Genomic DNA, 72,089 nt, shown 5'->3' on the forward strand with positions numbered 1-72,089 from the left:
GTACACTGAAGTCACTTTTGAAATCTGATTTCATTGGATCCAGAAATATGAACTATAAGTGTCTGATTAATCCCAGGGTAAAATAATAACATACATGAATCTGCTCCTATGTCTACATAGCAATAATCTGTAATGGAAAATAGTTACACAAGTACTTATGCATCTATTTATATAGAAGCTATACATACAGGTGTGTGTTTATGCACACACAGACACACATAATCGGGGCCATAAAAACACTAAGAAAGAACTCAGTCTTAAATAGTAAGATCTAAGGATAACCAGCTCCTGAGCTGAAGACAGAAATACGCAGCAGAATGAAGCCCACATAACCCAGCAGGAAACGGTCACTAGGAATACAGCCCACAGCCAGGTGACACAGTTGGTTTGTCTTCCCCCTTCTGCTGTCCGCAAGATACAAATAACTTTATTATGTGTGTTTGCAAACGAAGAACTGCTTTGACCTTGATACAATGTGGAAGACAGGTGTGTAATTCAGGATGCCTCAAAAGAACAAGGAAACAATTTCTTGGGTAAGTTATAAAAAGTGGTCATTTCATGTTTCTTTTGTGAATATTAGGAAACCTTACTTTTGATATTTTAGTCCATTTATATCAAACCCGGCAAATTTTCAGTAGTTCTCATTTATTAAAACCCTACTGAGACCCATCAGAGTCCAAACCTGCTTGCATTTAGCTTGCCAGATGCTGGAGGCTTTCCCAGCTATTGCTCGTCATTGGAAGACATGATTTCCCTTGATCCCCCATCAATGACAGCTCTCACACCACCTGCTGCTGTAGAAGAAGCTCTGCTTCTTCCTGGACAGCCTCAAGCAATGCTTCAGAGAGCTGGGCATTGCTAGGGTGCCTCGACTGCTTGTTTTAAGAATCACAGCAGGCTTTTGTGAAAAGTGCTTGCTGTTAGTCAGATCGAAACCATCCTTCATAAAACACAGATTAAGTTAAAGTGGAAATATGTCTGTTCCGGAGGGCATGTTCAAAATAGTTGATGCTAAAAGAACTGGGTGAAGAAGAGAAGAAAATAAACAATATGATCTTCCTAGAGCAAGAACAAAACTTAAAGGCCTTGTTTCTCTTTTCAGATGACATGTTGTAGGTGAGTCCTTGGTCTGCGAGGTCAGGGGTCTCTGCTCCCTGCTTGCTGCTCCGTGCAGATAAATCTTCAGAGCAAACTCTTTCTAGATAAACTTCAACAGCTAATCTGTAGCTCTTCTCAGGGTCCTCCAAAGTTTGATTCAAAAGCCCTTCCCAGGCCTTATACCCTAGCAAAACCCATTAGTCTTCAACACCCTGGAAAATTAAGGATTTTTGCCATCTGTAGCAAATGTTTCTTGTGCAGTGCACTGTGCTATTTGCACAAAAGGATCTGTTTGTATTTCCTTGATTCAGGTAGGGGTACAAATCCACCACTGTGACTGAGGTGTGTTTTTCTCCTGAGAGCAGCATCACCATAAGGAGATTCTGTTCCCTGCATATTTCTCCTTTACAGTTCCCTGCTCTTATATTCTGATTCCTGCACTGCCCTGTGACTGGCATAAAATATTACTGATTTTAATCTTAATTCAATTAATTCAATACCTGATTTCAAGGTCAAGGGAACACTGTTCAAAATAGCTTTGATTTTATCAGATTTTGTGCAAGAATTAAACTCACGGCTGAAACATAAACACAAACTAAAATGTATTTAAACAGTGATTGCAGTCTGGAATATTTTTAGGTCACTGCCAACAACAGTGGTGGAATGTGGGAGTTTTCAGGAGAAGAAAGTTAATGAGAGATTTACTCTGTTACGAAAATTAGAATGAACTGTTCAGTGTATGACAGGTTCACAGCGCTCAATTCCAAGTACCAGCTTTGCAGGTCTTTCTGTGATTGAATTTAGGCATGTTAAAGGTGAAAAGTGATGACTCTTATTCAAAGCCCATGTGGAATAAGAATTGTAACGATATGAGTAAGCAAATAAAAATTCTCAATAAGAAAATACCAACAGAGATCGGTTACATTTCAAAAAATAAAATTCTATGTTTCCAAAATTCCTCGCTCGGTAATTTCAAAAGAATGGAATTTTTAGTATGCTGGAATTTTTGGGTAGCTTTTTCTTATCTAAAAAAATATAGAAGTCAATGCAATAAACTGTCTGAGGAATGAAATGAGTGTGGTACCTGTGTTGCAAAACAAATACCTGAGACAAGGATTAAAATGCTTTTCATAGATAAGAATCTGCAGTCATCTCAGTACATTCTGAGATTATTGACTACTCAGTCTAGCATTATTTCACACTGTTATGTTCTTTTCTCAAAAAAAAAAAGTTTTCTTACAGATGCCACAAGCTTTTGCTGTTGAGCACAGACTAAGTGTGGAAAGCATTTAGCTTGTTTCAACACACCCTCCACCTGGCAAGCTTCTGAAATACCAACATATCAGCAATGGGTAAAATCTGGTGATGTTTGGCTTTTCAAGGCTATGTCAGTGCATGTTGAAACTGGATCCCAATTTCTTGAAATTAACTTCATGCTGGAAGGATATGAGCATTGGTTTGCTGCTGGTGCTGTAGCTTTCATGACTGCAGTCATAAAAGATGCTGCAGGAACAGCCTGTTACTTGTCCTTTTCCAATGAAAATCTCAAACAGTTGTAAACAACAAAATAGATCTCCTTCAATAGTTTAATTTGACTCACAATGTCAAATTTGGCACTCAACAGCAGAAAAATCCAACAACTGCATTTAGTCATAACATATGAAAGTAACTGCATTCATAAGAAGTTAAAAGTAGTATGGAAAAACTCATTCTTAATATTCTTATCTTGCTTTCAGTATCTCCTGTATAACTGCATGTGCAGATGCTTCTCCGGAAGACCTCTTAAACTGAATCCTTATCTCCTCCCCATCACTGTCTGCAGCAGTTGGGGGAGGAGGGGGAGGGAAGCCAGCTGGAAATCCCAGGGTGCATTTCATGGAGTTTCCTGACCATGTGGGACTCAGTAGTATGTGCAAGAGCCTTTAATACCTTAAGAGACCATCAGCATGAAATCAGTGCCTGCCTGGTGCCCCATCTTCTTTGTGCCCGAGAGATGGTACACATGTTGCAGGCAAAACCCTTTTGGCAGTCACCTGCTTTCCTTGCAGTCTTATCCCTCCCATGTCACCCTTGGGGCAGTCTCTATTCTCTATAAACACAGAAGCATCAAGACCAAATCTTATTCTTTTCCTCCTGTACCCTTTTTAACATCTTAGCTTTCACTGAAGTCAAGTTTCACACGAGCTTGTTAAATGAGAACAGAATGCCACTATGGACTCCAGGAGCTGAAAATAGCTTTATGGTGGGAGAAGGAAAGATTACTGGTTTTATACTGGCTCCATTACTTGTTCTTTCTTTTTAGCAGTGGAAACACCAGTGACTAGTTCGAAGTTTCTTGCTGTCTCCTGTTTTACTTTTTTATTTAAGTGTGGGAAAGGTACCTAGATAGAAAGATGTACTTATTTTAGTAAAATATGTTTTCTTCCAGAAACGTATTCCAAAATGAATATTTAGGTTTTTGTTTCTCCCATGTAATCCTCCAGTTTCCTGACTATTATGGCTTATATATTCTTTAATAAATCAGACCTTTTTCCTATATATATGTTCACTATCAGTTCCCATTGCATCCCTCTCAGCTTCTTTACCACTTCAGGGAACATGAATAAAGCCCCTCACCTGCAACACAATTTTTCTGGGATGACAGGAGCCCCACTTTTTACCAGGAAAGACCAAGGGGAGATGTGTTGGGTGTTTTGAAAAGGAATGTGCCAGAGGATTGGAAATCTCAAAAATAGGTCAAAATACTCCATAATGGGAGATGGAAGCAGCAGACGTCTTCAAAGGACAGTAACTGAAACTCACAGAAATTATATTTAGCCTCTAATCTTTCCTAGCATTACAGGAGTGTAATACTGCAATTATGTAATTACATAGTCTTATTTATTATTCATGTATATAAAGGTGTATTAAATCATGAGAATCCTAATCTTACATAATATTAAGGATTATGCAATCAAAAAGTCTTCATAAATTCACTTGTATACAGCTACTCTGTCTTCTACAGATTGCTTTCTAGACCATATGGTAAAATTTACTTTGGTCATTTTGATTTGTAGTTGAAGGACCCAACATGTGACATTGACATAAGTAGATGAGCAAAGAGAAAGAGAATAGAAGTATAAATGACTGTCAGGTTTCCATTTGATGCAAAATACTCCCAAAATTGTGGCTGCATCCCTGAATTTATAATTTCATTATTCTCTTCTCCAGAAAACAAACTTGAAGAACAAAAATGGATTACTTATTACAAATGTTTTTAAGGATACACACAGCAAGGATAAAATTTAACAAAGCAATGTAGTAAAAAATGGAACATGCATTTTTAACTGGAATAATAAAAAGATTTTTTCTAAATGAAACAGGTAATCCCATCCAATAAACAAATTGTTGTAAACTACCCATTAATTTTTTTAAGTGTAATATTTCAGTGCTATATAACTTGAACTATTCATTTTTAGTTTTGTATAGATCCTTGCTCATTTCTGACTTTTTAAAAAAGATGTTTAACTTCAGCCAACAGATTTCTTTTTTTTTTTTTTTAGGTTCAGAGTTGACATTCAGAAATATTTCCTTACTGAGAGGGAGCACTTGAACAGACTCTTCTTACAGAGAGATGGTCAGCACCCCAAGTCTGTCAGTGTTAAAGAGGCATTTGTACAATGCCCTTCATCACAGGCTTTAACTTCTGATTGGCCCTGAAGTGGTTAGGCAGTTGAACTAGATGGTCATTCCAACTAGGTGGGTCCCTTCCAACTGAAATATTCTATTCTATTCTGTTCTATTTTAATGTAGTCTATTTTTTAAAGACTAAATTTTTTTTTAGTTGTTGATGGGACATTTATATTGATAATTTACTTTTTTTTTGTAATGACCAAACATGCTTATTGTTTTAGGTAAGGATATGAAATTTATATGGGATCAGTTAATGTCAGTACCAGACAGTAACAAAGAGAACTTCCATTGTATAGACAAAGGCCCTGCACAGCATGAGACTCACACAGCAGCAAGTCTGTCTTCCTTAGTCTTCCTTCTACTGTTTGTGTACTTGTGGATCCTTTCTTGTTGCCTTTCATGTCCTTTAACGGATTCAATTCCATGCTGGCCTTGACTTGTCTAACCCTGTCCCTGCAAGATCAACCAGATTCCACCTCTTGTGTGTGGAATCCATTTCATGTCTGATTTTAGATAAGATCTCCTTGCTCATCCATGCAGTCTGCCTGTCATCTTTGCTTGGTTTTTTCCCTTCACTTCTTTCCTGTCATTCATAAAAAGGCTCAGAAAGGCCAAGCCATGACAATACAAGGAAAGACCACCAAGTGACACTTTTTGAAGTGATTGTACAAGAATGTGAATTTTAAAAATACCAGGAACACTTGAAGATTGCTCCCATAAGCTTTTCCCATGGGTAGAAGTTGGGTCCAAAGTGTACAGTAGAGGTCTTTACATGTGTACTTTGCAGCATATTAAAACAGGGAATCAGGTTCTCCTGTCACAACAGTGGGCTGCACTGTCTCAAGTTGACTAAACTGATTTGTCATGGAGTGATGGGACTCACTGTTTTATATAAATGTGTCACTGTTCCCTTTATCCCACTCACTCAAAGCACACTGAAATCACATCCTGTTAATGCTAAAAATTAAAAGGGGTCATTTCTGCAAAAAGAAATAATCTTGCTATTTTTCAGGCATGTGGAGTCTGTTAGCAAGGCCATGAATAAGTAAACAACAGTAAATGAAAATTAATCACAGGCTACTGATTGTTTTCATTCTAAGTGAAGACAAAAAGAAACTAGGACAATTTCCTTTGCTGAACTATGTGGTGATCCAAGACCCAATTAACACCACCAATGAAATAATAGAAAGGGGAATAAAAAGAGAGGAAGGAAACTGATGAAAGTTAGCAAGGGTGCTGGAGGTTGCAGCTGACAAGTGCAGCTGCCCAAGAGCTGCTGCTGTGGGTGAAGGAGCTGGCAGAGGGCCAAGATCTGTTTGTGTGGTTTGATCCAAAATGAAAAATGAAGTCAAAATGGCTTCTTTTAATTCACTTGCATTACTTGCATTGTTCTCATCCTCTGTGTGTCTTCCTAAGACTTTTCTCTTCTGACAGTCAGCATCAGAAGCCCTGGCTGCTACTTTTCAGCTCACCCTCACCATTTGCTTTCCCTATTCCTCCATGAAGTTGCAGGATGGATACTGTTTCCTCAGGCCAAGCAATCCAAAACTGCACTGTGCGTGAGCCCTGAAAAGGAGCCACATTGTGACAATGCTCTGCCCTTGTACTCTTGGGAGCAATGACCCAGAGGACATGGACAAGTTAACCAACCACGCTCCTGCAGGCAGCCAGAAAAAATCCTCAGAGAGAACAGATCCCATGGTATCACTCTCAGCTTTTCATCAGTTCATGGACTAGGATCATGAAATCAAATCAGGTAATCAGAGCTGGCTTCCAGTAAGCAGAACCTGAGGCAGTGGTTGGGCCAGTGGCTGCCTGCACGGGGGGGGGAGATGGGAGGTGCTAAAGCCCTACATCCTTCTAGTGCCAAATATGATATTTCTCTCAGCAGTAGCAAAAATAGCTCAACAGTGCATTGGCTTAATATGAGCAGCTTGTTTGACCTAGATGTTGTCATTTTTATTCCCCAGCACCTCAGCCCTAGGTTTGGGTTCCAAAGTAGTAAAAAGAGAAATTTTGTTTGACTAATTTTTGTTTGACCTCAGTATATGAAAAAGAAGACAAGACTGGTGAGAGGGATAATTACTTGTGGTACCAACACACCCAGTAGAAGGAAATGGTGAGTGAAAATGTGTTGTCACTTGAGAATTAGACCTTGTTTTAGATGTAGTGTCTCAAAATCAAAATAATTATAATCCAGAAGGTATTTTAGATATCTTTCCTTTGTCTGTTGTCTTCCTCTATCCCTTCCCTCCAAACAATGAACTGCCTTAGGAGGTCTGCAGTCCACTGTGTTTTACCTGTGTGAAAAGCAGAAAGGGACAAAATTGGCTCCGTCACACTCACATGTTCTCTAAGGAAAGACATGACTCGTTTTTTGGAAGAAAAATGTGTTTTTAACCCAGATGGGGACATGTGGGTGTTGCCACGTCCTGGGGAACCAGATGATTTTTGACCTTTGCCTTTGTTTGTTTACGATACTGACTTTTGCAATGCTGACTCTGGAAACCATGAGTAATATTAGCTTTCCATTAACTATCACCTAAGACCTAGTTTAGTATTTCACTTTTGTGTTGCTTGTTACTTTAGTTCCAGGAATTAATGACTCCCTGAAGGAACCTGATCAAAGCAGGGACCAGACAGTTAACAGAATGCTGTATGTATGTCAGACAGTCGTGCTGAGGTTTCCAAGAATTACTGAGATTTGAATGGGTCTTCCTGGGACATGCAGATTTTGATGATGTGACCAAGCCGAAAGAGGTCTCATTGGACAAACAGTGTTGTTGGGTTAAAAAGGACAGTGAACATTTTAGGGAGGGATCTAAGAGGAATGAAAACAAGCCTAAACAAAAATCATGGCAGCACTTCTGGGTGTATTCCCAGCCATAGTACTATTCCCTAGTACCATGCATGGCAGACAAGCTGTTACTCTTGAGAAATTTGAAGCAAAATGTAGTCTAGGGGTCTCTGGCAGGCAGTGTGGTGTGTGCACCCAGGACACTTCACATGCACCATGAGTGACTTGATCACCTGCCCAAGAAGACGTGTGAGAAGGAGGTTACTGTGCATTTTCTGATGCAAGCACAGAAAAAGCTCAAGACCAGCTAGGAAAAATGATCAAATTGAGAACTGTCTGAATGGCAGATCCCAGAGGGTCATAATCAATGGCACAGCGTCTAGTTGGAGGCCTGTCACTGGTGGTGTCCCCCATGGTTCAATACTAGCCCAAATATTGTTTAACTTAATTATCAATGGCTTGGATGAAGGGGAATATGCCTTCTCAGCAAGCTCACTGACAACACAAAGCCAGGAGGAGTGGCTGATACCCCAGAGGGCTGTGCAGCCCTTCAGAAGGACCTCGACAGGTTGGACAGATGGGTGGGGTAGAACAGTCTTAAATTCAACAAAGGCAAATGCAGGGTCCTGCACCTGGGCAGGAATAACCCTGGGCACCAGCACAGGCTGGGGGCTGACCTGCCTGGGAGCAGCTCTACGGAGAAGGATCAGGGGGTCCTTGGACCACAAGCTGTCCATGAGCCAGCATTGGGGCCAAGATGGCCAGTGCTGTCCTGGGATGCATTAGGAAGAGCAGCAGCAGGTCGAGGGAGGCGATCCTGCCCCTCTACTCTGCCCTGGTGAGGTCACATCTGGAGTGTCCAGTTCTGGGCTGGTGAGCACAAGAGACGTGAAGCTGCTGGAGAGGGTCCAGCAGAGGGTGACAAAGAGGACTGGAGCATCTGTCTTATGAGGACAGGCTGAGGGAGCTGGGCCTGTTCAGCCTTGAGAAGAGATGGCTGAGAGGGGGCCTCATCAATGTCTGTCAGAATCCGAAGGGGTGGTGCCCAGAAGAGCCAGGCTCTTCTTGGTGGTGCCAAGCAATAGGACAAGAGGCAAGGGGCAGAAACTGATGCACAGAAAATTCCACCTGAATATGAGGAAGAACTTTACTGTGTGTGTGACTACACACTGGAACAGATGGTCCAGAGAGGGTGTGGAGTCTCCCTCACTGGAGATATTCAAGAACCATCTGGACACAACTCTGTATGATGTGCTCTGGGATGATCCTGCTTGAGCAGGGAGGTTGGAGCAGATGACTCACTGTGGTCCCTTCCAACCTTGCCTGTTCTGTGACTCTGCAATTGATTCTGTGATTCTGTGTGGTCACACCTCTGCACAGCTACCTTGTCCTGGTTTTCATCAGGGCTATGGTCTCCTCTGATTGATACAGCTGTGAGAAGATAAAGCTAGCAAAAGAGATACTCATATTCTGAGGGTTTGGGTTTTTTACATTGTATGGAGAAGGTCCTGAACTTCTGATTTGTTTGTAGCTATAGATATGCCATTTTTTATTTCCTTTAGTCATTTCCTCCCGTTCCCTCCAGCATCTGATATAAAGTGATCAGTGAGTCCAGATATTATGATTGCTCATCTCTTCACAGTCTGTTGTGTCATTCCAACCATGAGACCCATCTTTCAGGCATATTTAATGATCTTCATACTGGGCAACCTTGTGGCTTCTCAGTCTTCTGGTAAGTTCAAATCCCCAGATATTTAATTAAGAAATTGATTTATCAGCTAGCAATATTTCTGTGTATATTTTACTTCATGTGTTACAATATTCAGTGCTTTTCTTGTTGAAAAGAATTAACCAAACAAAAATTAATATCTAGCAGAAATTAAAGTGGTCTCTTAAAGAAAAAAGATAACAGATTTCTATGAAAGTTTTGTAACAGTAGATTGCAGCCCAAAAAAGTCTAGCCTTCACTGAACAGAGAAGGGTAAAACACATTAAAGGTAAGATTTCTGCACTTAAAACTCTGAAAGAATGAACACTATGGGAAAAGATCAGCAATATGTTGCTCCTGAGAAAGCATCAAGGTAAAAATACTACTGTGGAGCAAAATTATTAAAGAGCAGTTTTTTGGCTGCCTAAGAACATCTCTATTTTAGGTGTTTGTCTGCAATGCCATTACTTGTATCTCGTCAAAGATAAATGCATTATTCCAGAAATCAAACATAAAGCCCAGCACCTTCACCAAAAATCTAATCCTCACTCTACTTAATTTCCCATAAGTTCCCTGTCATTAATTTTATAAGGAAAAAGAAATTCTTTAAAGTTATGATCTCATCCTATCGACCTATAAATCAGCTCTCTGTTCTGCCATACATATGGTAAATACCATTTTTGACAATGCTGCATCACCTGATTCTCCAGGGTTTATTGTCCCTGTGAGTCACTGGCTGTCCTGTGAGGGAAGGTGATTTCCCTGCCCTCGTATGCAATCACCTATAGCCATGCTGTGCTGATGGCATGCCTTTGTGGAATAAAATTTGAAAATTAGTGTTGTGATGCATATTTTATGCAGTGTTGTGATGCTTAGCAATGGTCAGTGATCTGAAAAAAACCCCAAAGCACTGGTGGATTCTAAGAATTATGCTATGCAAATTATATCTTGTCTCAAAATGTCTATAAAAAACTTTCACTTGCTGTCTTTTTCCTCTTCTTGAAAAGATGTTTTCTGTTCATTCTCTGCCCTATACAATTCAGCAGTCTTGTGCACAAATGGCAATTTCACCCACATTTGTTCCTATTAATGAAACTGTCCTTCATCAACCAACAGTATTAAGGGTCACTAAAGACTATAGGTTCAGATCTGGGTCTTGTTCTCCAGCAGTTTCTGTACAGTGTACTGCAATATATGGAAGCTCAACATGTGGTTAGTTATCAGATTTCGTCAGTGTAAGGAAATCAAAAGTGGTTTATCTTCTTTGTTATGCATCAATGAGGTTGCAACTGTTCCACTACATGCATGTTCCATTCTGTTATCTTTGAAGATTCATATTTTGCCTCTCCCTTTCTTTTTTTTAATTTCTTCCATGACATTTAGACTTTTTATATGTTCCCTTTCAGCAGTATTTTTTCTCAGTAATAAACTTTGAAAAATAGAAAGGAGGTGGAATATACTTGCTCATATTCTTGATCATGGTTGTATCTGCATAATTTTTTGCTCAAGGAAATTTCATTTTTTTTTCCCCCATAGAAGTATTTTCTCCACACACCATAGTGGCATTTTCCATGCTTCTCTGTCCTGAGAAGAATTAGGTTCCCAGCAGGGCCTGTGAAGTTAAAGTCTTGTGTGGAACCTTACCAGTCCCTGTCTGGTTTAATGGAAGGTATAGACTTGGATAATTCTCTCTGAAGGTCTTGTTCCAGGGCACTGATATGTGTCCTGCAGCACTGCAGCATGCTGCATACCCAGCTAGACTAGCAGATCATCCTCAGACAGAAAGTTGTGCCACCATTTTTAGCCCAGGGACTGCCTATTGTAGCGGGTTCGGTTTGAACCGGGCAGAAACACCAATTTAGTGTAGTGGTTTGGCCCAAAATACTCATTACTATTTATCTTCTGTGAGATAAGAATTAGGAGAAACGCAAAGCAGGCACCAAACTTGAAAGAATATAAAGAAGTTTATTAACAGACCTAAAAGAAGGAAAAAAAATTATACCACACCTTTAGAACTCTCCTCCTCCCCCCACCTTCCACCCTTCTCCCACTGACAATGTAAAAAGAAAACCCTTAAGATGTTCAGTCTGTTTACCACTTCCATAATAACCTTGTTCAGTCCATTTAGAAAGAGAAGTCTCTTCTTGCTCATGCTATGAAAACATTATCACAACGAGACAGCCGCCCACTTCCAAATGACTTTGTTCAGTCCATTTAGGAAGAGGAGTCTCTCTGCTCGCATGTGAGTCCCTTCCCACGACTTGCAGCTTTTCCTGCAACTGCTTTCGAGGGTCCACTCCTGAAGTTTTTGGGGTACAATTTTAAGGTTGAGCCGTTCAGAAACAAAAGTTCTCTTCACCCATCTCTGGGAGCATTTCATCTCTAAGAACAGAGGCCCTTCTCCTTCCCTGGGAGCAAAGGGTCTTCATCATCTTCATCTTTAGGACTATCTCTGGGAGTATCTCTAGGAACTGAGGTTTCTCCTTTCTCATTTGGAGCAAAAGTCCTCATCGCTTCCATCTCTCCCTGTCCAAACTTCTCATGAAATTACAGCTGCGTCAGCATCTGCCTATCTCAGCGCAGGTGCTTTTGCTTACGAGTTGAACATTCCACCTCCTATATCTTCATGAAATTACAATGGGATACTCTGATATATCATAGCTTCAAAACAGAATTTCAGCTTTAAGCATCTCCTCTTTCTCTTCCCTCAGGTTTTCAGCTCTTCGCAGCACTAAAAGGGTTAATCTCACCTCGGCCTTGCAGCTGGAATGTGGCTTATCACAGTGGGGGGAGGGGGGGAGGGGAGCCGGGCCGCTCCGGCGGCACAGAGCAGGGCTGTGGGGGGTTCCGCAGGTGGAACAGGGCCCATCGGCTCCAGGATGGCCGTGGCCTGGCCCGGCCTGGCCCAAGCAGGGCCTGGCCGGGCCCACTGGCCCCCGCTCGGGCCCCACAGCCACCTGTCCCAGCACCGGAAACGAGAGAGAGCTTGGGGGAGAGTTTGTCCATTCTTAAGTGTGGATCACAGAGGTGGTCACAACTTTAAGTGGCTTAAAGAATTGTCCATATTCAAACTGGCCAGCTGATAGGTTCTGTCAGGTCATGGGGAAAGCTGTAAGCACTCCTTTGCGAGAACATCACTTCCAAGACTAGGCTAGCTAACCCATGACATTATTCATAATATTTTTGACCTTCTCATCTGTCCATTATTATAATAGAAAGAACAATTATAAATGTGTTGCTCTGGTGTATTGTATGCCTCCCAGATCATAATTAGAAGGAGGCTTTAAAAAATTGCAATTACTGTGGGAGAGCTGACATATCAGCTGAGGAGGATCCATGATGTCAGGTCTGAATTAAAAAAAAATTCCATCATAAATAGGGAGACAAATGGTCTCCTCTATTCTTTTTCTCTTTCCTCTAACAGAAGATACAAATGATTCTGCCTGCAGAAGTATAGCTGTACAGTTGCTTAAAACCAAACACCTTTTCAGTTAATGGCAAGGAAAACATCATCAAAAAGAAAAAATACATTTCAGATAAAATACATATTCTCAGAGGATTTTATGTCAATTTAATCTAAGCTTTAAAGAAACTCACTTAGGTTGTGCATCTCTTCATGCTGAAATTTAAATTATGCAACATATACATGTTATAATTTGAAAAGATACATGCGAATACTTACTCTACATTTACAAAAAATACAACTCACACTACATTCAAAAAGGCTTCAAAACTCATGAAATTAGGAAACACAAAAGAAAATTTCTCTGACTAGAGCTCTGAAAACAAAGTCTTTAATGATAAAAGATTGGCAAGATTCTGTCCTACATACCTACTTAATTATGTAGAGACTGATTTATTATAAAATTCTTTAAAATTAGAGCACAAGAAAGATTATGTACATATCACCAGATGGTTTTATTACAATTTTTATTCCATGTCAATTAACTTTTTATTTATTGTTAAAGAATTTAATAATGTATTGTCTTCCATTTTAGTACATAAATAACTTCAGCTGTTGGAGTTTGCATTTTTATGTTAAAATCCCAGCATTTCAATTCACAATATGTAGGGATGTTTTGCAGAAAAAGGTTCTGATCTTAGAAAGATTTATTTATGTTGTGAAGTTGATACAATCTGACCAATCCTGCTGAAGTCAACTACTCAGAGTGTGTGCAGTTAGGCCCGTGAATAAATCACTGCAGGGTTGGAGCCCATCTGATATTCTTTGCTATACAAAAAATGTTCATCACCAAACCCAAGATTTAGTCTTCACCTCTGAATTTCAGCCTCTAATAATAAGAGAGTTATAATACATTTGAAAAAATAGAGAATAATGAGTGTTGTTTAAGGTTCAGAATTAATTGGTGTCTTTTGTTACCTTCCAACAGGCTAGTCAGAACAGACCCTTAGTTTTCACTTAATGTCCACTTTGTATTCTGTGGAAATTCCATGTGATTCCTCTTGTTTCCTTACTATTATCCATCTCTAAAGCCAGTCATATCTCAACTAACTCATTGAGAGTTTGAAGAGATCAAACTTCCTATTGAAAGAATGTTATGGGATTCAGATCTTTAATGCTGGTGTCCTTTTCACATTGGTATTGAGGGAAAATGTGGCACCCTGAAAAAGGATTTCAAGAGTTTGCCTGCACAGAGATGGAAGGGTGGCTTGCAACTTTACCAAAATCTTTATTTCTCTGCTGGCAGATTGTAGGATATATAGTTACAGGTTCAAGGAGATTTCCAAGCATACATCACATATTTAAGCAAATTCAGTTTAATTATTGTCACCATAGTTATTGTCAGATGAGCAAAAAAATTTTAGATAAGCAATTTCTGTGTGCTCTCTCTCACAATTAATGAACCTGTGCTATGCCTCTTAATTTTAACAATTTCCCCATAAATATAACTCTCAAAAAATTTTAAAAAGTTATTTATGCTGCTCAGTAAGATAAAATTAATTCAGAAAGAATAAGCATTCCAATATTGTTTTAGCACTCTGAACTTGGAGGGATAAAAATCATAGCATTGCAGTTTTTTCCTCTTTGAGATATCTAAACCAAGCTTTTCCTCTCCTTGCTTCTGTTACGGTGTTCTGTATTTAGATTATAAACGCCTTTTTCCCTCTTCCTTCCGTTTTTCTGTACCTGTACAGCCCTTGTGACCAAATTGACTGAACACCTCAGATCGATTGGGATGGGAAGAGACTTTCTGAAAGGGGCATGTAGTGACAGGACAAGGGGCAATGGCTTTAAAATGAAAGAGACTAGATTCAGATTAGATATTAGGAAAACATTCTTTACTGTGAGGGTTGTGAGCCACTGAAGCAAGTTGCACAGAGAAGCTGTGGGTGCCCCATCCCTGGAATTGTTCAAGGCCAGGTTGGATGGAGCTCTGAGCAGCCTGGTCTAGTGGAAGGTTCAAAAACATGCCCTACAAACAGCATTTTGTTTTCTGTCATTGTGCCCAACTATTGTACACATAGAAACAGCATCAGAAATTAATTTTGAAATTAATTACCCTTGAAAATATCTAATTAAGAAAGCAAGTCCTATTCCTGTTCTTATTTTTATAATTGAAAGATGATTATTAACAGATCTTTCTCAAAGTGAAGATACAGGCAATCAGACTAATTATACAAAAGTAAAAAGTATATATTTTGAGAATTGAAAGGATTCATTCTATAGTCATAAAAATTATCTCAGGACATTACAATATTCTCCATTCACTAACTTTTTTTTTTTTTTTTATGATGTCAATTTTATTTAAGGATGGAGAACATGTAATTATACACTTAATACACATTAAATATACATTTAACTACTTTTCTAGAAAATCTAAGTCCAAGAAGTAAAGGATTTCAGTTACACTATATACTGCACAGCAGAACCATGCTAAAGTAACCCAAAAAATTAAAATGTGTTAGTGCAATCGCAGACCAAGTGCACTGTTAGGCACTTTGCCATCATATTTCTTAGTGGCTTTAGTAAAAGACAAGATCATCTCTTAGACCTGCAGAAGGGAATTACGAAGAGCTTAAAGTCTTAGGAAAAATGAGCTACGTAGATAATTTGTTGCAACAGAGGTAGAACTGGCTGGATAAACTCCATTTTGTTACACCTTTTAAGGTTTTCAACTTCTGGTTTTGCCTCAGCATGTAAACAAGATTTTTCTGTTTGAGAAAACAATACAGAACAAGCTTGCAGGCATTAGGTAAGAGATGGAGGAGTTAGTTTCAAGTCCTTTTCTTGAATAAGAGCAGAATCTTTTTGCCACAGCTCCATGAGCCACAAAGCAGAAACCTGAAGGTACATCTACCCAGTATGTCCTGGATTTTTGTCATAACTGTCTTGAATGGTTTTGACAAAACTATGTGTTACAACACAAATACATCTCTATTAAAATGTTCTGACTTACTGTAATTAGAGTAGTCATAAGGAACTTAGACACAGAGATATAGGCATGAAAATAGGCAAAATGCTTACTTGAACCCATGTCTCTCTCGCATTCTTTGTGCTAATTACAGAGCAAAAGATAGCAACTGTGAGAATAGTTATTCCTGATACCCGTGAAATAATCAGGATGACTGGATGTAATGAAAAGCTCATAAGAAATATTTTAAAATTTTAAACTCATCCAAAATCCAAAGGAGCATAAAATGTACACGGCAATCAAAGCTAAAATCCTCTATTCTCCTTCTAGACAGGAATATTCCAGCAAAGATTTTTAGTGGTAGACACTTCACAGCTGGAGACAGCAGTTTGCAAATTTTACCTTCTAGTGGTCTCTTGGGGATACATTTTCTTTATTCACTCAAGTAAGCACAATTTCACATCTTATAGAATGCAAAATAAATAATTCTTGATATAGAATGGATTTCTAATCCTTTTGCCTTCTTAATTTCTCCATTTCTTCAATGTCAGGTTTATCTTCAGCGTCTGATTGTGGAATCCTGTGTCCCTACAAGACCACTAGCAAGGAGATGAGCAGAGAGGAAATAATATCTGCCTACAGTCAGAGGACATTAAATGATTGTGCTTGTATTTCAGGTGGAATGGGCCAGAGCAACATATATCAAATATGCACCCACTTGTGCTGATCTGCTCTGTGTTCCTGTGGGTCTCGACTGGTCGGTACTTCTGGTGTTAGCTCCTTGTTTCTTGCCATAAACATTTGACAGTTTACACAGACATTCCCTGTAGCATTAGCTCCCAAATAGTTTTCCTCAGCACTTATTACGGGGAAAGTTGTGCTCAAGGTATAGGCCTTATGAACATGCCCAGTTTTCACCTTTTGGTCCCAGGACGATGTGGCCAAGACTCTCTCTCTCGTGTCACTGTGCATGCCTTCATTTCACTATTTTGAAATGCTAATATAAACCTCTCTAGGTTATGTTAATCTCTTCCCCTGTATTTTGGATGTTCTTATGTCTTCTTATTTTATGATCATCTGAACCTATTGCATACGTATCTTTGAAATACTGATTGCCTACTAACGTCAAGGAACGTTTTTCATTCTCACTCCTGAAATCATATTCTCTGTAAATGTTCTGAGCAGGTTGGAAACATGCCATCAACACCACAATAATCAACTTCAATAACGAGAAGATGCAGATCACATGGGCAGCAAGAGAGCTTTTTCCCAATGAGAATGTGTCATTTTTTTACACGTGAGTATTGTCAGTGCCTAGTCCTCTATTGTTAAAGGATTTACTTTGGGAGAATGAAATATCCAAGTACATTCCAGTCTTCTGTGAACTAGAAATGTTTTTAACATTTGTTAATATCCAGCATGAAACCTGTTTATATTCACAACCTACAGAAGTGTACAAATCAATAAACCTGGTGAGTAATCAGTCACAACAGAAATTATAAGAAAGATTTGTCCCTCTTCCATCATTGTTCTAAGTGCTAATGTTAATAACAATATTGAAAGTGTTTTTTCCACATATGTGTATATATTTTCCTTATTAACTGACATCATTAATGATTAACAGAAGTGTAATATTTTGGTTAAAGACAGTCATAGTGCTTATCTTTGTTTCTGGGTTGTTTATGTGAAAGAACTTTTCACACTACAGTCCTGGAAACAGGATCATGAGAGCATCTGTTTGAGCAAGTCATTCTCTTATTAGAAAACAACAGCATGAGCAAAACTTGATTATTTCAGACTGCATCAAAACCCAGGGCTGGAAATTCAGTGAAGTTTGGGTGATGAATTCCCTCACACCACTGTGAAATTTGTCACTTCAAGAAATACCATGCTCACGCTTTCCTTGGTAGAGCATCTGAAAATAAAAAGAAAGAGCAGTAAGAAAAGTTAATTAACTTGTGTTAATTGCTAAGTTTTCCGTTTACCAATATTATTTCATTTACAGATTTGATGAAGGCAAGCACAAAGTTTGGAAGTCATGTACCACCTATTTATTGGATCAAGATTATAATTCTGGATGTCTTTTTAAGACAGAAGGACCCACCCTTGCCATCTCTATCAGGAACAGCAAAGGAAGTGAAGAGCTGTTTTCTAAAAAATTAAAATCTGATTTTTACAGTAAGTATGAAAAATCATTACTATTTTGGCAGTTTTAGTATCCTCACTCATTCTTCAGTTCTCTAAGTTTGAGAAGAAATCAGTTATATGGCCTATAAAATGTTATTAGTGTGCATGTCAAAACAAAAATATAGTTATTTCATGTTGATTTTTGTTCCTTGCTGTCACCAGTAGTTACATAGGCTTGTGTGCAGCTGCAGCTAAATGAGATAACACAGGACAGTCAGATTTGTCCCAAAATACAGTTTCAAAATCTGAATGAAAATGCTAAAAATATATGTATGGGTGTGCTTTGTCCTGTGCAGGCCTGCTCATCAAGAAAACAAATGATATTTTTTTGTCTTAGTGTTGGCTGTGTGATCTTTCTCATACTGTCCACCTTCATTCTTTTGCCATCTTTCATGCCATGCGAGGCAGAAAACTGCATCTTGTCAAAGATGCTGTCACAAACCCATCACTGGATGCCAATAGAAATTAGCTGAGTGGCTCTGGTACAGTCCAGCAAAGTAAAAGGGACATCCTACTACTAGCATAGAGATGATGTTCCTGTTTTTATTAAATCCTTCCTGTCCCCAAATACATATTTCTCATTGGTGTGAGATTAGTTTATGAAAAACTTCTGGAATTTCACATAGCTACATCGTTCAATGTGGAGGGATTTTTTTTTCTAATAGAAATCACACAGAAGATATAGAATGGAGAATTATCTGAAAAAAAAGATATATTCCAAATTTATTAATAATGTTTTAGCAAAAGTGATTAAACACACACCTGCCAAGGCATCAAACTTTGAGAATACTTTTATATCTCACAATTTTACCAATCTGTTAAATTATGGAAAACTGCAGCCTGAGCCTCAAATTTTTACTATTAAACACCCACTAATAATAAAATTAATTTCAGAAGGGCTAGGTAACAAAGGACAAATATCAAGGATCAGACTGAAGTCTTTAAATCAGGAAGGCAGAATTTTCACAATACATAAAGACAACTAAAGGATTGACAAAGCAAGTAACACTCTTTTCACCCCTTTATTTCCCACTGCTGAAGACTTACCAGCTGCATGGGTCAAACCATGGAGTTGTCTTCAGACCCTCTGAAAATGGTGAGAGGCAGATACAGTTGTGTGTAGGCAGGAACCCAGTGCTTTTGTAGATGCCCCACCATAGCCTGCATAGCCTCCAGCAGCTGCACAAGTCTGTCTTGGAGGTTTTGTGGTACTCAATTTGTCACTAGATTTCCAATGAGGAAGCTTTTTTCTTTGTCTGGATCTCAGGGAGCATGAGGAGACTGAAGCCCTTCCTTAAGTAGTTACAATAGGTTGCTGACATGAGACAGAGAGACAGTTACTGCCTTTGAATGTGGCACCTCAAATGGTGACCAGTGTCATGGTGTCAAGCTCCATTTTGATGTTTAATAGGGAGGTCAGCTGCAAAAGCAAAACCTCCAAGAAGAAAGTCCACCTTCTTCACTTACTGCTCAGTGAAATATTGAGTCAAGGAAGGAACAAAAAAAATTTCAACTGTAAAGTGCTTTTTAAGAAGCTATAGCAAAATTTTTTCTCTTCTTCTTAGTAAAGCCAAATCGACCAGAAAATGTGACCTTCTTCTGGAAAGAGGACACTGTTACTGTAAGCTGTAACAAACCAGAGAGAGCTGCAAGGTGCTTGAGACTCGAGCTTCAATACAAGAGCAAGTTTGACAAAGAGTGGCAAGTGAGCTCTATGTCACATTTTTAATCAGCACTAGAAGGAGTTGGAAGTAGTATATCCAGAATATAAAATACTGTTGTTTCCAAATATTGTCCCATCCTATATTTTCAAATATGACTGGTAGCAGAAAACACCCAGATTTTTAGGACCCTGGATTTCTCCATGCCAGAAATAATGTACTTTACAAGTTATAGACAGTTGCCATGCAAAGAGCTGAGGGCAATCTAAGGGAAAAGTCATACATTCAGGATAGATGAGTTTGGAAAGAAAGAAGCAGAAAGCAGATTAGGGAAAAGAAGAGAGAAAAAGAAGAAAAACTAATTAGATAGTATGAAAAAAGAAGAAATTACACAGGATTTTTATTTCTTCTAAAATTAGCTGTAAAGTATTTCCAAATGTTATTTAACTAACTTAAACTTTTCCATTCTCAAATATAATATGTAAATATTTTGTGGATTGGAGTGTCTTTGTATATTGTAAATATGCAATTGTAACATAGTGCACTATGCAATGATGGCTATGACCTTCAATATACCATACAATGAGGAATGGATACGAATAGTCAAAAGTCAATCAAGAAACAGAATTCTTCAGAACTCAGAGAAGTTAACATTCAGTTCTGAGATTTGGCATTGACCTATCCCTTGTCCTTGTTGTGATCATGACTGAGTGCAGCATTTTGAAGCACTGTCTTGAAAACCAGAATTAATGATACACCTTCTTTCTCAGTCCAGAACTTCTAAGTGCTGCAGTGTTGCTGAGCAAGGCTTTGATCCAAAGAAGTGCTATTCTTTCCGGGTCAGACTGGGGAGGCTCGTACCATACTGCAACGTAGTTAACTACACCAGTGACTGGGAAGCAGAAACATTTTGGATGAATGGCATGCTATTAGGTAACAGCTAATATATATATATATGTATAAATATTGTCTAAGTGCAAAAGAAGGAGGAGTGACTGCAAAAGAAGCTGGAGACATGCAGCAAATGAATGTTGCACTATTGGGCTCCATCTTGTCTTATCAAAGGAAGTTAATGTGAATGTTTAATTGTGCATGTTTAACCCTGTCCAGTTTGTTGCTGATGGCCCCTAAAGCTATCAATTTATGTCATAATCAGCAAAGTTAAGAGTGTTCTCATTATCTGTGTTACTATAGCGTTGAGGATCCTCCAGTGACAGTGATGAGAGGGCTCTGTGGGTATGGGTGTTGAAAGGGGATGCCCACATATGATATTTGGATATCAAATATGAACTCTAAGAAAATCCCTGATGTCCAATTCTTGAAGGCAGTTTGTTTTGCAAGTACATCCCGTTGAACTACAGGACCACAGGTCACAGAAGTCTGATGCTCAAGGGTGCTGGAATGATTGAAACAAGGAGAATGGAAACAAAAAAAAGAGCTTGAAGGGAAACAAAGCCATTATCAGCACCGCTTTCCTACCAGACAGTTGCATTTAACTGAGTGTGACTGACTTTAATTAGATTGTCAATGTAAACAGTATTTCTACTGCTTATCAAAACCAAAACCCACATTTGCTGTAGTAAAAAAAAAAGACTGTACACAATACCAACACATTTATTTTACCTCAGCACAAAATGCTACCCACTAGGCTTTGCCAGAATTATGAAGCCCTCAGTTGTCCAGTGTAACAAGATCTAAGTTCTCTAAAATGCAATGGGGTATTAGCTCACTTGAAGACAATCTATGTACACAAAGGTGGGATGAAAACCTGGAGCATAGGTAGCCTGTGCCCTCACAGCCACAGTGCTGATCTACAGAGAAAACTCTTCCACTACGCAAATTGGGAGCCTGCAAGCAGGTCCTCAGGTGTGGCTGGCAAATGCCCTTAAATAAGGGCAATGTCTTCCTCTACACCTCTGAGAGCAGACAACTTACCAGCCTTACCTGAACCATTTGACAAGAGGCTATCAGCAGGTACCTGCAAGGAAGGACAGCACAGAGGAGACTCAGTGGTTAAGACATTCTGTGTGCCCCTAGATCAGAATTGACATTGGCACAGCCCCTTCACTGGGGCAAGCAGTTTTCTTCAGGACTTTAATGAGTTATTAACTCCAAAGCTATAATCAGATAAAGCCATGAAGCTTTGAGGAATTTCATATACTCTGAAGATGTCACTTAGGGTGGGGAGTCTCAATTTTACTTGTGGTTTCCTGGCAGCTAAACAGAGCAGGGAGGTGGAACAGGCTGGACAGTTGGTCCTGTATGAATAATCATCCAGGGTTTTGGCATTTTTGAGGAGACCAGAAGGTCACTAGCAGGAGGCAGAGTTTTGAAGTTGCATTACAAAAGCTGCAGGAAAACCGCTGAGAATGCAGAAAAATGCACAAATTCATTAGTTTTATATACCTGTGTGTTAAGTGTTAGCTGGCCACTAGTTACTTTCTGGGTATCAGCTCTTGTGGTTTGCTGGCTCTTTGTTTGCTGGGCTTGTTTATTTGGTTTCTGTTGGGAGAAAAGACATTTGGGCTACTTGTAAACTTGCATTTGCAGCTTTAGTGATTGTAAGTAGGCATATGTAATACAGATCTTAGCACAAAGTTACTTTATCACTGTCAAGGCAATGATGATGATGAGTAAAAATACTTCATTTAATGTACTTACACTGCCCATAAGCCCCCTCCATTGTCCTATACTAGGTTAATTTAGATAAATAAAAGCACAATTTTATTTTGCTGCAAGGTTTGAGGAAGTAGAGATTTTCTTTTCAGTCTCAATTGAACAATTAAACTTGTCTTATTTGTCCTTAAAAACTTTTCTGGTTTTTTTTCTTTTTTTTTAAAAAATTCAATATTTTAGCATGATTAGGAGCATTTACAGTTAAAGCAAAAACAATTGTTTTGACATACTCTTTTTGTGATTATTCTTAGATTCATGTGATGATGATACAACTTCTCAGTCAAACACAGTAATTGTTTTAAGTTGTTTGCTGGCAGTCCTTTTAATGATGCTTATACTCCTGATTCTTCTGTGTAAATGGAAGAGGTAAACATAGATTTATTGGTTACTACTAAATAGCCATGTCATGAAAATAGAGCTATCATTCAGGATGAAGCCTCTTAGTGATCAAAATTCTTATCAAATAAGTGAAATCATTGTGAAGATGTAGAAGTCAGTAGCTTAATTGCTATTTGAGCAATAATACATCCTGGCCTTCCAAACACCAAGGCCTTCAATTTGCACAACTGAAACAATTCTGGTAAAAGAAAATGTTTCAGGATGAAATTCTGTCTCTTCCACTTAATTTCTTCTCTTTTTTAGAAATCTAGTTAAATCCTGAGAAGCCAATTATTATAGCTACTCCCCCTGAAAAGACATTCTTTTGTGTAACCTCCATAAATCTCAATGTCTATTTGCAGTAGGAAAAGTCAGCTTGAGCTTATTCAACTTTATTAAGACTATATCAATATTTAGATTGGCAGTTGAATAATGCTGTTCTTGTTTAGAATTTACAATTTAAAAACCCCCAAACAACTACCAAACAACAAGTAAACCAGCAAAGTCCCCAGATTTTTTGCTTTTTTGGTGGGAAAAAAGCACCAAAAGTTACATATTTTCAGAGATGAAAGTATTTTTCACTCTAATCACGCATTTAGTTCATAAGTTGATTTTTTTCTTGCATTTCCATGTTTCACATTTATGTTTGTATTTGCTAAGTCAGCCAATACAGCTGGTTGCTGCACCATCTTCCCTGTCTAGGGGAAGGTGACCAGAAAATGCAAGCTCTGACTACTGCATCAAGCAGAATAGCACATGCTGACTAGCTGGAAGTTTGTGTAAAGTCTGGATTTTGCTAGACTAGGGTTGGGTTGAAAATTCATCAAAAAAATACTCTTAGCCTGATGGCCTTCTCAGACTGTTATAACTGCTTTTTGACTTTAGAACACATTTAAAAGAAACTAAGAACAGAGTACTGTCATGTAAAATGTGGGTACAGAACTGTGCTGAAGTAGATTTTTGCATGAATAGCTGTGCTATAACAAAACGCCAATTTTTTCTTTTTTTCTTTTTGCAGGGTTCAGATGTCAATCCTGCCTGCTATACCAGATCCAAAATACCTATTTGCTGATCTCTTCAATGATCATAATGGAAACTTACAGGTAAACATCACCTTCTTAGCAGGGCTGTGAACTCCACAGTGTTGTGAATAATTTGAAAGTAGCTACTGATTCTTGCTCTGCATAGATAGACAAGCACCTTCTGACCCAAGATAAAAGCCTCAAAGCCCTTCCCCAGCATCACCAAGAGGGTCCACAGAGCAAATACCAGAGCTCATACAATCAGTGCAGCGTTGCTTTGGTACTGTGAAAAGGCACTTGCTCTAGAGACAGAGAAACTGCTGCAGAAGAATTTAAGGGTGTCCAGAGGCACAATACCCACTGAAATGACATCATGATGCTCGAATCCTTTCCTGCGCATGATAGGTTAGGGAACTTGCTTCAACCTGATCTTGTCCTTTATATTTGTGAAGCGCTGAGACACTTTGGAGGTGTCAGTCACAGTAGGAAACATCCTCTCTTAGCCATGGAGGTGCAGGTTCACTAACCCTTTAGATATGGAATGGCTTTCAAATGAATAGATTGCAGTTTTTGGTTTTGTTTTCTTAATGCTTCTTGTGAGTCCCTGACATCACATATGTGGTGTAGTTTTCCGTATTAGCTGTATTAGTGTTTACCTTAATTGCTAGTAAGTTTTCTCTAAAGGGGAAACAGGTTAAATATTTACATTTTCAAACCAAATGAAATATCAAAAAGCAGTAATAATTTTTCAGTGACAAGCTGAAAACTTTTTCTATGAAAGACAGCTTTAAACTCAAAGTGAAGAAGAAAGATACAAATTCAAATTAGTACTGCAGCATTAATACAGATATGCTCTGTAGCCTAAATCTTCATCTAAACTTACTCTTAATTTAGATTAAGTCAGGGTTTGGGTCAAAGAAAGCATGAGTCTATCAAAGAGGGTACACCAGATACTTTACACATCCAAGGTTTTCTAAGGTGCCTCCTTAAATACAAAGATGTATTTAATGTGGTCTCAAAAATAAGTAGGAGTTTGTATGCAGTTCTGGAATCCTGTCTGCCTTCCTGTCATTCTGTCTGTCTTCTTTCCTGCTATCTTATGTCCTGCTTCTCTACATTGCTTCCTTTTCATCTTCTCCATTGTGGCTTATCCTGGAAAGATGCCAACATGAAAGGAAAATTAGTGTCTGTACAACCAGGTTTCTTTTGATAGATAACTCATCTCCGCCAACCTTAACATTTTAATTTTTCTAGGAATGGTTAGACAAAAATAACCAGGTGGTGTTGCAAACCAAGCTAGAATATGAAGAGCCAGAGTCCATCACTGAGGCAGAAAGCCAGCAAGAAGATGGGAAGAACAGTGACAAACAGGAGCCTCTGGAAAAAACCTTCACTTTTTCAGGAGCAGCTGAAAATAATGACGTCAAAGCAGCTGAGATTGCCTGCCTGAAACCAACATCCAACACTATGACTTCCTTTGCTGGCTTCCATATTTTAAGCAATGATGACACTTATGTGATGTTATAAAAGCTGCATAATGCAGAAGGCGCTAGGAAATTCCATAAAAGATCCTGATGAGTTTGGGGGACTGACTGAATAGAAAAGGTCGTCATGATAAGATTCACATCAATAAAGACACTGGGCTGTGTTATCTGGTTTTAGATCTGTACTTTCCCAAGTTAGGATCTCTTGGGCAGACTCACTGTTTGAAACAAACTCTTGACAATTTATAGAGTTAGGATTTGTTCTTCTGATTGGGGTTTATCCCTAAGCCCCATTTTCCCGCTGTGGACAGGTGAGGACAGAGCTCCTCCATAATATCTGTCAGCAGAGCTGAGACTTAGTCCTTCCACTTACGGGGTGTGTAGAGCAGAGCAAACTGCACTGTTGTTCTTCCCAAATGAAGAGAGAAAATGAGGAGATTTTGCTGTCTTGTGTAAAGAGATTTTTGTTGTGTAACTTTGCATTTCATGGCACGCCTTAAAGGTTTTTATAGAGAAGGAATAAGCCGCATGTCTAAGAACAGAAGAGTGAGGATGTACAGTATTGAATCACATTTTAGCCTGCAGATACTGCTGTGTAGGCAGCTTCCTCCAGAACAGCAGGGCTTCACGTGTTTCCTCTGAAGATCGTGTTCTCTGTATCTTACAGCCTTTAAATAGTCAGCAATATTACAGCCTTTATTTTAGAAAGCTGAGGGTCATTTTGAACAGTATTTGTGTTTAACTGAGTTGCATGTATTTCAAACTGGGGTTTGGTGCAATCAGAAGCTGTAGACCCAAATTAGGACTTCTTATTCATATTGCATATACTAATCTCTTGTTTTTCTTTAGAAAATGGGGGTTTGGGGTTTTTTTTTAACAAGTTTTAAAAAATAAGTTTAGAACAATGTTTTAAAGTTTTCTAAACATGCCATCTTTTAAAGTACATTTAATTTCAAATTTAAAATGCAATATACTAAGCAATCAGACTTCACAAAAAAAAATCTTGACTATTCTGAGTTTCTCCATATCACTTATGCTACATGCTGTTTGAAAGCAAATTTTGTAAAAAAAAATTAAGTGTTAAAACTATGTATGACCTGGTTAAGCAGATACAGTGTGATTATATGTTGAATTAGCTCCAGTTATCTACCTACCTATCAGTCAGTCATTAAATGACTTTATCAGTTGGCTAACCTTTGCCAATCACATGTTCTCATTATGCAAACACCCTGATTTATTGCGCAGATTGGAAATTGCATGATCAGAAAGTTACAGTGACAACTAAAATATCTTAATTTAGTTCTATAAAAACTTCAATTCCAGATCTTTTCAAGAATAGTAAATAATAATATGGGTCATTATGTGCCAAAATCTTTGTCTAGGTGTTCCAGTTTGTTTTAAAAAGAAAAATACAGAAATTTCCTGGACAACAACTGAGAAACTTAATTGGAAGGACAGTTCAGCCACACACATGTTTTTTTTTGACGTTGCCTCAGATTTGACTGTTCACTAACAAGATTAACATGCCAGCAAAGAATTTCCCATAATCCTGAAAACAATTTTGCCTTGTCCTATCTAAAAGAGGTGTGTGCAAGTTTGGCGGGGGGGGGGGGGACACTTTGTATACTGCACACTTCTGAAAACTTTTCTGAAAGCTAACAATGCAAAATTTCAGTAGCACTGAAAGTAAGGATCCATTGAATTTTAACCTAATTCAAGCCCTGTAAAATTTGATGAGCAGAAACCATCTCAGCTCAGCTCTTCTTATATGATATAAATTGCCATTATTGCATAAGAACCAAAGAAGTTACAGTGAATTACAACAGACAAGAAGCTGCTACAGTAATGATTCTATGAATAAAGAGGGAAGTAAGGCTCGGAATATTTTGTTTAGTTGCTTCCTCTTCAATCGACATCATATGGTTGCCTGCAAAGCTAGCTAGATAATTTAATTAAACCACTTTCTGTTGGGTAAATACTTGTCTGTCTGAATTCAAAATGTTTTAGTACATTTTCCTGAAATTTTACTGTGAAAAAAAGAGGAGAAAATCATGTTGAATTTTTCTGTTTAAGCAGCTTTCCTGAAATGTTATAATCATGTAAGTTTTTAGTACAAGCTATATCTTGTATTATATTTTATAGATGGAAAGTGTTTTTCTGTGCATGTATACAACCATGCTTACATTGCATATAATATATTAGAAATAAAACAAATAAAACACCCACATATCTCAAATATTTATTTTTAAAAAATCCCCAAAGAAGAAAATAAAACATTATTGGCATTCAAAACAAAACTCTCCCCCCACCTTAAAAAAAGGAAAAAAAGCCTTCCACTCCTTAGAAACTCCACAAGAATGCCTACAGAGTGATGAAGCACACAATTAAAGGAACAGGAAAGGTCTTCCCCCAAGTACTGATGCTGATTCTATCAAACATGGTAGAAGAAGACACATACCGTATTAACCACACTCATTGTTTGAGGATATTGGAGGCTTCCCTAATCACCCCTTTCCATCTGCCATTTTCCACCACTTTGTCATCACTTTTTCTCCCCTCCCGTCCCCTGCTGTCCCCTCCCTTGCCCTCCCCTCCCCTCCCCTCCCCCGTATAGTCACACAAATATGCATCCCATCTCTCAGAGCAGACTTCTAAAATTAGCCAATTAACAGCCAGACAGGAAAAGGCCTATTCAGTTCCCCACAATGAGAAGAAGGGTGCACAGTAACTTTCACAGCTTTGTTCTTATTTATTCAAAACTTGTAATGTTCTTCAAAGGCAAGAGTCCCTCAGATGCCACATCTTGTTTCCACATTATATCCCAAAGAAAGGGAAAGGCTTCATGTGGTAGTCCGGACTAACTGAACTGTATTTTCTCAACAGTAGAACAAACATACTGTGTATTCCTTCTTCGTGCAATTTATGTGCTAGCTATACCAGTACCAGGCCAATTCACATTGAAAGATTGAACATCTCTATGGTTTGCTTTGCTTTTCATGTCTGATTTTCAGTGAGAGGAAAAATAGGAGGAAATAATGTTTTTGTTAAAATAAGTAACAGAACTTACTGGAGCCAGTCTTGTAACTTCTACTTTCCTTTTTTTTGTTTGCTTTTTTCTTTTTACAATGGTGCTTTAAAAATTATTTGGAAATATGTTTTGCTCAACTATCAAATGCATAGTTTTAACCAGAAAATAGTTGCTTCTTCTGTAAACCTAGAATCTTCTTAGAGTGTATTTAAAAAAGCTTTCAAAACCATTCTTCCTTTTTTATTTTTTGGTAGCTTACATTTTTACTGTCATTAAACTCAGCCATGCAAAACATAGTTTATTTTGCTTTTCCCTTTTTCAGAAAACAATGCAAACTGCAAAGATGAAACTAGAGGGTCATGCTCATTAAATGCTTGAAAGACTGGACTATAGAATTTTTTTTTTTTTTTTTTGAAAAAGCCACATGGGCCTAAACTTGCCAAAATACCAAGGGCAAGAAGTCAGCATTTTCTGTGGGAAAAGAAGATGTGACCCTAACTGACCTTTTGTCACTGAATATCTAAGTACAGATCTGTCACTGACTAACCTAGTGGCCGAAACAGCAGTATTGTGCAATAAGAGAAGAAATGCAAAAATTAATCCTCCTCTCCTGGAAATTTCTTGTAACACTTATGATTTGAGAGCTGGGTTAGTGCCACCTGCACAGCTGGCTCCTGCCTGGTTTCTCACTGGGAACTGCTGGCACAAGATTTTGTGGGTGGGAAATAACTGCACACTCACCTTGACCAACAACTGGTCCCTGCATGCTTCCACGCTTGCTGTATTGCAAGCTTGGAGAGGAGCCCTAAACTGGTAACATGAGAAGTTACATCTGTTTGGGGGTCCTCTCTCCTCCTTACCTGGGTGCATCAGGATCAAGAGAAGAGGCAGAGGCAGAACCTATCTTCCCTTCATGCCCTGCATCTCTGAAGGGAATGCTCTATCATGGGTTGTAGACAAAGGAGCCCTGTGTCCCCTCCCTAGTGAAACTACACAATTTCTTTTTCAAATAAAAATCCCCTGGATAAGTGACAAGATTCATGTTTACCTGCTGTTTGTCTGGGGCTTCTAATTTCCTAGTCTTAGAAGATGAATGTGAAAAAGAAACAATATGCACCATATTAAAAAAAATCTCCCTATATAAATCTAGGCAGGCTGAAAATGTTGTCAGAAGATGGGCCAAATAATATCTTTACATTTCTGAAGTACTTCATATTATAATTATATTTAATAAAAGAGGGGGAAATATTGTTTCGTGACTATTTTATTACTTTTTCTTTCTCTCTTTTCTTTGTATCAGTATGCCCCTGTATCAACCTTTTGTTGATAAATGTTTTCCTATTCTACATTGGTCTGCAAAAGTCTTCTGTTAAAAAGTAGCATTTATCACTGTGTTCCTGGAAGGTTATTAAAGCAAGAGCATATTCAGTTTCAGATTTTTAATAAGAAAGCTAAAGGGGTTGACAAATTGTAGGCAATGGGTCATGCAGGGTCTACAGACAGAATGAGCTCTCTGCATTAACTCTCTGCACTGCTAGGAAACTTTATAAATAAGAGGAAGCATTTCAGCACAACCCCCTTAAAGGATAAGATATTCCTAAAAATGTTAGGAAGTGCTGTTAGTATATCTCTTAACTCAGAATGAGGTTAAAGTCACTAACAGGAAGATGGAGAGGGACAGGTATTGCCTATGCTGCTGTGTCTTGGCATAAACAGCTCTCCTTTGTCCAGTGATTCTTTTAGTGTGATGAGGTTTATGGAAAAAACATCAATTCCCTTTTTGGTGGGTGTCTGCACCCCTGGGCTGTGGAGTCATATATCCTTTTACCCCTCTGAGCCAGCCAGTCTGGAAAGGGGCTTTTTTTTCTGTGAAAGAGCTGAGCTTCCAAAGAAGGATGGAAACAGCACATACAAATGCACCATAGTTTTTAATGAGTATAGAAGGCCCTTCTTACTAAAAAGAGCAGTGAGAGCCTGACTTCTACACACCCTGTGAATCCTTTAAATGTTGAGCTATAAGGTTAAGCAAGGAGAGGGAGAGGGAGAGGCAGAGGGAGAGGGAGAGGCAGAGGGAGAGGGAGAGGGAGAGGGAGAGGGAGAGGGAGAGGGAGAGGGAGAGGGAGAGGAAGAGGGAGACAGAGACGGAGACAGAGACGGAGACAGGAGGCCCTGTAAGATGAAGGGAAAATTTCTATTCTGCATGCACAAGGAGGCCTGTTTAAAGCTATGATTGGTCAACGACATCAGTAAATAATGCTTTCTACCCAAAATTCTTAAAGGATGATTTTCAAGTATTCTACCTCAATTTAAATGCATTCATAGAGGCAGTGGGACACCACAGCCACTTATGCAGATTACACAGGCATTGCCCAGAATCTCTCAGATATCCAAGAGAAACGCAGACCAGCACAGCAGAACCAGGCATGCTGGTCTGCTAGGCAAACAACCACATTTCCAGTGCATTAAATTATCACAGACCAGATGAAACTAATCAATACAGACAAAAGTTCACCTCTACTTTATAGTAAATCTTGCCATGAGCAATGGTGTTACCATTAGAAAATGGATGTGTTTTGGGATTTCTCTCTCTTTAGGTAACTCAGTTTCCATTTCCATATGAAAGATTCTTCATCCAGAAGTTATGAAGTTGATTCAAGCTTACTGTGGACCTACTAATATCTGCTCCACTTTTGAATATGTTACCTTTGTGTATTGAGCCTGCCTGGGGTTTTTGCATTATAAACAAGGAAACAACACCCCAAATAGCCTGGCTTCAGGTTTGCGTATGAATCAATAGAAAAGCAGAATACAGCAAAGTCAGTGGAAACAGATGTTTTTGTTTCCTATCATACTCTGCACATGTTGTTCATAAAGGAACTAAAGCTGAGTTGGGGAGCTTCTTGTGAAATTTTCCCCCCATTCATTCCAAAATATTTGAACTTCAGTACAAAGAATAGCAGTAAACAAAGGGTCTAGCATATGGTTGATAGCAGAGTTATCGCTCATGGTATCTCAGTGCGTGCAAATATCTCCTGTCTCTTGCATGCTATTTTGCAGAAATAGCAGGTGTTAGATCACAATCAACAGCACAAAGGATTTCAACACCCAGGTCCTGGAGAAGATCTCCACATCAGAAAAGACTCAGTGGTTACCACCTCCCAGACTAAAACAGGTAGCACAAGTAATATGCTATAGATTAAAAACAAGAGGTAAAAGAGGCTGTCAGAAAAGAGTCTGTATTTCCTCTCAGTTTTGATTACATAAGAACTGTGAAGTTATTCTACATCTTGGGTAATTAAGCCAGAATTGTTTTCAACATTAGCACCCTGGCTGAGGTGCTCCTTCTGCTGCCATGGCACTCAGTGGGAGGACTGTACTCAGCAGTGAACTCAAGGGAATGGAGACAAAGTGGGAGCATTGAAGTGCCATAGCATTGACAAAGCACGGACAATTGAATGTGTTTCAGCAGTACAGTTGTACCTCAAATGTTCTGTGTCAGCCTTTTATGGCACCTTTTGGTTTGATGTGACTATGTGTTTAAAGAGACCATGCAAAATATTTTGCAACACACCCATAAATCTACTTCAGTATTAATGGGCTCAGTTATACGTCAAGGATTAATTTAGCATCATTTCCCTGTATTCTGCTTGGCAGTTGGCAGAATCTGATATCTGTTGAATGCAGAAAGAAAATCCAGTTGATGTTTTTTCTGTGGCAAGATATTTTGATGTGGTTCTTTGAAGCTGAGGAACCAAATGAGTTGAAAGGCAGAGAGCACAAATAACCTTTTGTTCCAATGATGCTTATACAGCAACAGGGAAATTCATAGAAAAATTAAATTACTCCTTTAAGAAAAGGAAGAGCAATTTGACGGGAAGGATACTTTTGAAAGTGATGACTAGATATCTTGATTATATAAGTTTTTTTGTAATTTTGTACTTCAAGTACATTAACTGCACCAGAGAGTCAGAAAATTTATAACCAGAGCAATATAGACATCCTCCATTAGCTGTTAAAATCCAAATTTTATTCCATATATTGTTTAAGAATGTTGTGGTTTAACCCCAGACAGCAACTAAGTGCCATGCAGGCATTCACTCACATTCACACCCCCCATCCCCTGCTGGAGTGGGGAGGAGAATGCAAAAAATAGGGTAAAATCAGTAGTTTGAGATAAGAAAAAATTAGTTGTTGATTTAAAATATGATGATGATGATGATAATAATAATCATAATAGTAATAATAATAATAAATGAGTACAACAAAAAGAGTGATGGGAATAAAACCCAAAAAAGAAAAGTGATGCACAATAGGGTTGCTCAGCACCCACTGACTGATGCCCAGCTGAGCCCAGAAGAGTGATTGGTCCCTATCAGCCAATTGCCCCCCAGTTAATATACTAAGAATGGCATTCTAGGGTATGGAATATCCCTTGGGCCAGTTCTGGTCAGATGTTCTGGCCATGCTTCTTCCCAACTTCCTGTGCACCTGCTCACTGGCAGAATATGGGAAATTTAAAAGTCCTTGACTTAGGGTAAACACTACCCGGAACAGCTAAAACATTGGTGTATTGTCAACATTTTTCTCAACCTAAATCAAAACCGCAGCACTGTACAAGCTACTAGGGAGAAAATGAACCCTATTGCATTTGAAACCATGACAAAAAACGACACTTAGTCATTCCTAGAGTTGAGCAGAGGGGAAGGATCACCTACTTTTTTGTGGTGGCAAAGCTCTGTCTAATGCAGCCCAGGATGTCACTGGCCTTCTTTACTGCAAGACTGTATTGCTGGCTCATGATCAGTTTGTTTTCTAGTGGTCATCCCAAAGCCTATGCTGCTCCCCAGGAACAGGACTTTGCATGTCTTTTTGCTGAACTTCAAGTTCCTATCACCCTTTTTCTCTAGACTTTTAAGATCACTGTCTAAAGGTACACATTTGATTTTGCACAGGTGACACTTCTATGTCAATATCAAAGGCATGGTTCATCCACTCTCTGATCTGCACTGGCATCAGAAATAGTACATTGTGGAGGGTGGTGGTTGATAACACCCACTGTTATAACAACAGCATAATAAATTGTGGTTTATTATGTTTAGTGAGGTAGTATTTAAGAGAAAACTGTTATAATAGAAACCATGCAGAGAATGCACAGAGTTATAGATGATATCGACAGAGAGGAAAAAGCTGAACTAAAAAAGAAGCAGGGACTTAGGTGAGGAAAGGATAGCACACGTTGTAGTAAACTTAGTAGACAACAGTAAACAGTAGACAACAAATCCTTTTGGTGTCTTGATGTGATTTTACTCTTATAGCTTTAAAAGAGCTGAAGATGAAATACAAACGCTGACATCACTCACGCATTCTGTCAGCATTTACATTGGTGTTTGCAGCTCAATCTTTGAAGACTCAAAAGAAATTTTGCAAACAAAGTCAGCCTGAGAGGCAAAATGATTTAGCAAATCTAATAAAAATAAGTCCTCTCGGACACAGATAAGCTATTGGACCACACACCAGTATAGAATGCATCTTAGGATGATCAGATGTGTTTCTGTTCTTGTAGTACTCTGACAATACAGCCAGCTGCCTCCGGGTATTTTGGAAAAATATCATGATCACAATGTCCTATCTTATTTTGAAAAGAAGTTCAGTTTAATCCTTCAGCATATTGACTTTTAAGTGCAAGAAGCCTTAAGGGTTGTTACAGACTAGATAAGCTGTAAGACTGTATACTGAGGAGGCCTATAAAAAGTGTTAGAGAGCTGAAGACAACCTTGTTGGTCAGAAAAACTGACATAGCAAGTTACTATGTTGGGTGCAAATAATGGGGTAATTTGATTTCTGTAGGGTTTTGCTTAAAAATCAATTCAATAACCAACATGCACATAAAATATTCTCAAAATAGGATATTATTTTGTCTCTGGTTACATAGTGAGAATATTTTGAAGCAGTCAGTATTTTTTCCACCAAACCCTGTAAAACCACTCAGGACACTTTTGCTCAGAACAGGTGATTTTCCATGGTGGAACAATCCCACCAAGTACAATGAAATCTTCAGGGATAAAAACTTTCATGCTACTTATGTTTACAGTTCAGTGGGACATATACACAAGAATGTTATCTTTAAATTTCTTCCTGGCAAAATACTATATACAAGCCCTATAACATGTGAAAGGATGTTGAAAGTCCCCACAATGTTCTCTCCAGACAAATACTGAAAAAATAAGGCCAAAATAATCTTTCAGGTGTTTACAAATAAGAGAAAATGTGCTCTCCATTTTGTACAGCCTTACTTCTAACTTTCTGAAAGGAGAGAACTATGTTTGCATGGTTATTCTATATACAATGTAGATGACTATAGCATACTGCAGGAGAATATTTTTATTTCTGAATCTCTAGTACTTATTTTGTTTTCCAAAGTTCCCAGTAAAGAGGTCTCACTGATATCATCATAGTATATGAAAATAGAATGATTATTTTAAGAAATTGTAAGCACATAAACTAAATTTCTACTGCCTATTCTAAATTCAGATTAAAGCCTGAGTGCTACCATAACAGTACCCCATTATTCTACTTGAAGATTTTTTTCACCTTTTATTATAAATTATATCCTGGTAATGGTAGAACATTTTTTGTTTGATTCAGCATGATAATTCCTATGTTCTTGTTTGCCTTTAACACTGAAGTTTGAAGAGGTTCAAATACCCCTATGGACATGCATCAGTCTTACAGGACCCCATACCATGAGCTATAAGCCCTCTTGTTCATTAGAAACTGCCATCATCTGAACACAAGGCAAAGAAATCTGATTGTGGAAAACTACAGAAAGATTCATTGGGATTCTCTTACTGGTGAGCCCATACACAATCAAGGGTGAGAGGGAATAAGTAGTGACAAAAGGTAAAAATTGTTGCTTGAATTAGACCCTACTGCTTCCTCCCTGAAGAGATTTAGGGCTGGGCAAATACAGCAAGCCCAGCTTTTTTGCTAAACCAATATTGTAACTTCAGGCTGCAGAGAGAGGGCAGCTGTCACAGCCTCCTTTCACCACTTTCAGGATTAGTGATGCCCCTGTAGAGCAGGGTTTGTTTGAGAACCCCTTTGCAGAGGGCTGCTGGCTAGGTGGTGGTCACCATCAGTGTGGTTCATACCACAGAGGCAGCCAGCTCTAGTACAGACATTACCTCAGAGCTAGTCACCCTCCACTCTTTAGAGTCAGTACAGAAAACCTGCCACTTTCAGGGGACTATTAATTTCATCCTAAAGAACATATAAGTAGTAGGCCAGATGAATTATATCCCAGAGTTCTCCCTCTCTCTGATGAAACTAGTGTAGGCTCAGGACACTTAACTCAGATGTGAGATGTAGTTAAACTGAGTTTGGATGAGTTCTACCTGAGGTTCCTTTTAGTGTAGTACCCTTTTTCAGTGATGGCTGGGTGTTTCAGTGGATACATACCCCACAGAATCAACAATGACAAAGGAAGTTTCTTCCTTTAAGCCAGGTGAGCAGTGTGGGTCAAATTGAGCATCAAGATGCAAGTAGTTAAGTGTAAGTATCTGAATGCAGAGATTGGATTTAATTGTACACACATAGGTATCTGGCATCACCTAAGATGCTCATGGTGCTGTTCCTGGTCTCCAAATGTCACACCAGACCTCACAGTTTTTCAGCAAGGAGGAAATATTCTGCCTAATATCTAATGAAAAATGTCAGTAACTGCCCATGATCTGGGTAAGATGGGTCTTTGGTAGTACTTTCACCCTGATGTCCAGGAGCAGCATTCTAGAAAAACAGTGTGACATTCTTAGCATTCTGTCCAAAAGCAAATTGGTATGAAAGCATGACATCTATCTTGCTGAGTTGACCAAGTGTTGGTTGTCACATATCCAGTAGAGGAGATTATCTAGTGCTATCCCCATGGAAAGCAACAGATATATGTGGGGAGCAGTCCACATCATCTGAGATACCAATCAGTTTGAATAACTTCTGGGGCTTCCTGTTTTCTCTCCACTGACTGGAGTGCAGCTAAAGCAGCCAGCTCCTGCTTGAATGTCCAAAAATGCAGCTGTCACTGGTTATTGTGTTTTGCTTTTTATACATGAGGGACTGAAACCTTACATAATTAGGTTAAATACTTCTTGAAAATGGACTCTTATAGACTAAGAGGTTATCAGAAGTTTCTAATGAATATGTACAATGAATGTCTATAGCCATTGCACAAAAGTTTCAAAGAAGACATTCGCATATACAACAGTTACTTATTAAAGAACATTTGCCTACACTCATAGGCAAAATAGCAAAGAAAGCATATGGAGATGTCAAATTGCCCCAGCTCTGTCATCAGGTTTCACCATTAGAAACAAAACTTCTTTCCAGCAGTCACATGAAAGAAGTTCCTAAGTAATCATTCACACATAGGGTATGTTTTGCCTCCATCCCATCTTCAAAGCATCCCCCGGTGGTCCATTCATAGGTATGAGATAGTCTTCTACCCCCACTTAAAAGTCAGTCTTCCATCTCAACCAATAGTTTCCATGTGAGCATGGGATTTGCCCAGGGGAGTATTAGCAGAAAAATAAAACAAGTTTTGATTTTCCAATAAGATAATATGAGACCACACAACTGTCCCAATGATATATTAAATGCAGATTCTTTTGATCTCAAGAAATAAGATACTATAATAATTTAATACAATTCTCTGAAAAAAGAAAATAAATAATAGTAAATGAAAACATACCAAATATGAATATTTTTAATATGGGTAGAGACATTCCACATTATTTTTACTTGTGTTTTTTTGAGACAGAACTTTTCTGGTCTGGCTTATTAAAAATATTTTTATCTGAATATTTTATCCTTTCAAAGCCTTTATAACCATTCAGAAAATTTGAAAAGCTGAATATCTTCTTTTATGAGTCTATCTCCACATATGGCCATCTAAAACTAGGTCCACGACACCAGAGCTGGAATATCACTCAAGTTTCTTAAAAGCATTGTTGGCCAAAACTAAGATCATTAAGTCTATAAAATCTCAGTTGTGTGACAGGTCTCACTCCCACAGAAGCACAGCATGGTTACAAGTGACATATTCATATGTTGTTTATATGATTTCACTTACTCTATCATGTTTCTGTGACAGAGGAACCAACATAGTTTGCTATGATGAGGACATGGAGCATTTTGCCAAACAGTTTTAAACATAGGAATTGAGAACGTGCCATCAGTGGATAGGTCTTCACTGAGTAGTTATCTAAGCAAATACCTGCCACTGATATTATTTCATGATTTGTGGTAACTATGCAAAATACAATTGAAAACACTTTTTTAGTTTCTAATGGGGGTCTGGTAATGTTCAGAGTGGGTTTATAGTGCAGGAAGTTTGCAACAGAAATGATGTTACCTAAAATTCATATCACTACACAGTTTGAAACTCAAGAGATGTTTAAAGCTTTGCAAACTTCAACTATAGAGCTAAAAAATCCCATGCCATAGAACTGCTGAAGGAAGGTTTTGCTTCTGTTAGGCTTTTTGGTTTTAGGGTTTTAGTAAGAGAGTTTACTTTCTTGTTCAGTATAAATGGTGTAGCTACTTCTGAGAATCATGCTGCATAAAATACACTTTAGATAACATTAAAAAAAATAAAAAAAGGAAAAGAGAAAATTGTGTCTCAGATGTGTTCTGGCTCCTACAAAATTTTGTATAAATTCATATAAGGACTATGCCTTGTACTACACAAATTTGCCCATATCTGGCCGATTATAAATCGGAAAAATCCTAAACTTCCTACCTCTCTGAAACCTCATACACTTAGAAGTCTTGCCAGTCCCACAACTAAATGGGATGCTGCTGGATCACAGAGTCATAGAATCACTTAGTTGGAAAAGACCTCTAAAATCACCAAGTCTAGTGCTAACCCAGTACTACCAAGTCCTCCATTAAACCATGTTCCCAAGTGACACAACTACACATTTTCTGAACTCTTTCAGGTATGGTGATTCCACCACTTCTCTGGTCAGCCTATTCCCATGTCTGACCACCCCTGTGGTGAAGAAATTTTTCTTAATATCCAATATAAACCTTCTGTGGTCCAACTTGAGGCCATTTCCTCTTGTCCTTGAAGGATAGAGAAGAACATTACTTGTGTTCTGTATCCTTTAGCCAGCCATATAGAACATGAGTATAGGAAAAGGTCAGTGCCACAGATTTCCTACTGCTCTCCAAGATATCTACACCCCTTAACAAGTCTGACAGTGCAAAATCAACAGCTTTTGAATATCAAATTTTTCTGCTGTGTTGTGAGGCGCCAAACTCACTGGTCAAATGTGTTCCTCCACCCCCCTCTAGTGGGAGGTCCACACAGCAAGTGTTTCCTCCCTTTCCCGGTTTCCACCATACTTTGAATAATAAAAAGCTGCTCAGCACACCTGACAACCCCAGCTCTGCTTCAATGGTTTTGCTTGTGTGGGGACACATGCATACATGGGTTCTGTTCAATTTAACACATTTTTTACCACATTCTCTATGTTCAAATTAATTAGTTCTAAGCCACAAGGCTACATTGAAAGAATCTTTAAACTGGAAAATTGCCCAGCAGTCCGACATTACGAAGTGTTCACATAAAGTTAAGTTTAATTCATCCCTATATGAATATGTGTTTTGCCTCAGGATTGAAATTAAAGATCATAAGACTCCCACTTCATTAAAAATATAGGATGAACAGCGCTTGGACATGAATCACTTTTATGTCATGACTGAAGATCACTTGATGCTTTGGAAACAGGCACTGCATAATGAACAAAAGCCACTGTGATAAAAGTCACTAAATGTTTCTAGAAAACCAGTTGCATCCTGTCTTTGTCAGACATTTTTTTTTTAATAATATAAATTCTATATTCTCACATTTTGGACTTACGACTTGTGATTCTGAAATCTTTTTTTGTTTGAGGAATTGCTGAGCTTTTGCAGCAGTCACTAAGACAAATAGGAGCACTACTCTGAGCATACATGCTGCTACATACTCTGAGAAATCAGACCTTGGGCAGCTCAAATTACCACCCCAAATTAGCTGGCACTTTCGACAATTCCCTATCTGTAAAATGGGGCGAAAAATACCACAGGGACATTATGAAGATAAATTAATTAATTTCTGTTAATAAGTAGGATACTATGAAAAAAAGAGCACCAGGGAAAAGCCCATTAGGAAATGAATAATTATGTATTCAGTGCAAGGTTTGGATGGTGCACAGAAAATTAGGCATGGGGACATATATTAAGTGATGAGAAGAAAAAGGAATACTGCATGGCTGATCATTCTGAGAACACAGTCTGCCTTGTGCACTGAGTGAAGCAGGACCCCTGTGAGTGGACATAACTGTGCAATTAATGACTGCATTAACACAAGCCACTGTAATTATCTTCCTTTGTGACTTTGTAACTGTAACATTTCTTTACTAAGTACATGATGGGATGATAAACGTGTATTTAGAATATGAAATAAATTGCTTAATGTTACAGATGGGATATTGATATCTCCCATCTTGAGAAATTCTAGGATTTCTCTAATTTCTTTATCCAGTATAACCTGGTAAATCTGTGGGAAAACCAGAAGGAATAGACTTTGGATATCACTGAAAATGCAAGGATGATCTTGCATGAACATTAATCCTTTTCTTGCAGCAGTATTGTTTGCTTTGTGAGTGAAATAAAGCTCAGGTCATCCTGTATATAACAGGAGTCCAAAAAGGTGAGCAAGGTGAGAAGAGCTAGCAGGCAGAAAGTGCTGCCGCAGGCATTGAGCATACTCTGTGGAAAACAAAGGTGAAGAAATCTTTGGAGTTTGTATGAGCCTTATTTTCAGAAGAACTTGCATGTGGTTACTCAGAGATTAGAGGAGCCAAATTCACAAAAAGTTCTGAAGAAGGGATTTCCAGAGTTTTATAACCTAAGTATAAATGAATTAATTTTCTTCTTTCCCCAAGGAAAATAATAATTATTTCTTAGGTATAATGACATTTTATTTAGAATTTCAAGCCATTTTCACAGACTAGAAGTGGAATAGCTCTATTTTCCTTTCAAATCTTTGAAAAAAAATTTTACATCACTTCTAATATTGAACTATCTCCCCAAGTTTCTGACAGAAGTGGGGGTGAAGGCCTGGGCAGCAGACAGAGGAGAAAAGTTAATACAGTTCAAAGTGACTGAAAGCAGCTTTCCAGGAAAAGGTAGTACAAGTCTGAAACTGTGTTATTGCCAGAGCCACCCACGATAAAATGGTTGTGAAACATCACAGAAGGTTTCAGACAAGCATAATGAACATCAAACGGCTCTGAGGTCTTCCCAATAAAGATGACTATTCTGTCAGCATCTCAGTAGCTGATTGCCAAGCTACCTTCTGATTACATCTCTTTGCCAGGTTAACTGATTTTAAACATCTGCCTTCAAGCTGCCAGACAGGTTGGTTCAAAGCTCACCTTAGTAAGTAAAAAGAAATTGAAATTGGTTTCACTGCAGAGAGTATCTGTTCGCACTGATCTTCTCAACCACAGGGGTTGAAGGAGTTCATCAGCTGTTCCTGCATCAGCTGCAGGGATTGGGTGCTGGCTGGCTCTCAGTAGCTGGAAGAGACAAGACTAAGATCAAATCATCCTGCCTTCTTTTGAATAAGGGTTAGATTAGGTTTTGAGACAAATTTTAATATTTCTCAGCTGAATAAAATTTTAGGTAGAAGAGAGTGTACAAGAGGGTCATTATGCAAGTGGGCTCAGAGTAGATTTTCAGCCCTAAATGCTGTGAACAAATGGTTTGAGTGTTTTGGGGTTTTTTTCTTTTAATTTCTGAAGTACTGCCCACTGATAATCCTCCTAATACTCTCTCCAAAATGCAGTGGGGACAAATTTGCTAATCTTAGTAAGTATTTAAACATGAGGAAATTACCTCCTGGGTGTAACAAAAGTCCTTTAAATGAATAGAGCTGGTAAAGCACTTCTGAGAGCCCTCCTTGAGGGGAGGGCTCACATGCTTAGGTGCCTGAAGCAAACAGGAAATCCATTTGTTAAAATGTTCCGTGCGTATGTGCTCTTCTGGAATTGTTCATACCTGAATTTCTCATGGTGCTGGAAATGCAACCAATTTCTCTGCTAACCTTATATACTTCCTTCTAGAAAAATTATTTGGCATGAGTTTTATTTTTTCTTGAGAGGAAATGAATATACTTTTATCTACAAATTAATGTGTGTGGGAATGTATGTTTGAATATGCATGTGTATGTGTATACACAGTACATATAAAAAGCTTAATTTCATCTAGTAACTTAGTGGTTATTCATCAAGCTTTATAAAGATAATGCAGAACATGCCAAAGACCGCCTTTTATTAGTGTAATAGTAGCCAACTGCCTCTGGAAATTTGGATAGCATTAGACTTCATCAAAATAAATTCAAGACTATATAAGCATGACTAGGGCCAGTTTTAACTAAAATGTGGAAAGGTTGCAACATGGAATTATAGACATGCTGATATTCCAACATAAAATGAACATTTCTGCATTGAGCTTCCAGATTAAGCAAGTTAGCAACAAAGCAAACTGCCAAGCAATATGCAGGGGAACACATTGTTTTGGTTTTAAGTTTATTTCTGTTATGTCTTTATATTTGATAAAATAGACACTTCTGCTTTATGTGAGGTTTCACCCTGTAAACAAGTCCATGTAGCAATTCTCAGCTGAGCTGCTTATTTCCCTTGAATGATCTACATTCCTAATGTGACATTGGTGTAAGTGATTATTTTCCTCTTTGTCAGGAGGATGAATAGCGATGGTCATTGGTGCTTGGTCCTAAAATGCTAATTCAGCAGAAAGAAATAAGACAAAACTTTTGCTTTGTGTACAAGGCCAAATAATTAGCTGAACTGCTGCATTAAGTGTAACCAAGTCACAGGAACAGGCTAAAACCAATGGCTGTGATGAATGATGTGACAAAAGAATCCAACTAAATAAGGAGTCAGTTCAGGAGAAATTAGGCTCCAGTGCTATTAATGTTTATTAGGCTCAGATCGGTGTCTCCAATCTCTGTAACAATCACTACAGGGAAGGAAGGAAGGGAGGAAGGAAGGAAAGGAAGGAAGGAAAGGAAGGAAAGGAAGGAAGGGAAGGGAGGGAGGGAGGGAGGGAGGTAGGAAGGAAGGAAGGAAGGAACCCCAATTGATGGGGGAAGAGCAAGAAGATGCTTGGGACCCTGATGTACTTACAAACATGGTGAGTTACACTGCCTCGAAAGACCAGGGGCAGCTTGGCATTGCTACCCATGAAGAATCAATCAAGTGTTCCTAAAGCACCTTGGCACAGGTTGAATCAGAATAGGGGTTGCAAGAGATGAGAAATGGAACCTAAAATGCCTGTGTGAAGCAGAAGTGCCCTTTCAGCCCTCCCTGCTTGTGGCTGACACAGCGCTTGGAGTGTTAGACTGTCATTCCGAAGGGATCACTGGAAGTGATGTGTACTGGTACCTACTGCAGAGGAAAAATGGGGCATTGAAGTTCTAATAGTCAACCAGGACCACACATGTGATTGATGTGAATTTCCCCATCAATCCCTACAACTGTTGAGATTGGCCCTTTTGGATCTCTCTTTCAGTGTTATCATTTTCTGTTCAATTGATAGCTAAATTGACCGAAGAGTAACCGACCTGAAGCTTGGTCAGCTACTCTTTTTATTCTAGGGTTGGTTTCTAGGTGCTCTGAACATTGTTGTTGCTTGGAGATAATTTTTTATTTCCTACAAGAACTGTCTCATGATTTTATTACAACTCTGTATATCGATAGTCATCAAACACTACATTTATACCTTAAAAAATGCAGTAGCGGTGATTTTAATGATTTCTATATATTTCTGAAGAGGGAAGAAAGAAATAAGTAATTCCTTGATAGGGCATTAATGAAGTTAAAATTTCAGTAGTTGTATTCTAATATCAAAACCTTCATAGTGAATTATATATACTTCTCAAAAGTATAAAATGAGCAAAAAAGAGAATGCCATATTGCAGGCATTGATTCTCAAACTAAAACAGAGGATATATAAATTCAGAAAATACCTATTTTCTCAAAATTAATATTAATCCCAAAATCACCCTTTGTCCTCATGCATATTATTTGGTCTTTTACATTTTTCTTCCAGGTTTTGGGAATAGAACTTGCTTGTTGATCCTCATTGGAGATATTTAGCAACATGAGACATTTGAAAAAGTTTCTCCTCGGAGTGGGTGATTGGTCATTGCAAGTGGTCATAGAGCCAAGTCTGACAGAGTTCACAGAGGGTATGTACTGTGCTCTTAAGTTACATGGTTTAGTTTTAGTTAGCCCTGTGAGGAGCAGGGAGTTGGACTTGATGATTCTTATGGGTCCCTTCCAACTTCGGATATTCTATGACCCCATGATTCTTGTAAACATCCATGAATTCCACAAGGATATAATGAATATATAGTTTATTTCCAGCACAGACAAAGAGGAAAAGTGCTTAATATCCTCAGGTCAATTCCTATTTGGGACTGCCTTATGGCTGAATGAGAGAGTAACCACACAGTGAAGTTGAGGACACTTGCACAGTCACAGGTATGATAAGGAAGGCAATCGGGAACAGTGAGTGTATCTCTTGGAAAGAGCTCAATGATATTTTTATCCAGACAACTCAAGAAACAGCAGCAAGCAGTCCTACAAACACACCAGCCTAAGGCTGAAGTTATAATTTTATAGAAGAAATCATTGGTGACAAGTTTTCTGAAGGTCGAATCATCTCCACTATCTAGGGAAACTTTATATCATTCAATACTACTATTATATTCAAACTGTCTGATTTGGGATTTAGGTTTACTGAATCAATAGTATGTCTTGTGCCTCTTCAACAAACATTCCATAGTTCTAAGTATCTGTGCCTCTTCTCTACAATCTGCCTTGACAGAATCATTTCTTTAATATCAGAACGTCCCATAATTTATTTTCATGACTAATGGGAGAGAGAGGCATGAAAATTTCCTTAAACATTTGAGCAGAATTTTTACTAGAAGTTTTTCACTGGAATGATAGCTGATTCTGTTTGTTTTCTTTTCTATTCTGCACAAAATGAATTTTCTTACAGGAGTGCTTAGGAGACATTGGTATCAACTATAATGGTAATTATTCTCCAGCACCCTTGGACTTCGGAGCATAACCTCCAGAAACAGAAAAAGGAAATTTTTTTCTCTACAGCTATTCCAGAAAATTGCATTGCTGATAGGCAATGCATTGACACTGACTTGAGATGGCTTTTACTGGCCTATTTCATGCTATTTTCTCTGTCTAAAAGAAGTGGAAAATACATAGTCTTACTCCAGTTCCATCTCAGTATCTTCCCTAAAGTCCTTTTCCAGTCATATTCTGCTTAAATCTCCCTATTCCATCCTTTTTCTTTCTTTCTTTTTTTTAAAGAATAATGCTTTTCCTCTTGATTCATTGGTGTAGTTCAATAGGAGCACTTCAGTAAGCGTAATATGTTTGTTTTGGTTTTAGAAATTCTTATTTGAAAATATTTGAAATGAAGTTGGGGGTTTTTTCCCTTCAAGGAGGTCATCAGAAGTTTCTTGCTAAGAATTCATTTTTTTAAATGAAGTTAGCTAGTATGCATAAGCAATTTCTTGTAGTTATTCAATGCTTTTCAAATAACTTGACTAAATTAGTAGCTTTTACTTTTTACTAATCTTTTTTTTCTGTTAACAAATATTTTTCTTTTTTTGAAACAAAGTACGTCACATTATTCTGCTCAAGCCCATACCTATGAATAATATGAATACAGTTTGTCAGTCATGGATTTATGCCATTCTTCAACTTTCTATGAAATAATGGCTCACTAGGCTGAGAAAGCTGTGAAAATTATCTTTGAAAATCAGTACAATGCAATCTTTACATGCTTGGTCTTATTTGGTTACTCTTCCAGGTGACATACATACCTACCCTTTAAAGGTGCACCTATCTATTAAACTTAAAGGTCAACGTTGAAATGGAAAAAGAAATTTAAGAAACACATGTCCCCTGGAAAAGATCTTTCTTTCTTCCCATTACTTAACACCTGTCATTATTTTAAACCTGCATCAGGTACCAGGAGAGTTGTTTTGTGAAAGTATCTAATTTATGATGTTACTATTGCATCATGGTTACTCTTTATTTGTGACTGAGAACAAAAAGGTTGTGATCCTTATGAAAGATTTAGTTTTTCATAATATAGCAAATAAGTGTTAACCACTGTCTCTTCAGAAGGCTGCAACAGATAGATGAGAAAATGTACATGCTGCCAAGTTTTCCTGTAAGTTTTCTATCTAGGCATCTTATTGCATTTTTAACTCAATTGTTTTTGTAGTTTTCCTTACTTTTTTTTGCACTCTAGTTAAATTTCCTTAAAAATGCAGCCATCTAACTTTTCTGGTTTGTTACTGTTTATTTTAGATTGAGAAGTGCAGCTTTCTTTAAATGTTTGCAATTTTAAAGAAGTTGACCTTGTACAGATCACATGATCCATTCATGTTCATCTGTTGCTTTCATGCAAAAATTGCTAAAGCTCAGAATTTCACAGGTCGCACAAACAACAATGGTGAAAATGTGCATTACTCTTATTAAATCTGAGATTTCCACTCCCAACCACAAAAAATCTGAGATCTCTAAAAAATCAGAAAAAAAAGTATCTCCTCATTTTATCTCCAAAATATTTTATAAATTAATAATTTATTTACATCAAACGATTTTTCTTCATAAACAGAATATCCCTGAAAGATACACTTTCAACTTTTCCAAAGTTGCTCATTCATTTTGCAGCTATGGATTCTGACAGATACACATCTTGCTTGGAAAGGAAAGAGTTTATTTCTTAGATTATCACCTTTCTCAGCAGTTTGTAAAATTTTGTTATCATGTTTCTCTTCAGGTTTCTAATAAGGATGTCCAGTGTAATGCACTTCTGCAGAAAGTCTCTGTTTTAGTTTTTATACCTGCTGAAGCAGGTATAAAACAACACAACCTCTTCCCCCAGCCTCTAGCTTTGAAAATTTTATATCTGCAGAGTTGCTCAAAAAAACCACAGTCTCTTTTGAACTGTATGCTAATGTCTTACTATCTCTAATTAAAATGATTGCCAAATCAGGCATTTTCTCTGAAGCCCTCTTGTTACAGATCTGCCTGTCCTTTGTCACATTTTTTGTTTATCCTGTATCTTAAAGTTTGTTCCATTTTACTGATTTGCAGGATGTCCAATTTCTTCTCACTTCCATTAATTTTGTATAGTTGTTGAACTTTCTAAATTTATTCTAATTCCAGGATTCTGACAGATATTGTTTCTTCTTAGTTCTTGTTCTCTTTTTTTAAAGATGGAAAACTTCAGTAACAAAGATATCTCTCATTACTGCTTGCCAGAAACACACAACATTTTAAAATCTATTTCATCTTTAGTATTTTCTTTTGGAAATTTCAAGAAGCAGCTGTATAATTCTTGTACTTTTATGAGGTCACAGGATATCATTCTGCCCAGACTTTGTTTGTAGTGCTTGCTTTTTGATTACCAGCATATTGACTCCAATTGTAAGTGATGATGACAGCTAATTGTTGAGAAGAATTTGGGAGGGAGGACATCCATATATTCTGTATTGTGGCAGTGAATGGTATGTGTGAGGTCTAATTTCAAAGTTAATAATTTTCCAAATACTGTTCAGAAGTCATGTTTCTAACACTTTACTAGTTCTTTGTGTCACTTCCTTTGTCCTGTTCTCTACTCCGCTGACCTACAGGGGCAGTTTATGGCATTTCAGCAGTCCCTTGCTCTCTGAATTTATTAAGACACCTTAAAAACAATATAAAGAAAATAATTGATTCTGCCTATAGGCTCATAGGAAAATTATTACTTTTCATTCCTCTTTTAATCTGCCTCTTTGTTCTTTGGACTATCTCCTAAAATCAAAGTGACTTCTAGCTAATAAAGTGACTTTAATTTTCTCAGTTAGATCTTGTAGAGAACAATGTGCTGTGCGTGTATGTTGCTCCTAGCTATTTTTTTGTATCCCCAGCTTACAAATGGGTTTGGTTTACAGTCCATTACCCAGTATATCTACCTGTATTGCCTGTAAAACCTTCTTTTTCTTGACGGGGCTATTTGGACATTTAACTTTTATAGATGTAATTTTTATTGACTCAAAAATCCACAGTTCATCAGCCCATATTCTCTTAAACTTTTTGTTTTGACAGTTTAATTCCAACCCTGTCAGACTAAGACCTGCCAATATAGTATTAAGGTGTAATGCTGAGTATATAGTTTAAAACTGACTTTCACTTATTTACAATAAAGATATAATACATTTAGTGGTAATTTCTCAGTCTCCTAGTATGTATGGATTTCTATTTTTATCTTCTTTCATTATTGTATAAAAACTACCTCTAAAAATTAACTTTTTAACCATGGTCCCAAACAGATAAATATGTCTTCTCAGACAATTCCTCAGCCCCTGCTGCTTCCTTATGCCCGTCTATGGAGATCCCCAAATAATCCTTTCCACAAATCTATTTTATTTTACCTCTAACCATGGAAACTCACCCCCACCCTGGAATGGTGAAGAACAACCATCCTCTCTTCATCTTCCAGATGAAGTGCCACCTGGAGGGTTTCAGTCTGGCACCTGGGTGAAGAAGCAGTATTGTATAAAGACACCGATGTTTGGGCAGAACTGAAAGGGTATTTCTCCTTGTTGCAGGTCATCCTCCTTCTCCTTTCCTGTGTTAATCTATTCTTATCTCTCTATTCTTTCTTCTTGGATTTAGAATGGTGCTTTGCAATACCCATGTTTCTTCATATGCCTGTGTTGGGGTTCAGGAATCCTTTTCTTCAATTTCATGTTCCCACTGAAACCATGCACTACTCACTCACTTCCCCCTCCCACCCCCTCTGGCAAGAGTTGGAGAGGAGAATTGGAGGCACAAAAGGTGAAGATCACAGGCTGAGATAAGAACAATTTACTGGAAACAGCAATGAGATAAGAAAATGAACAGCACCAGCAACAATATTAATGACAAAAGTGTGCAAGAGAGAGGTGAGTGACTCCTGTGCGTTCAAAGGATTTCCATCCCTGGGAAATGACAAGAGGTGGTATAGAATAACCTCTGGGTCCCATCCATGCCCCCTCCTGGGTACTGCAAAAATTTACCCTGTCCTGGCAGGAACCAGGACAGTCTGTTACCAACAGCAGTACTTTTATTGTTTCACATACTATTGCTCAGTTATACCTAAATTCCCTCAACCAACCATAACTTCATTCCTTTTATTTGCCACTTTTCCTTTCTGTGCTACAGATGCCATCTTTGTTTTGGATTAAAAAACATCCACTTCTCTAAAATGGTGAAGCCTTTCATTTTCTGACAAATTTGGCTCACAATGTTCCTGAACTAAAATCAGTTTCTGTAGAACTGCATTCCTTTCTTTAGTCTCCTTTTTGATGTGCCACTTGATGTTCTTGAAATGTAAAATACATTAAAATGCAAACTGCATTGAAATGAAAGTGGCCTCTGTTTTTTCCTTACTATTTTAATATGGGCAGTAGTCTCATTCGGTCCCTTTATTTTCCTCATGGTAGCCCTTGTGCCTTGTTGGACACAGCTAATTTTTAGCTTATTTCTTAATGTTCTAAATTTAGAAGATATTAGAACAGAAGATTTCATCTTCCAGATCCATACATAATTATAGTTTTGCAGTTTTCTTCAGTATTTATAGATTACCAATCCTATTTCCAGTTCCTTCTAATTGATTTTAAACCTATCACATCCTGATTGCGCTGGCAGTTTAGGTATGAGATTACTGAAGTTAAGACAGAGAGGAAAGGATAGCGCATTTTCCCTGGGATATCCATTTTAAGGGGTTTTAGGTTGTGCATATTTCTTCAGGTTTCCATCACAATATATTTGCTCAAGTTGTATGAAGTCAAAGATGCTCATTTTCATATAGTTCTGACAGTATTTTTCATTTTGTGTAAATCAGAAAGGAGAGACTGTTGAAACAGGCTGTTTTATTCATTACACTCCCCATGCTTTTGTTTACAACTCAGTAACAAATCAGAGAGAGAAGGAATGGAAGGAGAGCACAGGAGAGAGAACACAGATTGTTTTATAAATTGCAAGGCAGACAAATAAGTATCTTGGTAACTGCATTTCTAGTTTGACCAAATAGAAAAAACAGTTTGCACAAATTACCTGGAAATGGGTATGTACCTAAAATATTTCAAAATTACTTGATATCATCTGAGAAATACCTCAACCAAACTCCGTATTTTCCAGGCTGGGTGTTTCAAGTTTCAGTCAATACAGTATTTTCTGCCTCTTTTATTTTTTTTGCACAAATGGAAAATATTTCTCTTTTCCTGACCCCCACAGCCCAAGGTAGAACTCATCTGACTGAGTTGTTTGACTGTAATAAAAAACTCCTTGAAAAGCTGACGCAGGTAAACAAGGACTTCTAGGACATGATTCTTCTTTTCTTAGTGAAGATAGCCATAGTGAGTCAGGTGAACGACGATTGAAGCAGCCCATATATCACTATTAATTTTAAGGAAAGTCTAGGATACAAGAAGAATCCCCCATATGTCTCAGCTATACTTACATACACAATAAATAATATTAACTACTGGCCAATGTGAATGTTTTTGAAATTGAAAAGGATCACTACAATCACATAATCTGACTTCCTGAATAACCCAGACCTGGTAATTTGCATGATAATCTTTTCACTGAGCCAAATAACTTGTGACCCAGTGAAAAAAGTCCATTTTTTCCTTATCTGCCTTCTTCTTCCTATGGGATAAAACTCTTAGATCATCTTAAATTTAAAGTCAAAATGGAATGTTCAAAAGCTATTTACTAGAGTCTGGAACATTTCCATGACACAATTAGTGGGTTTGTTTTCAGCCCCTTACCCAAAAATATGTATTGCCTACTTACTTTACAGCCCTCTTTATAAAACAGTACAGCCCAGTACCCGATGCCCTGAAAATCACTTCATATTTCCAAACTTATGGTGAAAGTAAGATTGTTTGGGGTTAAGAGTTACTTTATTTTGGTATTTTATATACATTTCATTATATTGTGAAGCTGCTTTTGTTTTGTCTTTTTATTGTAGTGCTAAATTTGGCTTTAGATTTTAATAACCGTGTAGTGCTTTGAGACCATGCTGAAAGGTATTTTATCAATTTATTCTATTATTACTCTGCCCAAAGGCTCACCTCATTTTCAGCAAAGGCCACTTGTTTTTTGTGGAGTCATCACTTTTTCCCTCTATTCATTCATCCTCCCTTTTCCCCAGACTTTTCTTTCTCATTGAGAAGAACAGCTACTTCTAAAGCATGGCTCTATCTGGTAGGATTGTTCTACATTGCAACTTGCCTGGTGCCAAACCCTCCTCAGAAGCCAAAGGTAGCAGGAATCACATCACGTGTACCCTGACACTGGGAAAGAGGAGTATAAGAGACATATGAAGGACCACAGCTGGGAATTTATATTGGGTTCAAAAGTACTGAAAATATATATCCAGAATTTTAAAATTTTCATCCCTGCTTTCATAACTCTCCCAGCTACTAAAGCTAGATTTGAGGAGTAGGGAGCTGTTTAATCTAGCAGTGAGAGATTAATTTCTTACATGTTATTTGTGTTAAGGAAAGGAAAATCTCACTGAACCACAAATCTCAAGTTTTTCATGAGAGAGGAGACCTTTTCAAGCCTTGCTTTGAGGCTTTCGACTAAACTCTTAACATTCACCTCTGGGCCTATAAATTTTGAGTTCTTCTGTGGTGACTAAGGACAAATCTTTTCAGAGTGAAGATGAAACTTCCAGAAAGAGAGAAACTCTGTTTTGGCCTGGACAGCATGAGGCATGTATGGCTTCGTGGTATTGTTCTGGATTTGTGTCATTATCAGCTTGCTGAGGGCATGCTGTCCCATCATCCAGATCATCAATGAAGACATTAAACAGGGCTGAACCCCATGCTGATCCCTGGCCCACACCACCTGTTAATGGCCTCTGACTAGCACTGCCCTTTGGGTTTGGCCATTCAGACAGTTTTCAATCCACATCACAGCTCGTCCAGCCGCCCTGTGGCTTCATCAGCCTCCCTATGAGAATGTTATGAGAGACAGTACTGAAAACCTTTCTGAAGTCAAGGTAAACAACATCCACTGCTCTCTCTACAAAGGGGAAAGAAAGGACTTCCGAAAAGTCTTTGTCTAAGTCTCTGAGGGAAGCAAATCCATCAAATAAGCTGGTTTATGGTGTGGAATAAAAAACAATCATTCATAAATTGTCCTTTACTTCTGCCAAGAGAATAGTCCTTCTGTCCCTTTTTTACAGAAGAGAGGATAAAGGTAGACTCTTCCAAGATAGACTATTTATAGATTGCAAGTAGGACACTTAGGCTGGATTGCTTCTACAACTCTACAACTGCTTTTCTTTCTACAACAGCTGCAAAGACAGCCTAGAATACAGTTATATATTTGGACCTCAGCTAATTTCCTAAAGCTAGATTGGCTGAAATCAGGCTACAATTTAAAGTGCATTTTTCACCACTGCATACCTTAGCATTTTGCTGCCTCAGTGTGTTTGAGTAGAACTGTTTAACATAATTGCTAGTCATTTGGCTAGGATGCTGAGTACTGAGATGGTAATATTTGCAGATGATGCATTTACTTAAATGACCAGGGCTGAATTATCTGTCACTACCTTTTCTCGAAACAAAATATGAATTATGTAGAATGCTGATCTGACTTGGCATTTCCTGTACAGCATACTCCCTGCCTGATGCCGATACTGAGCCTCTATCACTCTTGACTAAAATCCATAAACCCCACCAGCAACAGCAGCAGAAAACTCTCCAGTGTATTTCACACATTGCTCTCTTTTAGGGAATCAAAGTCCTGCTGAAAAGGAGACAGAAGTCTGGAGTAATTTGGGGCATTTAGGGGTTGAGAAAAGAAGAATACAGATGTATTGTGAACCTGACTTCTGCTCAAAACATTTGGGATTTTTTCAGAGGAAAGTTTTCAAAAGTTTCTTGATCTTCGTTGGAACATTGTTCTACAGCAAAATCCCTTAGCTGCATTCTCTCAGCCAAGATGCTTTATTCCCAGTTTTCACGCATTTTGCTCTGGATTCCTGGCTCAAAGAGAGAAAGGAAAAGAGGCTCAACCACTAAATTTTTTCCAAGGAGAAAAGACGGCAATATTGTCTTGCAGCATCTCAAAACCTGTGCACCCAGTGCCAGCCAGAAAACAGAAGTGAAAAGGCACACAGACAGCAGTTTTGAAAATTATTCTTTTTTTCTCTCTTTTTTTTTTTTTCCCAAATACTTGAGCTTATGAAGGTACTCTTATTTTATCCACATAAATTTTCAACTCTCCAAACAAAATTAGCTGGCAAGTCAACAGCTATGCAAACACTGGACATTTTTTTCTTTGCTTCAACTCCAAAACACAGTGGGACAAGAAGAGAATATCTCTTACTTACTCTCCACAGCTTAAAGACAGGTCTATATTTGGCATGGATCAAGCATGGAGCAACTTTAATAACAACACAAGACGTAGTACTATAACCCAGGTTCATAAGCTTCTTTTTCGTTGCTTCAACAAAACCACTACTTAAATCAAACTCTCCTTAAGAAATGCTGATCTGCAGAATATTACCAGATGGGTCTCCTGCCTTCTGAAGAAAGGGGGAAATGAGAGAGCCTCATGTTTAATGGCATATGAAAGAAGAAATACAATGTGTAAACTTTCCACTGACGGATATAATAGTGTTCTCACTTTTAAAGAAAAACAGTACTTCCTAGCAGGAGGCCTGCAAGAAATTTAACAATTACTCAAGATTTAGTTGTACAGCATGGCATTTTCAAACATGTGCAGAGTCTGTTATTTTTTGTAATTAAATTAATTTAAATAATAAATAATGTAATTAAAATACATTTGGACTGTGCAATCCCCAGGGCTGGAACTGTGTGCAGAGAAGTGATGCATATTCAATGTGAAGTTTAATGAGTAAGAAAATGCAGAATACTGGAAATCTGGAAATGCACAATATAGTTTTGGCACTCTCCCCCTTTTCCCCCACTCCTTTTCAGAGTAAAAGAGAGCCCAATTTACCAAATCAGGCTTTAAATCATTCACAACTCTCTTTTCCTAAAAAGGAAATATTGCTAGTGTTTAGGACTTTTTTAGCACAACATGTGGTTACTCAAATGTTTCTCTACAATAGTCCTAGTGAAAAGTGATAGGAAATTGACTCTGTAACCCTGTAAAAGCAGTGTTTACTTTACCATCATCAGAATTTTACAGATTGTAGGAAATCGTTACTTGTCTCTTTGTTTCAAGGCTGACCCTGATTAAAAACTCCAGCTGAGATTTTCAGAAGAGACTAATGCTGTCAGAGCTTTGCTTTTAGGGATCATCACCATTTTTGATTTTCCAAGAGTGATCGCTGAGCGTTTTCTTAATATCAATCTCTGTGAAGCCCTGCAACAAAAACTGAGGGTCCCCAGTCCCTTCCCCTAACTCGCTGAAGATGTTCAGTTTTGATGTTCAGTTTTCTTGATGTTGCCTGTCAGATAAATACAATTTTATCTCTGTGGTTTAAGCTGCTGGTTGCATGCAGAAGGACATGGCTCTTCAAGCATGTTTTCCCCCACAACTGGATCAGGCACAGAATACAATCCAGCTACCTCTGCCTTTGGGCAAGGGGCAGGGCTGGAGCCAGGAGGTGTGAGGACTTCCAATGCCTAAGCAGAGGTGCTGCAAGGTATATCCCTCCCAGGTACCAGGGTTTGTTCCTTTGCAAAAGGACAGGAGCCTTACTGTCTGGTGGCCAGGTCAGGATGGCAAACCTCATGTGAGCCCAAGCAGTCAGGCTGAATCAGGGCTGCCCTCGCCCACATCACGGGGCAGTACCCACGATAAAATGTCGGCCTCACCAGGCTCTGATATTCTGCACTCTTTTGTGGGTTACAAAAAGCTTGTGCTCATGCTGCTGGGTTTTCTGACTTCATAGCCATCCAATACTTAACATTTTCATTGGGTTTTCTTTCTGTGTGTGTGTGTGTGTGTGACTTTTGCCCCCTTTCAAGCCCCAGTTCTTGCAGCAGGAGAAGCTGAGTTCCTCCTAAAAATTATCTGCCAGAATGATTGACGGAAATTTAAAAAACAGGATTGTAAAGATTCGAAAACCAGATGAATAAATAAAATAAAATTTAAAAAAGCTCCTTACATTTTTATTGTTGTCTTAAGTTCTGATGGTTGTAAGGCCTGTCTAATGGTTTCAGGAGGCCTGAGTCAGGGGTTTGAAATCATTAGCAATATTGATACCTCTAAGAGGTGAATGCTTAATACTGCCTTTCTTGTGGTTGGGCAAATTACTGTTCAGCCTGCTACTTTGCTTATAGACAAAAGAGCCTTTGTTTCAAGTGCTAAAGTTCAGGGAGTTGGTGCTGAAGACCCAGGAAAATATCCTGACATATGAATATGGTGTACACGTGTATGTGGCCACTTTCTGTCATATTTAGCTATTATTGGTATTTACATACCAGAGTAATTCAAGGTTTGGAATAAGTGATTACAGAACAGCCAAGGGATAGCTCCCCTGAGTGTCTTAAAGACTCCATCAATGGGAATAGGCTGTGTGCACACGTCCTTTTCCATCCCTGCCATGTCAAATATTCCAAACTATAAACCTAAGAGGTTCTTGACAAATGAAAGTAGCGACTGGTTTAAAGTTCTTGTGATTGTTCAGGGTAAGGTGAATTCTGTGTCTTTTTCCAGTTCTGGGCATGTCACAGAAAAGTATTTCCACCTCTAACACTGACTGAGCTCACTGGAAACTTTGTGTGCCTACACTAGAGCTGAGCATGTGATTGTTTGCTATGCTATATACATAAGAGTGAGATCCCTTCACTAAATATTTCCTTCAGTTTTGTATTAATTTCAAAGTTTTTAGTGTATTTATGAAAACTAATAATATAACATCCAGCTGCAGATGACAGAAGGATATTTTCACCATTCAGTGAAATGTAGCCACTTCTGTTCCACAGCGCTGTTTTCTGTGTTGAGGACATGGAATGATTTCCAAGTGATCAGAAGGTGGCAGCAGATCTCTGTTTCATTTCTCTTAAGGTGCTAACCTCTCAGAAAGAGAAAAGAAGAAAGAATAAAGTTTTAAATTAACTCGATGAAGAAGAATGGTACCTCAACTTTAATGCCACAGGTAGCTATGTAGGGATTGTCGCTCACCTCTGCTGATCACATTGCACTAATTTAATAATAGGTCCCTCACCAAAAGCCTTGAAAATTCAGCAGAAAAAGGGAAGCATCCCCAGTGTGAATGGCAGCCTGGGAAGTGGCCAGACAGTGTCTGGCCTCAGTTAACATGCAACCAAGGGCAAAAGTGGCCTCAGCTCTCACACTAAACACACCAGCATCGTATCTTTGCTCACACTAAACAAATACAGTTATACACAAGCCTGATGCATCTGTAGTTGAGCCAATGGATTGGGTAATGAGCTGTCATCCCTTCCAGGAGCAGAATCCGTTTGCCTTTCCATCCCCTCTGGGAACAATGCCTGGACAGATGTACAGGGAGGGCTTCTTCTATTCAAAGGGAAAAGTTGCTCCTTTCTTCTGTGAACTGTGTTCAGGGAAGTCTGCAGGAGGGTCACAATGGATCCTCCTCAGATGGGGAGCCTTCCCTCCGCACAGGAGTCCCCAGGTAGTGTCCAGGCCACATAAGGGTCAGGACTGGGAGCAGATGTTTGTGGCAGCCCATCATGCTTGTTTTGGGTGCTCGCTGGATGGACAGATGCCTGCAGCCTTCCCGTCTTCCCTAACAAAGCAGAGACTCAGGATTTAAAATCCTACATTCCTGTGAATCCTGACGAATGTGTCCACAGAGGCACCCCCAAAAAATTCCAGTTCATAACAGGGACAAAGAAAGAGGAATTATTGATGTGCCTGTCTCTGTCCTGCCTCTCCCTGGTTTTGCTGCATTGCCCTTTTCAGGAAACTTATTTTTTTAGTTCTGATCTGTGGATGCTACTTACACATTGCAACTGCTCCAGTCTGTGAGCCACTGACACAGAAGGTTCACTGTTAAGAAGGAAAAGAATTCGAAGGGGGAGGAGGAAACTGCTTAATAACAGCACTAAAAAGGTCATAATTAATGATTTAGCTGTAAAGGTGAGAAGCTGAAGCCCAGCATTTACTAAATAGTGTATTGTTAAAAAGGGAAACTTCATCTGTGTGTACATATTTTAAAGCAGGTGAGGTGGAGCCTACCGATGAAGGGAAGCTTTCTTTCTCTAGGTTGATCTTAGGTGTCAAAACACATTTTAAATGAATTTATTTCCGCTGGTACAAGGCAGCCAGCTTTGTTTGTTCGAGGACTGTCTCTGAATGTTTAATTTAGTTCCTTTGGAAATAAAACAAAGCACTAGGTTTGATTCATGGATACCTAAATCCAAAGAAGAGTGGCATGAGCCTCTTACCTGACCACAACATAAGGCACACTCTTTCACTGCATCAAATCTAGTGATGTGGGTGGTTAATTTAAAATACATCTATTATGAAAATAACCAGGTTTGACTTAAGGACTGCATGGGAGGTAGAGGAGGAGTCCTCATGGTTAGTTATCAGCACAGTTAAACACTGTAATTTCCAGGTTGATGTTCCTAACTGATACAGGAAAGGAAGCAGCTACAGAGTAACAAGGACAGTTAATAATTTAATACACCACAGAGACTTGGTCAAAAAGGTATCAGATATCTAGAATCGGAAATGGAAAGTCTTGTCCATCTGTCCATGAATATTTGCATTGGAACCTGCACTCTACAGTTTTCTGCAGTTTGCATCAACCATCAGGAAATTCTCAAGTTCTCAATTTGTCAATATTCAGAACTTAGCTTCAGATAAGAATCATTTCACTGGACAATGTTAAAGAAATAAATCACAATGTACAGATCAAGCTGATAGCTATCTTTTTCGTGACCAGCTTCTCATGTTAAGGACTCCCCACCTCCCCTCCCCTGATTTTCAGTGGATACTACTGAGCTCAGCACCAGTGCTGTCAGTGAAGTTATGTTACATGGCTCTCCATTCACATAACTAAAAGCAGAAGCTAACCTTTAGCTTTAAAGTCTTTTAATTCAATTTAATTACAATCTTAATTTTTATGATGGTTATTTTAATTTACTGTGAGTATAATTAAAATATAATATACTTTGTAGAAATTATTATAAAAATTATTTTTCCTCCTTCCTCGAAGAGGCAGAGAGTTCAGAAAGACTATTTCTAGTAGATCCTTTTTAAAACATCATCTCAGTTGAAATGAAGGATAACACACAAAAGGCCTAACCACTGGCATGAAAAGAAAAGAGGAAAATAATGAGACAAGCAGTTCTTAGCAAAGGCTTCAAAGGGTGATGCTGTTTGGTGGAGCTATGCCAGATTAGTATTACAAAATCCTTCAGAATAATTTACAGGAAGAAGTTCATCTTTTAGGAAGGGGATGTCACTAGTAGAAACAGTGCCAGTATTGTTAAAAAAGGTGGTTTTGGACAGGAGGTTGGAATTTAATCATTGAGATCCTTGAGGTAGGAAGAATAAAGGAAAGAGATTTGGAAGAGTTTTGTGCCAAACTAGTCAACAGATGGCTCAGGGCCAGGACTCGGCCTGTAAGGACATCTTCCTACCTTGGGGAACACTGGCCAGTGCTGACTGGGCCTGTTTCTATATCATATTGGAGGAGGGAGAAGGTGCAGATCCGGGTTTGGTCTGGTCGACTGGAGCAGCACTGTAGCAATCTCTCTGGCCTCATAACACCTGGCTGGGAATAAAAATAGATTGTAGAATATGCAAGTTGGCTATCCATGCCTTAGAGGATGAAAGAAACTCCAAGGAGGTGTGAGGGGCAGACTCTGTGAGACATTGAGTCCACCTCTAGCAACTCAAACTGAAACTCATATGAACTAAAGACACTTTATCCCTCTGGGGGTTAAACCTGAGGTAAGAATAAGGACCACTTCTTTCCTAGTGTCTTTTTTCCCGAGCTGTTTTAAAAGACTACAGGATGCTTATTTCCCTTGCATTATAATTATGACATAAAAACATTTCCATTTACTCCTTTATTTTTAAATGGTAACAACCTGAGCTGATTGTTACTATTATTTATAGACTTAATCATACTTAAATAGTTGCTTTCTAAGTTTGACTAAACTCTTGGTTAAATGAAAAAAATAAATATCACCATGATTTTTACAAGTAACAAGGAATGTATTATTATGCTCATAGCTCTACAGAGAAATATGAACACAAGGCACAAAGTACAAAACTAAGTTCCAATTAGATATGACAAAAAGGTGTTATACTTTATGCTGGTAGAAACGACTTCTAGGTCAGTCTCCTCTTTTTGTGTCATGTTGTCTTTACACGTGCATCGACTCCAGTCACAATTTTCCTGATGTAGACTTGTGCTAGAGAATAACTGCAATTAAAGTTCTGACAGCCTATCAAAAGTTCAGCATTTGTTTACCTGGAAATTGGGCAAGAAATAAGAAGTCGTAATTACCTCTTTCAAGCTATGACACTTGAGCTACAACCCCACACTATACCAACTGGCGAAGGCAGAGTGATTTGACCAAAAGATAATGAGGATTCCGTTTTCTGCCTTAGCTCATCCTGACCTGAATGCACCCACCTTCAAAACACACCACAAAGGCCATTTTTTTCTGAAATACGTTTTCTGGAGAAGAGCAACCATCTGAAAAAAACATGATAGGAATAATTTTGCTCTTTCTTTTCGCTACTAGTTTTTGTATCTAAGAATTAAATTATTTAGAAGTGAAACACTGGTGATACAGGTAGGCTGTACAGATGAGGAAAACCACATTAAACTAAGACTGTCATAGTATGTCAGATCAAAGGTCCATTCCAATATCTTCTAAAGGAACTTAAAAAAAGACAAAATTAATCACAATACTTTTGTGAAACACATTCTCCAGTCTCTATTGATTTATGGCTCAAGAGCGCCTTTGCATGTGATCTTTGCATTTAAATTAAAAAAAAGCTGTACAGCCTGAAGTGGAGGGAGGGCAAGCATTTAGGGGAAAGGATGGTTGAGAACACAGTAGAGGGGTTAAGAGCAGGAGGAGAGAGAAGGCATCTACCCTGGTTTCAATAAAATGGGGACACTGACCTCAAGCACAGGGAAAATGCACTTGTGATTTACTGGTATTTGTTTTCTTACTCATAGAATTGTGTAGCTCTTGTCATATAAACTCTTATTAAATCTGTGAGACCATCTACAGAGTACAGTATTACCCCCTTATTGTATCAGGCTCAGTAGCTCTCCTAAACAACCAGAACTTTTTCTGAGTCCTTTGGATGATGTAGCCTAAACATTTTCTGATGTCCAGTTGAGATGATATGAACTACAGTGAAAAGCTTTTAAACATGTTCTTTTATATACCTACTATTTGCTAGTAGGAGCAATATTTAGAGTAGGGAAGGACTAGTGGTGAAAAGAATGTTTTATTTCACGGTAAAAAGGAAATATTTTAAGAGTACTTTCTATGGCAGTAAAGCAGGGACTATTTAAACATGACATCCATATTTATAATGAGTGCACTTTGATCTGTAAACAATCCTTAAAAATTAAGTAGGGATATTTTTTTTAATAGTTCTTTTGCTGGTCCTGACCTACAGGTGTGCACAAAGAGAGCAGGTTACCTACTGCAGTCAATTGACTTCCCCTGATTTACAGCATTTTCACTCCCTGCTCCATGTGCTCCAGAGGTTTGAGTTCCATTTTCCTATTTGGACCTGACCTGGATTCATTTTATTTTATTGTATTTTATTTTATTCCCCAGCTACTCCAGGCAGCAAGATAAGAATTACTTTCACACATGACTCTTTGTTTGCATAACACTTGCTTCCACTTAGTAAGAAATACATTATTATTTCACGTTACATTTCCTTTGAAAAACAATGGTTTAATTTGAGCCATGAAATATTCCTTTACACTCCTTTTTTCCCCCCAACCTTTTTCAATATGAAGCTTCAATTAAAATACAAGAGGCAGACTCAAGTTTTATACCTAGTTCTGTTTGTGCACTTGGGGTTTCTCCTGAAGTTTGTACTAAAGGGTCATTTTAGAGATACATTTCATTCAAAATTCAGTAGTTCTGTGAGAGAGCCATGCACCATTTCTGTGTGCTATCATTCTCCCAGGGACTTTCCAGATGTGAGTTTATGTGCTTTGGATGGATAGAAGGAAGGTGGGAAACATGGACCATCCCTCTTAGCCAGCAGAAACACACTGACACGGAAGCTGTGATGAAATTGTTGTGACATCTACTTCACTCTTCTGAGAGAGGATTCTGGGACAACTAGGAATTGAGTAGGTACTGATAATTATGTTTGCCTATGCAATCACAGAGAACAAAAGATAATGGGAAAGTGACGGGGATTCACCTAATCAGCTATGTCCACAATGCATCCTAGGCAAAATAGGCAACTTTCTCTGGCTCCTCACTTTGGTTAAATGCCATTAACTTTACATTTTTAGCTCCCGAAAGAAGAATTTCTGGCAAATCCCACAAAAGGAACATGGCAAAATGTGGTTCGTTATGGCACACATTTCTCCAGATGGAAGTATGAGTGTGTTCTTGTTAAAAAAATCAGGGTACTGGACTTACTCTGGAGCCCCACAGCCAGCAACCAAAAACAAAGCTGTTGGCAGCCCACTGCTTGCAGAAGGTCCCTTCTCTTAATCTGAAATCCAAATATAAGAACACCAAGATCCAATGCAGTGACTTTGACATATCAAAGTTACATTTAACCAGGTTATTCCATTATCAGCTGTCCTATTGTGAAGGTAAGGAGCTGAGCATAGATGCCATGCTTTCCACAATGTTTTTATGCCCTCAGCTGATGAATGCCATCTGAACACAGGTATGGTACTTTTGGGGCAGTAGGAAGTTAAAGCCACTTCAGTTACACCTGCACCACATCCTTGGATGCAGTGTCTGCATGCAGTGCAACATCCTGCTCCTTGTGGGTCCTGCTCCTGCTGGCACTGACATTTCTTACTGTCTGTGCTGACAGTTTGTGTCCTGCGCCTATAGGTTCTCTTTCCTGAGGCTCCCAACACACTCACACACACAAGCTGTTCATAGCTGAGTGTAAAACCAATGGCAGCCCAAGGTTCTTCACTCCTTTGAGTGAAAGGGAAGATGAGCTTAAAACAGAATCACAGCTGTGGGAAATTCCAACCAGCCTTTTTCGATGACTAACAGGAATTATTTAGAATGTTACTCTTTTAAATTAAAAAGTGTGCTTCAGCAATTCTTTTTAATTATTACGAAATAATTTTTTGTTGAATTTATCTTTCTTGCATATTTGTCAAAACCCACTGAATTTTTTTTTCCTGGCATGAACATAAAACATTTTGTACAGGCCTGGTCTGCATTCACATCAGTACAGACATGGCTGTAGGTGTTTGGTTTCCTTCTGAAATAGTTAAACTGGTACAAGTTCTATAGTGGACTGTTACCCTACGATGGAGACATTTTATCTTGATTTCATTACAGCTGTCCAAATTTCTGCATTAGATAAGACCTTGATATGTGGAGTAAAAATGAGATACTGATCTTAATCAGCCTATTAAGGACAGTCTGTTCTTGCCTTTGATTACTTAATTGTACTTTACTATAGGAGAATATCTCTCCCCTGCCAAAGTCAAGACCAATGTTCATAATAGAAAGAACAAATATCTGTAAGTTACAGACTGTACCTTGAGGGACATCCTGGAGCCAGAAAGGAAAGTATAATGAGGAAAAAACAGGAATGAATTTTTTTTGTCACTTATCATAAACATCAGAAGAAAAAGAAGTTAAAAACCCTGAAACCTAAAGCGGTAGCTACAGTCAAGCTTTCAGCTAATTCAGGTTGTTTGATCCTCATTTCAATTTTAATGACTCACTGTGTGACTACAACTGGCTATTATCCTCTTAATCACGATGTTTCCAAGAAAATACTTGAATTTAGTGCTCACATAATGTAAACATAAGATTTTTGTTATGTTTTTCACAGTTTTATCTAGGTGAAGATATATATTTGCATTATCAGCCGGCTCACAACATATTCTTTACCACTGTTTCTCTGAGGGATGCTATTTGCTTCCCTGTAGGAACACATACATTCAAAATAGACACCTTGAAACACAATCACCAAGATTTGCAAGTTTGTTCAGCTCCCAGAAAGAAATCTTGAAGACAAATTGGACAAAAAGCACTTAATCCAATGCATGCAGAATTGGTTGTCTTATAATGTGAATCCAAACACCCAGTGTACTAGAGCTAACTCATAGATGAGATGGAATTGGCTGAAGGGAAATGGGAGCGGGGGAAAGAGAGATTGAGAGAGAGAGAGAGAGAGAGAAGAAATAGGAAATCTCAGACTCCAGTCAGAATATCAAAAGCCCTTCCTTTGTGTTTTGTTCAATGATTGCTTGATATAAAGGAGTATTTATCTGTTATATCTGAAACTGTCATTGGATAAAATACATAAACAGGGCACTCCTAGAGTAAATGGAGGTGTGGATATTTGAATCCTGTCAAACAGAAAAGAATGAATGTGGGCCTTCCATGACCTGGTCAAATGCTCTCTAGCTATCACCCTTGTGTACAATGAGTACGTGGTCTTGCTATGGTCTCTCTGTGATCTGTCCTGAGTTTTTTCTATATGCAAAGACTTCTGTCCAAATGCTTTAGGTGTGTTTTTAGAACACAGGCTTGCTTGGCAGCTTCAGAGGCCTTGGCAGAGGAAAACTGCCCTCTGAATCCTCCTCAGATTTTGCTATGAGATAGAGCCCAGCTAAACTGTAGTTCTTAGCCTGGACAATGCTTTGGTTTCCTGGGAGCCTTCAGCAAGAAAAAGTTGTGACATCTTCACAGCTGCGGGCAGCTCCATTAGCATTTTCAATCATTTTTCAATTTCCTTTATGTGACTAATGCCTCACTTTGGAACTTTATCTCAAGTGCTATGTACACTTACATTAGACAAAGGACACCATCTTGAGAGTCACAAATCTGAGAAGCAAATGGAGAAAGAAAATAAGAGCGTTAGGTAGTAGACACAGAGCTAATAGATAACATTAGGTGCATTACCGCTCATAAGTTATGCTTTAACTGTCTTGTATAAACCATCAATTCTATATACTCCTTTGCACACATTATGTTTGAGACAAAAAACCTCATGATTTGCCCAGGCTACTAAACTGCAACTAGAAAGGAACAAGTAAAATCATAGGATGTTGGGTTTTTTCAATACAACTCATGCACAGCTGTAAGCTATTCTCTTTGCAACTTTGACAGAACATCAACTACAGCCATTCTGTAGCTTTAGGATGATAAATCAGAGGGGCCTATGGAAGGAACGGACATCAGTAAGACGCAGAAAATAACAAATGAGTTCCCCTTTTAACTTTCATGTTGAAATGTTCAGTGTCTTGTGCCCCAAAGCTACATAATAAGGAAAACAAACTTTCAAAGAGTTTTCAAAGTTTGCAAGGATCACCTCTGTGTATGCCCAGCCAGCGCTAAAGCTACAAGTGCTATAGAACACATGGCTAACAAAGAAAAATTAATGAAATTTAGAATATCCTGTCTCCTAGCAGACTGTAGAACCACATAAACCTGGCACCTAGACTCCTCACTGGCATTTTATGTGTAGCAATGATTTGTGTTGTAGAAACATGGGAGTCAGAGTCAAAAAATGTTACAAGGGTTGTTACAAGGGTTTGTCCTTTGTCAAGGAAATTGCTGATAGCAATAAACGTTTAGGGCTTTTTTTGGTAAGATAAGACTCTCAGTCAGCTAGCATCATTCCTCATAGTCCCTCACCCTGCCCAAACACACATACTTCCACCCTAAAAAGGAATCCATGTCAGATCTTCTTCTACTTTCATCCTTTTTACCTATAGATAATATCTTTTCGACTGTCCAAAGTAAAATCCATTCTGTCTTCAGGTGGTCTCAAGGTAACTACTTGCATATCTAATTTTTGTTTCTTCCAGCATTCTGAGACAGTGCTTTTGTATCTTGAAATCCATTAAATGAACCAATCAATTTATTTCAATAAAAATATTTCAATATAGGAACAAAATAGGGTGGTGCCCAAAACAGCCCAATGGCATAATACTTTCTCAACACAGATATACTAAGAAGAAGTAATGTGGAGCCTTGTGCTACTGTCACGATCCGCTAATGCAAGCTGAGGTCGTGATGGTTCGTTTATCGATCTCAGAGTGTAAAAGGACACAAGAGAATTCAGTTTTAATCAAAACAGTGCACCTTTATTAAGTGCCCACAACACAGTAATGCAATAGAAGAGAGTAAGAGAGAGAGAGAGAGAGAGAGAGAAAAACAAAGTAGAGAGGGGGAAAAAGAGGGGCAATAGCTACCAACGGATGAGACGAAGTCCTCGTGGTCTTCTGCCAAGAGATTCGTCTTCTTTCCGTGGGGAGATCTCCTACTTGGTTATTTTAGAAGGTCCCTTTATAGTCCTTTTCAGAAGCGAGGGGCAACTGGCCAAGAGGTTGGGAAATCTACAGCCGTTGTTATGGGGTCCGTTGCTTTGGGAAGCAGGTACAGGACAGACGTACAAGACAGGTGTACAGGAGAGGTGTACAGAACAGGTCATTCCTTTCCGCTTCAGCGCAGTCCTTCCCGCCTGGGCAGCAAGAACGGCGCAGTCCATTGCGACCTGCACTAATTTTCCTCAGGAATGTGTACCAGCTCCCAGCGGGCACACCTGTAGGCAACACTTGGCAGACATCCCACCTCAGCCAGGCCAGGACTGCTGTGTTCAGTCTCTGTCCTTGGCGATGATCGTGAGGCAGATGAGGGATTTTCGGACCGTCTCTTACAGCTACTCACTGTCATTCTTAAGACTCTCTGCATCATTTTTTTCGTCCTCCTATAGAATATCTGCCTTTGGCATTGCAATATTTTTCCCCACTTGTATCAGTTTTCTCAGACTGATCCTCAGTTTATTTTGTCCTGTCCATAAGATTCCCTCTCTTTATTTTTCCTCTATTGTTTGCACCTTCTTTCCAATTTAGCATTAAATTTCCAATTTAATTAATCTGTGGTCATTAATGTTCATTTTATATGCCTCACTAACTGAAACCCTCTTCTGATTTTTAAGGACACTTAAATAAATAAAACCTAATAGAGATCCCTGTGGTACCTCACTAGACACTTTAACCTAGTTTGATACTTGCTACTTAACTGTTTACCAAGCTCCTTTGAACACTCTTCAAACCACAGAAGACCATGTATATTCAAACCAAACTGAATTAATTTTTTAGTCCAATTTTCATGAGACTCCATATTGAATGCTTTAGCTGAATGCAAATAACTTACATGTCTCACTTTCCCTTTTATCTGTGGAGGTGATGATTCTTCAACACTTACGATCATGCTTAATTTTAAGCATGTGTTTAAAGTAAATGAAAGTAAATGCTACTTGCAGTTAAATGAGTCATGCACATGCTTGCAAGATGGTGGTTTATTTTCCTGCCTCAAAAATGCTTACTGTAAATATGGGGTCTTATTGTACTTCCCATCTTTATCTCCAGAATACAATCCCTCCAAAGTTAAATGCAAAGAGCTATATATCATGCCTAAATTCTCAGTGACAGATAAGTCTCAATTTTCCTTAGTAGTATATTTAAGGGGAAAAAAATTCAGAAATAGTGCAGTAATAAAGGATAAAACAATAAACTCACACACCAATAACCAAAGATTTTACATAAAACTCACGAAGAAAAAGAAATGAGAAAGAACGTTTGAATAGCATGTACAATTATTCCCACCCAAACTAAAGATCAAACTGATGTTCTCCTATAAGAACATGCAGCTGTGTTCTTGCCAACATTAGTGCTGAAGTTGTCAAAAGTTAGGCCAAAACTTTAAAAGATATATGACAGTGTCGGGCAGGCTTATCGTTTACTGTAAACTTCTCTAAAAATATTTCCAATTTCTATAGCACTGATTTCTCAGCCCTTTCAATTACAGCATCATGAAAAAAAGCATTACACACCAGAACAGGAATTCAAATGCATACAATAATTTAAAATTTAAAATGTGAGGGTAAACTAAAAGGTCCAGATTGGATAAAATAAGCTTGCCTTTCAAAGGCAAAATTAGGGAAAAAAAGGAGAGGATCAGAGCAGGGATTTACTGTGAAAAAAAGTAGAAAATCATCAACCAATTTACAGAAGACTTTGTTTGCAGCCCCTGACATCTTTCCATTTCAAAAAACAAAGTCCAAATTATCTTTGTTCTCCAGCAGTGGATCTGACATCTTCTACACCAGGACTGACTGATGATGAGCCGTGTCATGCACACAGCAGGTTTTGTTGCAATAAATGGCTCACGGCAGGGATGCTGGCTGAGACGACAGGGTCCCCTTGCATCCTATACAACAGGAGGACTGGTACAAAGCTTTCAAAGTTTCCTGTGAATGGAATCCTCATGGAAACAGGTAAAGTAAAATGTTTAAAGATAGAGAAATGTAAGAATGAGCACAAAGAACATCTGGGGAGAGACACTTTAAAAATCGCGTCCTCAAAATCTCAAGTTGCCTGATGAGAAATATTGAATGCATAATACATTTACATACACATCTGGGACAAATACATTTTACTCTAACGGAGGTAAGGCCAATGGTTCTTTTAATCAAACAAGTTGAGAAGGAAATTCGCCCCTAATTTGGAGACTGGCAAGACATTTCCTCACTGAAAGTCTTTACTTAGAGAAAATTGGACAATTTAAAAAACACAACTCAATGAGGAAGAAAGAAGTGAAGATTAGATGACTTTAACCATAATGTCAGAAGTGACTTTTTTGTCTGTTCACAAGTACCAATTTAATTTCAAATAAGCTAGACACATACATCTGTTTACACAAATATGTGTGTAATTTTCTTTGCAGTTGTCTATGTACTTTATAAGTAGATAATATATTGAGAAGAATATATTATGCTATTTTACATAAAATTAAATAGGTAGCTTCCTACATATATAATGTTTATTTTTTATGTAAATGTTTTAAATAAATTAATGTTACTCAATTCAAGTGAACAGAATGAATAACAAAACAGGTTTTATTTAAAATAAATAAACTAGGAGACCAGAGAAAACTACTCTAAGTGCAAGTGGCAGACTGGGGAACTGAACCCAGAAGTGCTAAGTGATGCCAACAGTGATTAGATTGCCTCTGAGAACTGAATAATGAGCAAAACTCTTGGGACATAAATATGAGGAAGGAAACTCTCTAAGAACTTCCTCCCTTAGATCTCTTTCATGCCTACAATCCTGCTCCCATCGAGCATTTCAGCAGCTCCTGTGTCAGCTCTGTTTAGCCATCTTCAAGGATCTTTAAATTTTACCCTGGTACCTTTTGCTTGAGTAACTGTGCTGCTCAGCTCCATTGAGATCAAAATGAAGCAGCTTGGAAAAAAAACACAAAGATCCTTATCAAAACTGTAACGAAGAAATTATGGTTCTCTGCCCTGTAAACCTGATCACACAACTCCTGAGAGGATTGTTTCCTCCAAGGTCAAACAATTTCTGCCAAATATTTCAGTGGGACAGTGAAAGCTAAAATTTACATAGGAATAAATGTAAACAATATTTGTTGTAGCAAGAAAATTATATTATTCAATTTGTTCGTCATTTCTGTCCTGTGTGCTATGAGTTGGAAATTTTACTTTATCATTTGAGAATCCTATTTTGTGTGAACATAAAATATGGACTTAACCATCCTATGGAGCAGTGGAGTGTAATGCAAAATATAAAGTCCAGTTGGGCTGAACTCCTTCTTTATTTCGGGCAACATAATTCACATGAAATAAAGTGCATTATTTCGAGTGAATTAGAATTTTTTTCACTTTTATGACCATCCTGTATTCTCCTTATATTGAATTTTCTTCACTGTCTGAGTGAGCAAATGTGAAAAATATTAGCAATAAATGTTTTGGTTTTTTGCACTATCAATAAATATTTTAAATTACATAAATAATATATAATAAATTATATACTATAAAATTATTATAAATATTATATGAATACAGATGTTTCTATGCTTGTTTCATCTGTATAAAACAGCACATTATTTTCATTCTTAGAAAAGCAATTGAAGATAAATATGTTTGCTAAAATTGTTTACTGCTTGCACATAGCATTACCAATTTGACTTTTTTTAAAATTTTTTTTTTCTTTTCAGTTTTTCCAGTGGGAAAGTGGATCTAGGCAACATCTTTTTCATACTGAAACTTTGGTTTCATCCTTTCCTCATTTTTTTTAAGGGAAAATGTGATGTTGTCTTACCTGAACTTTCTATCTTTAAATTTTACTTCAGAGATTTCCTGTATGTCATGCTGGATTATCAATAGCCCTTCAGGCAGACACCAGTCTACACCACTGAAGACTGAATATGTTACAACCCAATCCTTTTATATTGTATTTCATTTACTGCACAAACTTAATTATCTGGACTGTTCTATTATCGAATCAGCCCCAAAAGACCAATTTCCCATGTCTTACACATATTTATAGGACTTGAAGACTTCCTGAATGTTGTATTATAATGCTAATTAGTGTAGTGTTTGATTGTTTAAACAAATCACTTACCCTTTGTTGACAGTTAGTATGGCTAATGAACCCATAATTTTATAACTTTTGGAGGCTCCTTTCCTAAAGTGTGCTCAAACATCAGAGATAATACAAAAATATTTCCAAAGATCTCTTCTCCCAGCAGATGGGACTGCCTATATGCTTTGAACAGTGTATTGACATGCTTAATCTTTAAAAGAGTCCCTGCTTATCAGGAAAGAACTTGTAGAGATAATCGACTAATTCTGCTCTATTCCCTGTCGTATGTCACAGAACAGCAACATTTCGGAAATTCAGATCTTAATACAGACCTTTGGTCAACAGCTACCCCTAATTCTGTCTGCCTCCAGCAAATAATTATGCTGACCAGAAATAAAATAATTTAATTAAGCAGTGTAATATCTCTGCTCCATATGTACCTGCATTTTTTCATCATGGTGAAAGCAAGTATTTTCAAAATTTTAGATGGCCAAAAGGGGTCTCATTTTCTCCTAAGATCTGGAAAAAACATTTGCCACTTCTTACCACATAAAAGTGTAGCTTTTAGGATCAAATACTAAGAAAGCAGACATTGGGATAAAACATTTCCTTCCATATTATTAACATGAGAGTAAAAGTAACAAATTGAAAGTGCAAACAAGTGTAGTCCAAAGCCAACATGGAAAAGGCAGGGTTTTCCCCCACGGTGGGTTTTTTTTTCTCTCCTGTAAATAAAATTTACCTACCAGACCATCTAAACACGATTCTGTCTGTTTTCCCAGACTGAATAACAATTTTCACTATCTTCATTCGAAACCTCACAAAAGAAACAATACATTCCTTCCAAAGCATTTATAAATATTGAAGTAATCCTGTACAGCCCTGCTACAAAACTCTCAGCTGGGCAGCCATGGTAACGTGTCTTTGGTATCTGAAGAATAAGCATCCCTTCCTTCTAGGCAATTCCCTACCAACTCAATTCCATCCCTCCAGCATGTTTCTACACTGCAGAGTCTTTGTGTCTTCATTCTTCTTTGCTTGTGGCACATGGCCTGGAGAGGGCTTTCTGAGAAGTCACAAGATCTTTATAGACTCAATAGCCCAACACTTGACCTCTTGGGAATGTTCCTGCTTTCAAGTCTTCTGCAAGAGGAGTGAAGAGAAAAGAGGCACACACTGGCTCAGGGAAAGCCTGGGGGTAGCACCTTTTCCTATTGTTGTTAAACCTCCACTTCACAACAGATAGCATCAGATAAAGTATTGTTCTCTGTTATTGCACTGGAGTCCTGCTACAATGGCTTTTTTTTTTTGAATGGATGATCAAGATTCCTGATTTTAATGGCTGTTGAAAAAGCTTTGAATCATAAAGCGGAGGCCCAAACACACATTGATCAGGTTTCCTTGAAAGGCTTTGGGCTTGGATTTTGGCTCTTCTTTTTTTCCTTTCTTTTTGTATTTTAAACAACAAAGGCAGAGGCTGAGATGCTGGATTCTGAGATGCTCTCAAATGCTATCTTTTTATTAAAATGAGATAAAAAGCAAAATGTTGTCAGGGAAAGACATAAGTAAAAGAGTAATTCTTAGAGAAAAAATGTTTTAAGAACAGCTCATGGGACTCTGAAAGATTCTGTCTATTCCATTTTTTTTTCTGTTTTACAATTTATACGTTCTTTATTTTAATTTTGTTCATCTTTGTTTTACCAGGACATTCAGTAAACTAACTATGCTCAAATCTTCATCACATCAATAGGAAGTCAGTACATTAAACAAAAATACATTATTTTTCCATATTGTAATAACAAGTAAATGTACTGTTAGTACATACTCACTTGTCTTTTTTACATCAACATTACCCTCAAACATTTTACTTGAGGTCTTTGTCATTCTTCCCTTGAGATTAATTCTCATAACTAATATTATTATGCTTCATGAATCCAAAATTCTACAATGTACAGCTTGCTTGCTTAGGGAAGAGGTGAGCAAGGCTTGTCTTTGCATTGCAATATCTATTCCTTTTTGAGGACAAAAGTTGCTGCATGGCACAACCAGTGACTCTGGTGACTGTTCAGGACAGGAAAACTATCATGTCTCTTTTTCACTCTGCATTATTGTGTTGATTTGGTTTTTCTCACGAGTAAAAGAAAAAAATCCAAAACAACCAAACAACCAAATAAACAAAAAACCCACCAAGGTTCAGGAGGGGATCATGTGCAGCTGGGTGCCATTCTAAACCAAAATTTTGGATGGATTTGAGTGTGAGTTGCAGAACATAGCTGAGAAGCACAATAGGACCACAGCTTGGGCATAAGACTTCTGACTTCTTACTATATTGAATGCAGAGGTTTACACTGAGGCAAGTTGACACCCTTAGATGCTATACTGCCACGCTGTGCTATTCTAGATAAATATTCCCCAAGTATTTCAAGGATAATACTACCCAATTTTGGTTCAAAACAAAAGGAGAAATAATTTTAAACCCACCTTCACTTTGCAATGAATGATGTCACTTAAAGTCAAGCTTGTTCTTGCTATATCTGGCAAAACATAAAAACTAAAAAGCAAATCAAGCAGGAACTACTAAGGAAGGGATTCACAGAGCTGCTTGTAGTCCAAAGCAGAAGTCTGCTAATCATCTTGGGCTGGGTAGGTCGTCCAATTTCATTTTGTGGCTGTTGTTTGAGAGTTGCTCAAGAAATGTTATTTAGTACAAGGCAAACCATGTCAACAATTTGACAGTGTACAAGACTGCATTTTAGGACTATGAAATTTTACAGACACCATCTAATTTATCAGAACATGTGCACCTGCTTTCCTCCTTGCTTTTCCAACAGGAATAGTCTTCCCCCTAGTGCCAAGACAGTTGAGATGTTGTTTCCTGAAGCTGTAGCCTATCTAAAGGGCAAAAATGTATAATACCAGACAGCAAAACTGATTTTCCTACAGTAGAAGGAGCATCTGTTGCATTGTCCACCACAGGGATAGTCAAGCTGTGAACTTGCATCACATGTAGCACTTAGGAAGTTATAGGACAACCCACCTAAAGAGTTACACCACACAATGGGTGTCAGGGCATTCTCATCTCAGATGACTCCACAGTCCAGTCAGATTTCACTATTGGATATGTTTTCTACACTACTCCTTATAAATTCTAACTGAGGCTGAGGATACACAAAGAAGAAAAATACCCAGTGACTTGCCAAAACAAAGATGGCTTTCTAATTTCATGGCTTCCATCCAGACTTTTGCTGGGATTTTGCCTTCTGAATCAGATAG

At 38.2% G+C, this 72,089-nt stretch overlaps 1 protein-coding gene across 9 annotated transcripts; it reads left to right on the plus strand.

The window, feature by feature from the left end:
* The first annotated feature begins 6,426 nt into the window (after window positions 1–6,426).
* On the plus strand, window positions 6,427–27,280 carry CRLF2 (cytokine receptor like factor 2). Of its 9 annotated transcripts, XM_032100216.1 has the most exons (11): window positions 6,427–6,526; window positions 6,816–6,889; window positions 9,210–9,299; window positions 16,327–16,406; window positions 16,835–16,946; window positions 17,655–17,827; window positions 19,402–19,541; window positions 20,268–20,430; window positions 22,425–22,539; window positions 23,570–23,654; window positions 24,828–27,280. In XM_032100216.1, the coding sequence occupies exons 1-11, from the start codon at window positions 6,512–6,514 to the stop codon at window positions 25,098–25,100; spliced, it is 1,320 nt and encodes a 439-aa protein (XP_031956107.1). In that variant the 5' UTR covers window positions 6,427–6,511; the 3' UTR covers window positions 25,101–27,280. The 9 variants fall into 9 exon arrangements, with proteins under 9 accessions (XP_031956107.1, XP_031956116.1, XP_031956112.1 ...); XM_032100225.1 differs by lacking the exon at window positions 22,425–22,539 and having other exon boundaries at window positions 24,828–24,920; XM_032100217.1 differs by lacking the exon at window positions 16,327–16,406 and having other exon boundaries at window positions 6,515–6,526; window positions 9,130–9,299.
* Window positions 27,281–72,089: the final 44,809 nt, after the last annotated feature.

The sequence above is a fragment of the Corvus moneduloides genome, chromosome 2 (assembly GCF_009650955.1).
Source record: "Corvus moneduloides isolate bCorMon1 chromosome 2, bCorMon1.pri, whole genome shotgun sequence".
NCBI classification, from domain to species: Eukaryota; Metazoa; Chordata; class Aves; order Passeriformes; family Corvidae; genus Corvus; species Corvus moneduloides.

What these genes read in the sequence shown, in the direction of transcription:
- CRLF2 (XM_032100216.1), top strand. An exon ending in GTTCCTGTGGGTCTCGACTG is followed by an intron (nt 16,407 to 16,834) that starts GTCGGTACTTCT and finishes TGTTCTGAGCAG; the next exon opens with GTTGGAAACATGCCATCAAC. An exon ending in CTTCTGTGTAAATGGAAGAG is followed by an intron (nt 22,540 to 23,569) that starts GTAAACATAGAT and finishes TTCTTTTTGCAG; the next exon opens with GGTTCAGATGTCAATCCTGC.